General features: G+C 44.6%; 1 protein-coding gene across 2 annotated transcripts; it reads left to right on the forward strand.

Moving 5' to 3' along the window:
* The first annotated feature begins 4,219 nt into the window (after positions 1-4,219).
* On the forward strand, positions 4,220-59,681 carry LOC136625689 (transcription factor ETV7-like). Of its 2 annotated transcripts, none has more exons than XM_066600105.1 (8): positions 4,220-4,456; positions 18,956-19,085; positions 23,243-23,407; positions 40,435-40,560; positions 42,036-42,206; positions 45,195-45,337; positions 57,071-57,171; positions 59,017-59,681. In XM_066600105.1, exons 1-8 carry the CDS (start codon positions 4,415-4,417, stop codon positions 59,111-59,113), a joined length of 975 nt encoding a protein of 324 aa, XP_066456202.1. In that variant the 5' UTR covers positions 4,220-4,414; the 3' UTR covers positions 59,114-59,681. The 2 variants fall into 2 exon arrangements, with proteins under 2 accessions (XP_066456202.1, XP_066456203.1); XM_066600106.1 differs by having other exon boundaries at positions 42,036-42,194.
* Positions 59,682-72,089: the final 12,408 nt, after the last annotated feature.

Below are 72,089 nucleotides of genomic sequence, written 5' to 3' on the forward strand. Positions count from 1 at the left end.
AAACTAAAGCGTTGTCATATAAACAATACATAACTATTAATAAAGTAAATAGCTGTAGTGTTACATACTGAATGGCTACTTTATTAGAGACACCCATCCAGTAGCATATTGGATGTCTTTTGGCCTTTAGAATCGCAGCAGTTTGTTGTAGTGGCAATCCGCAGGTCTCAGCAAATAGACAACTTCTTCTAGGGGGCGCGATTTTTTTGACAGATTGTATAATGGATAATTTTTTACAATTAATACCATCTGATCTGTCCAAATTAAAAAAATGTAACATGCCAGTTCTTGTACCAGACAGTGCCCAGCTTTCCATGTGTCATCTTCTCCGTTAGCCGATATAAAAAGATATAACGCAAATACAATTTTTAGCTGTGCAATTTGCACAGTGGGAGAGAAAGGAGAGTTTGACCCAGAGACTAGGACAATACAATTTTGTAGCAAAACTGAGACTTTGCAACACAATTCTAATTTTGTGAGAGATTATATATTTGTTAGGTATTAGTGTATCATGACGCCACCAGGAACTCCTGGTGGAGACAAGATATACAGCAGGGTGACACCCCCCCTACCTGATAGGCTGCTGAGCTTTTTAGCCAGCAGGTCCTAGCAGCCCACTAAAGTCTCACTGTTAAATCAAAAATGCGCAAGGGAAGGGGAGAGCACTGTGTAAAGCAGGATTCCACAGCCCTGTGCGGCGACGTTACCGGTGTGTGGGAAGCCCGTCACTGTCATATTGCGCCTTACTTACCAGGGGCGCTGCGCAGCAGTCCGATCTCAATTTCTGAAGAGCTTGCAGTTTGAATTGGCGGCCTGCGGACACTCTTGTCAGTCTCAGTTAGGCCGCCTGCAGACGGGCGGGTCGGATCCAGCGGCGAGGATTCTCGGCGCGGGACCCGGCCCGAATGCCTGCAGGGACCATAGCGTACTCACCCGCGCCCACGGCTCCGGCTGTTTGATGTGCCGGCTTGCCGGCAGCCAGCGCATGCGCAGACCGGAGCCGTGGGTGAGTGACGTTTCTGTTCACAGAAATAGAACATGCCGCGGTTTGTTTGCCGCGCGAGATTTTGTTTGTTAACGCAATCCTATGCAGGCTTCCAGCGGCGGAAATCCCGCCGCGGAATTTCCGCTCGTATGCAGGCGCCCTTAGGCGGTTGGGAGCACGGACTGCCGCGATGACACATCGAGAGCTGACGAACGGCCTCCCTCAGCACAACGGAGTACACACCGATGCTGCTGACACTGAGGGAGCGACTTGGGCGCTGGGTTCCACTGATGAAGGGTAGCGTGAAGGCTGTGGGGAAGCCTTTAGGAGCACTGGGTCAGAGTGAGGGGGATGGGGAGGCTGTGGGGAAGGCTGCAGCGTGTGCTTACATTTTAGACTAGCCACCTGCTTTAGGGTGAGGGTTACTTGTCTGGTTAGGCTTATATTATAATTTTCAATTTATAGCATGTTACAGCCATCAGGTTAAACCTGCAGGGAAACCTAAAATAAATGTACACGCTCCTAGCACCTTCTATCTTTGACCCAATTGGGAGCTGGGGGTGTGACAGGGGTGTTCCTCCTGTCAAACTCCTAGCTTCTGGTGGCATCAAGATACACTAATACCTATTTGTTATACAGTATTTTCTGAAAATCTATTGTTTTGGGTTTTTACAAAATGTATTTTATGCCACAATAAGGAACTATTTGCAAAGAACATCTAATATGCATGTAAAGTGTCCATCTGAACATCTAAGCTCTTGCTGCTCATAATTGTTTGTGGTGATTTCATGTGTTGTTTTTTAGATGGCGTTTCCTTAATCCACAGTTTTTTTGCCTTCTTAGCAAAGTCTAAGGCCCCCTTCACACAAGTGTATGCGCATTTGCACACACTACAGCGTAACTTTTTTGTGCAGTGAACAAGGCTTTTTGAACGCGTATTTTACTGCACTTTTTCCACCGGCAGGGCATTTTCATTTGCTCATAGCAAATAAAGATGCATCGATTGAAATGGCTAATTGTGTTATTTTTTCTGTGCAATTACGCAGCACATTACGCATCTTCTTGTGCATTGTCTTCTATGGGGACCTTTTGATGCGCAAATGCACAGAAAAGTAGAGCATGCTGTTTTTTTTCATAACTGAAATGCACGCGCAAAATACGGAAATGTGATCGAACCCATTGAAAACAATGTGTTCTATTTTCAGTGTACTATGCATGTAAATTGTGCACATGCAAATACGTCCGTGTGAATCAAAAGCACCCAAAGTGTTTCCTCTTAATCCACTGCTAACAATGCAGCGAAGAATGGCATAAAAAATGTGGTGCTCTTAAAAATTCCATGTGTGAAACTACTCTGAAAAGTGTGAAACACTGTAGCACCTACGGACGGAGTAGTAATGTATGTGAAACACTGCAGCACCTACGGACGGAACAGTAACATATGTAAAACATTGTAGCACCTAAGGATAAAGCAGTAATGTATGTGAAACACTACAGCACCTATGGATGGCGCAGTAACGTATGTGAAACTCTGTGGCACCTATGGACGGAACAGTAGCATATGTAAAACATTGTAGCACCTAAGGATGGAGTAGTAATGTATGTGAAACACTGTAGCACCTACAAATTTGCAGACGACACAAAGCTAGGAGGGATAGCTAACACTAGGGAAGAGAAAGAGAGTATTCAAAAAGATCTGAACATCCTTGTACAGTGGGTGGTGACTAATAGAATGGGCAAGAAAAATGTAAAAAAGCACATACAGAATGGGAGGAATTGGGCTAAGCAGCAGCACGAGTGAAAAAGACTTGGGTATACTAATAGATCATAGACTGAACATGAGTCAACAATGTGATGCAACAGCCAAAAAGGGCAAACACAATTCTGGGATATATTAAGAAAAGTATAGAGTCTAGATCACGTGACGTCATTATTCCCCTCTACTCTGCCTTAGTCAGACCTCATCTGGAATACTGTGTCCAGTTCTGGGCACCATACTTTAAAAAAGACATAGACAACTTCAGAGAAGAGTTACCAAGATGGTGAGTGGTCTGCAAATCATGTCCTATGAGGAACGGTTAAAGGGGTTGTCCCGCGCCGAAACGGGTTTTTTTTTTTTTTAAACCCCCCCCCCCCCGTTCGGCGCGAGACAACCCCGATGCAGGGGTTAAAAAAACCACCCGCACAGCGCTTACCTGAATCCCGGCGGTCCGGCGTCTTCATACTCACCTGCTGAAGATGGCCGCCGGGATCCTCTGTCTTCATGGACCGCAGGGCTTCTGTGCGGTCCATTGCCGATTCCAGCCTCCTGATTGGCTGGAATCGGCACGTGACGGGGCGGAGCTACACGGAGCTACACGGAGCCCCATTCAGAAAAGAAGATGACCCGGACTGCGCAAGCGCGGCTAATTTGGCCATCGGAGGGCGAAAATTAGTCGGCACCATGGAGACGAGGACGCCAGCAACGGAGCAGGTAAGTATAAAACTTTTTATAACTTCTGTATGGCTCATAATTAATGCACAATGTACATTACAAAGTGCATTATTATGGCCATACAGAAGTGTATAGACCCACTTGCTGCCTCGGGACAACCCCTTTAAAGGATCTGGGAATGTTTAGCTTGCAGAACAGAAGACTGAGAGGAGACTTAATAGCAGTCTACAAATATCTGAAGGGCTGTCACAGTGCAGAGGGATCAGCCCTATTCTCATTTGCACAAGGAAAGACTAGAAGCAATGAGATGAAACTGAAAGGGAGGAGACACAGATTAGATATTAGACAGTGAGGGGGATTAATGAGTGGAACAGGTTACCACTGGGGATGGTGAGCTCTCCTTCAATGGAAGTATTCGAACAAAGGCTGGATAGGCATCTCTCTGGGATGACTTAGTGAATCCTGCACTGAGCAGGGGGTTGGACCCGATGACCCTGGAGGTCCCTTCCAGCTCTACCATTCTATGATTCTACGGATGGAGCAGTAACATATGTGAAACACTGTAGCAACTATGGATGGTGCAGTAACGTATTTAAAACACTGTAGCAACTATGGATGGTGCAGTAACGTATTTAAAACACTGTAGCTCCTATGGACGAAGCAGTAATGTGTGTTAAACACTGTAGCACTCATCATCATTATTAATGACTCCTCTCTGACTTCCTTACTTGGAGATTTCAGTGTCACTTTCACTTCTGAACAGTCCTGTATATCAGAATAGGGAAACAATTACTTTCAGTTTGTGAGCTGCCTACAGAAATGACACAGCCTTTTATATACAGGAATTTAGCATCTATCCCTGGCAGAGAAGATTAGCTGTAGACCACCAAAAACAGAGGTCCAAGAAGTTGCAGTGATCTTACCTTCACTATCCACGAATACTGGAAGAAACCCTTTTATCACATTTTAGAAGTTTCATTTCCTCTAATGTGGACATGTCAGTACTGAGCCCCAACCAAACCACATCTGACCAGCAGGTATGTTTCTCCTTGGTACTTAAGCACACTAGTAATGGGATCAATTTGGGTGGGCTCCTGGTTAGGAGAAATAAATAGTCTGCTACACTTGGACAGAGATGAATTGTTTGTACAATATCCTGGGTAGAGCGACTAGACTGTATAGAAGTAATTGGCAGTGTATAAAATACAGAATTATTATATTAAATCTGAATAATAAGTAACTACATATGAAACAACATTCTATTATTATGTGAGTAAGGCTGCTTTCACACCTGCGTTAGGGTCAGTTCATGGTTTTCGTCTATCTGCTCCGTTTTTACAGGAGAGTAACAGAAATACAACAGAAAAAAGGGTGTTTCTCCTCACTGATTTCAATGGGGTTTCAAAAAAAAAAGCCAACGGAGAGGCTTCCATTTGCTTCCATTCAATCAGGTTTCCATTTTTCTTAATGGAATAATATTGCTGCAGACAGTGCTATTTTTCTGTACATAAAAACTGAAACCGGGCGGAATGGAAGCAAATGGATGGGTTTCCATTTGCTTTCCGTTTTGTTTTTATTTTTATTTTTTTTAAACCCCAATGTAATCAATGGGAAAAAAACGGATCAATTTTTTTCTGTTTTATTTCAGTTTCTCTTAAGAGACGGACGCCCTGAATTGACCCTAACAGAGGTGTGAAAGTAGCTTTACACATTTTTACTTTAGAGTTACATGGAGGATTTCAGAACTTTGTACTTTTTCAGACTTTCAAGCTACAACCTGAATGTATATCAGGAATCTTCCTTTAAAGGCGTCGTTCAGACGAGCGCTGTTTTCACGCACTATAGCCGCAAGTAAAGATCACTGCTATAGCGCTGTAAAAATCATGTGAACAGGCTACTTCACACATGATCCAAAGAGCGTGCTGTGTGCGTTCAAGGCTCCCATAACTTGTGAGCCACATTCAGCTTTGAGCGATTGTCCAGAGATGCATTCAACTCAAAAATGGACAGACAAATTAAATATGGAGGAACAAGAAAACTTGCTGATAAATTTTTCAGTGTGAAATTTGGCCATAGTATTATACCGCCCACATAGTTAGCATATGTCTGCAATAATGTCAATCACCACAGTGCAGGGGGTCGTGAAGCCACTAACCCACTGATTGGGATCCAGTGATCCAGTGCATGATTTATTAAAGGGGTCATCAATCTATTTCTGGATAGACGGATGGATAGATACCGTGTTTCTCTGAAAATAAGACCTACCCTGATTTTCAGGGGGGTGAGTTTAAATATAAGCCCTCCCAGCAGGTGAGACCCAGACAGTGCCTGCTAGGTAAGTAGCACACAGACATTTTACCGCGATTACCGCTGTGTTTTAAACGTCGTGGTAATCACTGTATAACGCTCCCATTGATTTCAGTGGGAGCTTCGCAGACATGTGCTTGATCGTGATTTTCGAGGGCTGTTTGTTCAATTTTTTTGCGTCTAGCACACCATATCGATGATGGAGTATACCAAAGCTGCTGTTGGAGGCAGGTGCGCTACCTCCGAAAACAAAAGTGAAATTGCGGCGCTCTGCCGCTGTTATAGGACATCCCACGAAAATAAGACCCAGTGCCTCTTTTGGAGAAACACCATAGGTACATAGATAGATAAGTAGAAAGATAGATATTAGATTTATAGATAGATAGATATTATATTGATAGATATGTGATAGATATGAGATAGATAAATAAATATTAGATTGATAGATAGATAGATAGATAGATAGATAGATAGATAGATAGATATGAGATAGATAGTAGATTGATAAATAGATAATTAGATTGATAAATAGATAGATATGAGATAGTTATTAGATTGATAGATATGTGATTGATAGATGGATATGAGAGATAGTTAGATAAATAGATAGACATGTGATAAATAGATAGATACTGTATGTGATAGATATTGCAGATCTCTTCTTGCTGTTTGAGGCCTCATGCTCACGGCGCAGTTGGATTCCGCATGTGAAGAATCGCAGCGGAATCAGACCCAGCACCTCCCAGAGACTCCATACTCACCTCTCCGTATCCGCCATGAGCATCTTGCCCGGTGAGCCATCGTGCCATCGGGACAGACGGCTTTCATTGACTGCAATGGAAGCTGTCTGCGCTTGGGCAGGGGAGAATCGTTTAACACAGCATGTCTATGGACGGACATTGCTGCGCATTTCGTGGCGGGTGTCTGACTGCGAATTCCGCAGCGATAATCCGTTCGTAGGCATTAGCCCTAAAGCTTACCAAAGACATAAATGAAGATTAATGATAAATAAACAAATATTTTCTCTATCATAACCATTGTACTAAAGTGACCTATGAAAATCAGTCCCATCAGTTATAACATGTAGCATCTGTGCTTCAAAATTCTTCTTTGTTGTTGGCAATAATTGTTTTGCTAGTTGGATTTACTTTATTTCCAGACTAAAAAAAACTAAAAGCTGTTAACATGTTATTTCCCACATTACAAATTATTTTCTTTTGCAGTCATTAAAATTCACTAATTACTGCAAATGGGGCTATGTCCCTCCTGACCTCTCAGCCAGACTTGGACTTCAGTTCGTTACTATATATATCTAAACTTTCTTCATCTGACTAAACGGTTGCCAAAAAACGTCCAAATGACATCTTGTGTTCCGTCCTATTTCTGTCAGATGCACACCATCCAACAAAATAGTCTTGGCACCCTCCCCAAATCCGCTGGCTCTATCATCATCCTACAAACTGGTCATCTCCTTTTTAGGTTCATGACTACTTACTAATTTCAGTACCCCCATGGATTCGTCACGTTCTCTGTAAAGGATGAACATAATGTGTGTTTTGCACAGAAATTAGTCCACTTGCTGTTTTAAACACTTTCAGCATCATAGTTATACATTATTTATAGACCTCCTTGAAAACTGTAGTCTTTGAAAAACGGGGCTATGAAACCGGTGTAAAAGAGAAACCATCTTTGTTGTCCATGACAACCAGTTACAGCACAGCTTTCATTTTCAAACGCAGACTGTATAATGAAAGCTGCGCTGTGATTCATTGCTATGGGCAATACAGACCATTTCTCTTTTTTTTTACAGGTTTCTGATTTGCCACAATGTACAGAGAAAGAACTTTGTTGTTGCCCTTGTACTGTGATACTGCATAAAGTGGTGTTGTAAATGTCTCCCAGGAAGGAGTTATCAGTTGAAAAGTTTGTGTGAAAGTGTTCACTTGGGGAAGGTTTCTCTTGATGGCGTGCTGTGTACCCTCAAGAGATACACCGAAAACAAAAGTGTATTCACTGCATATTTGCACACCCTTCCAATGAGCCTGTCTGTGTTCTTTTTTGCATGTGCAAATACGCAATGTGTTTACACACATAAAAACACACCGGATCTCCCAGACAATAAAAAATATTATGAGGTATCCCTCCTTCAAAGATTGATGTCGTCATACTGATCTCAAGTTGGGGGTCCATCTGGAGCAAGATATTACTAAGATCCCCCTGAACCTATTGCCCTGGCTCTCAGGAACCATACCACATGTGCTGTCGGGTCACCTTACGATAGGACCAACCCTCCATACCTGCAGGCATCTCCTTGGCCAGCCAAATATATCCCCATCCACCTCCCTATTACTTGGTAACACTTCTAATGGGGTTAGAGAAGGTACCACATAGAGACTAGCCGGCAGATGTAGGGCCACATATTTCTTGGCAAGACACAAGTGGCTATCACTAGCCAAACTCCAGGACGTAACAGACCCATCCCCTCTGGATTTCTGGAGCTCCGCGCAGCTTTCACATTTGCTTGCTACCCTTCCCCCACCCCTAGACTTTACCAGGGAACTAATTCACTTTGAGTCTGCGTGCATGGATTTCGGACCTATCTGACTTTTATATCTTCCTAACCTCCCTGGCAATCGGTTTCAAACCACAATACTTGACTAAATGGGGGAAGGACCTTGACTGCACATTCTCTTGATCTCAGGTAGACAAAATATTCAAATTCACTCATAAATCCTCCATCACCAGCAAATACCAAGAAGCCAGTTACAAAATACTCTCTCACTGGTACCATGTACCTACTAAGTTACATAAAATGTTCCTATCAGTTCCCCCCACATGCTGGCGATGTCATGGGGACATGTTCCATGTCTTTTGAGGGTGTCCACAACTGGAGACCTTCTGGCAGAATGTCCATAAGACAACCTGTAAAGTTTTACATCTAGCAATGCCAAAATCGACGCTCCTGTATCTCCTGCACCTTACTGACATACCACCAAAGACATACTGTAAATTTATATTAAAATATTTTATCAACACTGCTAGAGCATGAGTACCTGCTCTTTGGAAATCGGCCACGCTTCCAACACTGTCCCACTGAATACACAGGGTGAATGAGATAATGGAGATGGAAGATCTCACCACGTCACTCCACGATACTAATGAATCCTTCATCTCATCATGGGGTCGATGGAAAACATTTCAATACACAGCTGAGTATAAATCTCTCTTTAGCGACCAGATTTAACTGACTCCTCCTCACTACCCTATGGTTCCCCTCACCCTCCCTTTTTCTTTCTTGTTTATATGCTGTTCCCCTCTCCTACTTTATTCACATCTCCCTGTCCCTTAGTCCATAACCCACACAGCCCAGATCCGCCCTACTCTTTCTACCCCTTATTTACAGTTGCACATATATTGTTAAATTATTATGCCAGTTCTAGTTAATTGAACCAGAAATACGCAATCAGAGCTCCATTAGCATATTTCCACTAAGTCCCTCTTCACATAGCCACAAATGGAGAACCAAGGGATATTTATCGAAGCAGTAGCTATCTGTAATACCTGATGAATTGTGTATCATATTTTTGAAACATTTTATTTTTCTGATGTTCAAAATGTTTTCTTAAAACTAAAATAAAGAATTTAAGTAACTTTTGGTTGGACAAATACATAGTGTATTTTTACGAACAAAATGTTAACAAGCCGTAATAGTGATCTCAACAGTGTCTGCAGTAGTAATAATGCCTCCATAATGGCCCCAGTAGTGATAGTAATCCCCATTGTGGTCCCAGTAGTAATAGTGACCCCTATTGTGGCCATGGTAGCAAGAGGGTTCCCTATATTAGCCCCAGTACTAACTGTTACCCCCATAGTGGTCCTAATGGTAATAGTGACCCCCATAGTGGTCCCAGGGATGCTGCCCAGCCAGAGGCCAATAGCAACCCCCCTATTGGTCGCTGTCTGGGCAACTAGAGCCACAAAGAATCTTGATGATTCTAAGTAAGCCATTTCCATTCAGGATTAGATGTTTGACAGTTTGAAGCCAAGAAGGGTTAAAGTTTTACCTATTCAGGAAAATATTAAGGTATTGATCAATAGAGAATGTAAAAAAAAGCCAGATTAAAAAAAAATCTTTGTTTAAAGTCTATTAAAAAGAAAATATTCCTTTAATAAGGAGGAGACACCTACGTGGGAGACAGCTCCAAAAGTGAATGCGTTGGTGCCTAAAATTGTTAAAAAAGGGTTTTTATCTTTTGAGGACCTTGAGATCTTGAAAGATCCTATGGACAGAAGAGCGGACGTATTTCTTAAGAAAAATTGTGATTGTTCTTAGCAAGAGAAACCAAGTATTCTTGTGGATATTATATGACAAGGCACAGACATGATGTGATTAATTTGCACTTAAAAAATACCAGAACAGGATGAGTAAAGAAATAAATAAATACTTAAATAGTCCATTGATAAAGATGTGAAGGTTATATGTTCTCTGAATGTGTTAGGGTGTCACTAGGCTAGAGTATTACCTCTGCTATAGATTTCTCATTCTTCCCAGTCCAGCATGAATCCTCTTGAAGAATTTAACCCTTTTTTGAAAGTGTCAAAAGTTGTTATAAATTTTTACTCCCAAATTCTTCTATGGCCTTGTGATTTGAATATGGTGACTTTCATGTGTTCTATGTTGCATCTGTGACTAGAAAAGTGCTCGGCCACAGGTAATTCTGTCTTTCTTTAATTGTGTGGCAGTGAGACCTCATTCTCACTTTCAGTTTTTGTCCTGTTTCTCCAACATAAAGGCCCCCAGTAGGACATTTACTGCACAGGATCAGGTACACAACATCGGACGTGCAAAATGTGAACGTCCTATGGATCTTATAGTCCTGCTGTATGTATGTTGGGGATTTGTAACTTGTCCACAGTCAGTACATTGGAGGTTGCCTGTAACAGAGAAGAAGGGGGTGAAGGGGTCTGGTAATATGGTTTTCAGACAGTCATCCTTATGTAGGGTATGATGGAGTTTCTTTGTGGTGTTCCTTAGTACCTCTAGCTGTGGATTGTAGGTCACTACTAGAGGTACTCAATCATTTCCTTCCTGGGTATCCTGGTGGCTCTGGATTTCTAGGTATCCTGGTGGCTCTGGTAATTTGGTCATCAGTTGAGGTGGGATGGTAGCCCTGATTTATAAATGTCTTTTTAAGATGGTATAAATGTTCCTCTCTGTCTGTTGGGTTGGAGCAGACCCAGTTGTGTTTGATGGCCTGGCTGTAGAGAATGGACTTTTTGATGTGTTTAGGGTGGAAACTGTCCCATCTGAGGTATGTGGGACGGTCAATCCGTTTTTGGTATAGGGATGTCTGTATTGAGTTGTTTGAAATCTTTATGGTGGTGTCCAAAAAGTTGATTTCAGTATATGAGCAGCTTAATGCCAGGTTTATGGTGGGATGAAGTGCATTGAATCTCTCATGGAATTCTTTTTCGGTGTTGACCCAGATGATTATGATGTCATCAATGTAGCTTAAGCAGGACAATGGTGACTCTCCAGTTTTGCCATGAAAAGGTTGGCATTTTACTGCCCATGGTGGTTCCATTGAGTTGCAGGAATATCTCTTTGCCACAGGAGAAATAATTGTGTCTGAGGATGAATCTTGTAAGTTGTAACACAGATTCAGAGGCAACCCCATTGTTCTCAAGGTGCGCCTGGAAGGTGATCACTCCATCTTTGTGTGGGACGTTGGAATATAAGGATTGTACGTCCATGGTGGCCATGATGGCGCCATCGGGGAGGGGACCTACGGTTGACAGTTTGTTCAGTGGGTCCGTAGTATCCTGCAAGTAGCTGGTTGTGTTTCTCACCAGTGGTTTGAGCATACATTCTCACTATCCTGAGATTCCTGCAGTGAGGGTTCCCACACCTGAATTCATTGGCCTCCCTGGGTTACCAGCTGTGTGTAGTTTTGGAAACATGTAGAATGTTCCAATCCTCTGGTATCATGTCCAAAAGCTTTGTGGAGCCCACATACAGGCTTCTGATGATCCTTCTCAATTCCCTCACATATTTTTGAGTCAGTTTGGTATATTATCTGGTGTCCGTCAGCTGTCTGTCTGCTTCTTTCTTGTTGTCTGATGAGTCCCTGAGGACTATAATACCACTCTTATCCACAGGCTTAATGGTGATCTCCTTGTTGACTTAGAGTGCATAGATGACCCTTCTTTCCTGCATATTGATATTAACCCCTTTCCGCTATAGGACGTACAGTTACGTCCTGCGGGGTCGGGGTATGTATCTTCATATATCGTGGGTGCAGGCTGTTTATTACAGCTGATACCCGGCGGCAACAGCTGTAATCGGCTGCGCAGCCGATAGCAGCTGTTAACCCTTTAAATGCCACTGTCAATTCTGTCCCTCCCAGTATGATGTAATGCTGTGGCAAATTTTATGACATGAAGGTCTCAGATTAAGTTAATACTACTTTACTGGGCAGTAGGAAGAAAGTGATGTCATCCATTTATCTTAGACTTTGGAAAGCATTCTTCAATTTTTGTAGGATTACAGTAGATGTCTCAATAGGTCCTGTTATTTCGGATATTCTAAATTTTCTTTAGGAAGGCTTGAATAGAAAACTTAAACCCTGTACTTCTATGAAAACAGCCTGCAGGCTAACTCCTACTATAAAGATTAGAGTTCCTCCATGGGATAATAAGTTTGGTTTTGAATCAATTATCTAAAGATCCTTCTGAGGTTTAGATGAAATTTCTATAAAGTTTCTATCTTACCAATTAGCTTTTTGATAGCAATCACTTTATCTAGAAGGGTGGTGGAGATTACAGCTTTTTGTTCTTCTCCCCCCATACTAATATTTTGGAGGACAGGGTAATTATTATTCTGGACCCTACTTTCCTTCCAAAGGTGGAAACAAACTTTCATTGTTCCCAGGAGATCATTTTACCATCATTTTGCCAGCATCTGTGGAACGAAAAGGAAGCAGAATTTCAGAATCTGGATGTCAGACGAACCCTACGGAAATATTAAGTGCTCACGAGGGAATGGGGAAAATGTTCTCAACTATTTGTACAATTTCAGGGTAACAATAAGGGAGAAAAAGCTACTGCCAAGATAGTGGCAAAATGGATTACACAGGCCATTTTGTTGGCTTATTCATCAGCAGAGACTTCTCCTCCTTCTGGGTTCGAAGCCCATTCTACCAGAGTAGTATCTGTTTCACGAGCAGAAAGGGCTAATACTTCCATCGATCAAATCTGTAAAGCGGCAACCTGGAGCTGTCCTAACATATTCTTCAGGCATTCTAGATTAGACCTTTCATCTAATGAGCAGATGTCTTTTGGAAGAAATGTCCTTCATGCAGTATTCCCCCCTAAAATGCAATCTAGTTTAATCTCTCATAAGTTGTGTCATGGGTGAAAAGGAAACAACAGGATTACTTACTGGTATCAGTTGTCCATCAGCCCATGACAGCACTGTTTTATTCCCACCCTCTCTGATTTTAAATGCAGATAAAAAAGATATATATTAAAAAGAAAGAAGGCTAAGCGAAAGTCTGTGGATCTTGTTACAGAGTGAGGAGGCATGGGTGTTCCCACCTTTTAAAGAGGTTGGGAGGAGGTCCAGTTTCCTGTCCGATGGGAGGTGCTGTCTTGGGCTCGTAGAAGCCCAATTACTGTTAAGTAATTCTGTTGTTTTTTGTAAGATTCACTTCAAGTTTTCAGGAGAATACCCTGTATATTAAGAATCAACAAGAAACTTGAAAGGTTGAAAGTGAAAATAAGAAGACATTTTATTTGAGACTTACAGGGGTTTTCCAGAGAAATACTATCAATGACCTATCATCAGGATAGGTGATCAATAGTTGATTGGCTGGGGTCCATCGCTCCAGACCCCCACTGATGAGCTGAGCGGGCGCATGCTGTCAGCACCGCAACAACACAGAGTTTGTAGCAGAAGACTCTGTGCCAATTTCCGTGTAATGGCCGGCGCTTGTAACTGCAGGCACGGTTCTCACTGAAATCAATGGGAGCCGTACCTGCTCATCACAAACTCCTTCCTGCTGGGTCAGTGAAGGTCACATCCCTGTGGTGTAGCTTCACTGCCTAGGAAGGAATTGTAATCTATTTCAGAGACAGATCGCATGAGCAATCTCTGAAGAAGGTAGGCAGTCCCCCTGCTGGCCTGTGAGCTGTGAGGTAACGTTCATTGGCAGACTGCCAACCTAATGTACTTAACCTCACAGGAAGGAGCAGAATCAGGCAAGTGGAGGTGAAGTGACAACATGGACTGCAGGAGACAGGAGAAGATAGAGAGGGGAAGATCTGGTAAGTAGAATGATGGGGGAGGAATAGATAAGTATAGCATTTTTCTTTTTTAGTGACAGAACCCCTTTAATGCTGCATATGCAACCTACAGAAACGTGTGAGCAGGCTGGTTCCCATTCACTTCAATATGATTCAGGAAATAGCAAATCGGGGCACTGAAAACAGCTAGAAGGGGGACAACCCCTTTAAGGATACTACTTTACGAAAAATAGCAATGCCCTTTTTAGAGTCTTCTAGATCTACAGTACATATAGGAATCTATCACTTAGAGGGAACCTGTCAGCTTGAATGTACAGTCCAAGTAGCAAGCATCATGTTATAAAGCAGGAGGAGCTGAGCAGATTTAAATCTCTGCTCATTCTGAGCTTAGAGGTCCAGTGGGCGGTCCTATCCGTAATTGACAGCTATGTATGTATGATTATACATAGAGAAAGAGCTGTCAATCACTGATAGGACCACCCACTGGACCTCTAAGCACAGAATTAGCAGAGCTGTTAATGAATAAAATACAAGTTATACTGAATCATTCCCATAAAACTAGATATCAGTCTGCTAGGCTCCTCCTGCTCTATAGTATGATGCCTGCAGAATGGATTGCATTTTCAGTGGGATAGGTTCTCATTAACACAATGCCACAATGTCATGCAGTAAGCAGCAGCCATTTCTCAATTGTCAAGTTACCTATGGATAAAAACAAATAATAAACAAGTGACAGCAATTTCATAGTAGTTTCTTGTATATAAACAGCACCTTTTCAAAGTGGTGCTTCAGAGATGCCACAAAGCAGAAGCGTAACTTGAAGCTCCCGGGCCCCAATGCAAAACCTGTGAGAGGGGCGTTCCTCCTGTCAAACCCCTATCTACCAATGGCGTCAAGGTACAATAATATCATAGTCGCTTACAGGGTCACACTTGAGAAACAGGTTTGAGCAAAGAGGAAGTGGCGTTTCCAACGGGTATGGCTTATAAAAAAGGGTAGGACTAAATATATTCAGATTCCCATGGAACAGACCCCCAAATATCTTTGTACCCTATTCTCTCTATGTTTACACCAGAGCCCTAACCTAATTCAAACTCCAGACCAGACCTTCTAAATATATTCAGATCCCAACCTCCCTATATTAATTTCAGACCCCAGACTTCTAACTTCATTCCGACAGCAGATTAGACAAAAAAAATATTGAATCCCCAGACCAGATTATATACTTATCCTTTTTGCTCCCAGCTTTTGTTCAACTCTGGACATGGCTGTACTGTGTACTGATGCCATCTAGCATCAGGAGTTTGTGCGCACCTCCACCATCTAGCGCAGTGGTGCCCAGAGCTGAACAAGAGCCAGGAGCAATGGCTGGATTCTAAAGAGCAACAGATGCCAGCCATTGATAAATAACCAGGACTTGATGGTAGTTCAGCTGTTTCAGCTGCACAGGAAAAGGGGAGGGGGGGCATGCTCTTCTCTGCTGGCAGTAAAAAATAATTAAGCTGCAGGGAACAAGACCCGAATGATAATGCAACCAGCCAGACCTGCTGTGAGGTGGGCAGCTATGGTGGTAGTCACAGTGGCCTATAATTTAGGTTTTTTTTGGCTTTTGAGCTACCCACAAAGTCTGGCAGGGTAAGATGTTAGTTGTCAATTCATGATGCCAATCCGTATACATGCCGAGACCTGTGCTGGACAAAATAATAATATGAAAATGGGAAAAAATAAAACAAAACGTTTCTTTCTCCTGAAGTGTGGTGTGGTACCTCAGTGCAGATGTTCAGTGGTGGGAAGGGACTCCAGGAGGCAGAATAAATGGGGAAAACATAAAACTATTTATTGCTTTAAAGAAATGGACTTTCCAGCATCTTCAATACAATCAGAATTACTTCACTTTGAGGTAGAATTTTTTTAGGCAGTTCTAGTACAACGATTTGAACAAGTACAGGCATGAAGTGCAGACATCTTATCTGAACACTGATGGGCTCTTTAGTAGTAAATAAGCATGTGAATGCTTTCTGTCCTCTATGATTTGCCCTCCTGCTTCTCTCACTTTCTTCTTTTCTATTTCTTTAGGTATGAAGCTTTCCTGTAATTACTGTTACTTTATTCTGTCCATTTATTCTCCTTGTCTGTTTTACTTTTTCCTCTATTCTTCTTATCTTAGCACAACTATTACTTTCTATAGCTCAGTTTCTCGCTTCCTCAATTCTTATGCAGCTTTTGTACTCACACGTCACTCCTTCTGACCGCACTGGCTTCCTCCATTCTTCAAGGCTGATCTCTTCTCTCCTTCTTCTGGTCTTTACTCTCCTGAGAACCTCTCTCTACAACAGATCTCCTCTATTTTATACCAACTTCTATTGACCAACCTGTGCGAGGGACCTATCCACCAATCCCAGGGCAGCTACCTTCCATATGGCTAACTGAACAATGGGGCTAGACTAGGGTTTCCTAAGTGCAGTGAATGTAAAAACAATCAACTTTACCCTAAAGTTAAACACACCCAAATGAAGCCTCCACATTATTAGTATGGAGTGTACAACTTCTGTACACTACAATAACAACTTGCTGAGACCGGCTCCTGAACCTCTAGGCAGGTAGAAACATAAAAGCATCCTATTTTACTCACACAGAGTTCCAAATGCATGATCTATACACAGCATGTTCTGACTCCTCCCCTGTCTCCTGCTCATATTGTATTTAGTGCAGGAGATGGGTAGAGGAGTCAGGATATGCTGTGTTTAAAGTGCATAGCAACCAGAATGTCTGTGTGAGTAAAAGAAGATGCTTTTAATGTTGTTGCCTAGCCAGAGGTTTGGCAGAGGAGCAGGGGAGTGGGGAGATACTATTACTAATTAGAGCACAGAGGAGGCATTTTTACTAAGTGGGCCAAAGAGGGGTTACTATTACTAATTGGGTCACTATTACTGATTGGGGCAGAGAGGGTGTGTTTTTACTAACTAAGCCACAGAGGGGAATAATTACCACTTGGGACCTCAGAGGGGGCATTATTACTAATTACACCAGGGACATTTTTATTAATTGAGCCACAGAAGGGGGACTATTACTAATTGAAGACACAGAGGGGGCAGTATTTCAAATTGTGGCCACAGAGGGACCACCGTGTCTATCCCTGCATTAGTCATTACTGGAATAGCTTCTTAGCCAGGAAGTATACTAACATGCTCATAGAATGTATTTAATAGCTTAAAAGTCTCTAGTTTTATAAAGTCTTAATAAAGTTCACACACATGCCATAGCTGAACATTGAACATGTAACATGTCACTTTGACCTTCAAAAAACTTCATTTAATTCTCTATGTGGGAAATTTATTATCCGATGATTTTTATGCTGCTTTATGCTTTTTTGCATGTCATTTTCCCCTCTCCAGCGCAAAATGCACCAAATTTATCATCTTTTCAAATTATCTTGATATGGACCCAATTTTCTTAATGTCTCTGAATTTGTTTTGACTTTATTTCTTGGTTTGATTACTTGAGCAGGTTGCGTCATCTCTTCCCAATCAAATGCCCATAAAGTCTTATAGCAGCAGCACAACCAGAAAAAAATCTCTCCGGAAAAGCCATACATAGTGAATGTTGCACGCTCCAAAAAGGGATCTGGACAGTTAGATCCCCAAGTGCATAATCACCAAATGTAATGGTTGGAGCAGCAACGTAAGGTGCAAGTAGATGAATACTCACATCCGCATCTTCAAATGAAGTTCCTTTATTGTTCAACATAGACCCACTGCCTACCCTGCAACGTTTCGACTGCTAATGTTAGTCTTTTTCAAGGATTTTTTTACTGCTGTTATATTTTCTTTTATATTGTAGGGTGAATGCATGTATTATAATTCATGTATGTATTGTGCTGTATATGTTGGATATTGCTGATAGGCCACTGCTGATATCATTTATTGTGATACTATTTCGCATCAACTCTTGGCCATTCATATAAGAAGTTTGTATTCACCTTTTTCTCTTTACTTTTGTGGAACTTCAACGATAGTTACTTGAACCATTAAAACTATAAAATAGGGTTGGGAAGGGTATCGTTTCTGCTTAGGGAGAGAACCTAATGGCTCATGCCCACGGACGGAGCGGGATACACCTGCAGATTTACGCCGCGGGAGTACCGTGGTTGTAAACAAAAAGTACCGACTGGTGATCACCGAAAAATCCATTACTCCATTAATCCATTGATTCATTACTATATTAATAGAGACCTCCGCTGCGGAAAAACGCGGTGAAATAGAACATGCCGCCATTTTTTTCCTGCTGCGGAAATCCACGGCAGAATCACACATGTGAGCACTGACAGGCAGAAAAGCTATTAGGTTTAGAGATGAGCGAGCATACTCGAGCAAGTAGTGCTTTATTCGAGTACCTGCCTGCTCATCTCTAAAGATTCGGCTGCCAGTGGGGAAGAGCGGGGAGGAACGGAGGGGAGATCTCTCTCTCCCTCTCTCCCAGCCGCTCACCGATGCAACTCACCTGTCACCTACGCCAGCAGCCGAATCTTTAGAGACGAGCGGGCAGGTACTCGAATAAGGCACTACTTGCTCGAGTAGTTTGCCTTATAGAGTATGCTCGCTCATCTCTAATTAGGTTCAATAGAACCTAATAGCTGCATTATTCAGCCACAGATTTCCTGCGGGGAACGTGGCAGAAATCCGTCCATGGGCATTAGCCCTAAAGGTGTTATAAGGCCATCAGTGCTCCTCTCGGAAATATGCATTGCAAGTCTTGTAACTATGACTGGGAATGCTGTCTTCCAATAGGTAGCACCATAGAGACCCTTCCCAAAGAATTATAACTGTAATTGTAGACTAGGGCCATACGCTGACACATGGTCACGGAAAAATCATAGCTTACTGTGATCACCATGTAACATCAATCATTATCTCTTATGATTGCAGGACAAAATAAAGACAATCACGCCACAAACCATTGCATTGTGTCCTCAGCATAATCAGGATGTACTTGACTACTGTGAAACACATTGCTTCTTTACTGAAGAGGTGATATGCAAAGTTCCTGGAAGTCTCAGTAAGTAGAACAAAATGTGATGCAAGAAGCGTTATGTGATACAAAAAGAGCCCTGGATCATAACATAGATTATACTAATGGTTTGCATAGAAGTAGCAAGGTTTTTGGTGGAGTATGATTACAATACATTGACATATTTTCTGCTAGTTTTTTTTTGCTAAATTTAGTTTTTAAATTTGACTAATGAGATTAAACGTTGTTCAATTTAAAAGCACATATAGTTTGCAATCTACATTGCTTTCCAATGGTGATTAATTAAGTGTGAAGTTACCCAATCAGGGTGTGATAAATCGGATCTGTGGAACTTGTTCTGTCCTTTCCAAACAGAGGAGGAGCAGAATTATAGATAAGTGCTATATAAAGCAAACAAAAGTGAGTGTGTGAGTGTGCGTGCTGTATTCTAAGTGTGCTGTTTCTTAAGTGTGTGACTTGAGAATATTGACTTTAAGTTCAATATATTTTATTCAGCATAACATCAAGGATACAAAGTACATCAGGTCCAATTTTAGGCATTCATTTCAACCGAAATAAAACGTACAAAAATTTCAATAGGGTCCCTATGGGTGCCTGGTAGTTTTTGCTGATTCTACTCCTGGGGATCGGCAATCTCTTCTCTGGGTGTTCCCAGTTCGGTTACCCACAACTGATATGGTGGAATTTGTTAACAGAGTATAGGTAATTTGTGGGAACTTATAAACCTACACACATATCTGTGTAGGTACATATAAACATTTATATAAACGAACTCGTGTATATATGTGTAAATGTCTCAGGTACGTAGAGGAAGTAGGGATCCGTCTAAGTCCTGAGACCTTCATCATTACAATACTGATAAATCACGTAGTTAAAGAAGAAGGAGAAGGAAAAAGGCTCGGAAAAAGAACGAATTAAGGAGAGAAAAAGAAAAGGGGAATAGGAAACTGGAGAGGGGGTGAATTGGGGAGTAGGTTAGGTAGGTGGAAGGGGAGAGGGTAGGGGCCCTTGGCAGCCCTGACTGAAATAGTATGCGGCCTATCGGCCTGGCAGCAGCAACCAGAGTGTGGGCACTGTCCAAGACAGCGTCCACATATGAATATGTTTAGGGCTGTATCGCGCCATTAGTTAACCATAAGTCAAACTTATCATAGGCACGGAAGGTTATCCATGTTGCCCAAATAGCGTAATAACTGGAGAGTTTGGAGTCGTCCCTGGCTCTCAGTTCTTCCATGTACCTGATGTCGTCCATGGCATTTACTCACATTAAAAGCGTGGGGGATGTCGTGGTGTTCCACAGCTTTGGTATTACTTGTCTCGTTGCCAGGAGAAGGAACCTAAGGAGTCTTTTCTTGATCAAAGCCATAGGGCCTGGTATGATAGATTGGAGTGTGATCCCTGGGGAAAAAGAGACTCCCATAGTGGTAAGGGCGTTGTATACTGTGTTTATCTCCATCCATAAAGGAGACACCAGAGGGCAGGACCACCATACGTGAATCATTGACCCTACACCATTCAGGCACCTCCAGCAGCTGTTGCTAATATTGGGGTACATCTTGACTAAACGCGCCGGCGTGCGGTACCACCTGGAGAGCATTTTGTAATTCAATTCATGGTGTCTGCCTGATATGGACATTTTGTGTGTCATGGTAAGAGCTCTGGTCCAATCGCCTTCTTCGATTTGTTGGCCCAATTCCCTCTCCCAGCTTCTTTTGAAGCTCACCCCATCGTCTGGGGCGTCCCTGGCTACCAATATGCCATAGACCGCGGAGATCTCCCCTTTCCTTTCAGGGGACGTGGCACACATCTCCTCAAACAGGGTGGGTCTCCGCGTGATCTCTAAGATCTGATCTTGCGATCGGATAAAGTGGCTTAACTGTAGGTGTTGGAACCACGCACCGGCCAGTGAACCCCCTCTGCTAGCAGTATTTCCAGCGGTTTGATTTTACCCGCTTTTGTGACGTCCTGAATTCTAGGGACGGGTATCCCCATCCTGTCTAGGAGGGGCAAGCCTTGCTACCCATTGGGAAGTCTGGGTTCCCCATCAGGGGTGTCCAGGGTTCGGGCACCGAGACCAGGCCTGTTTTTACCGTGAAGCCATCCCATTGCTTTAAAATAGATCCTAGAAGGGGGGAGACCACAATCCCCCGTTGCCCGAGGCCTCCCTTTAGCCAAAATACGCCTTGCGCTTTGAAGGGGGTTGAATCCTGCTCAAGCTCAACCCATCGTTTTGAGGATCTCCTAAGCATTAAATCGAGTACACACTAACTCAGTGCCGCTTTGTGGTATTTGGCAAGGTCCGGGAGTCCCACTCCCCCCGACTCTTTTCTTTGCGTTAAGATTTTATAACTCAGTCTGGGTCTAGTTCCATTACCCCAATATTGTATAATCATTTAAGTCTGACAAGACTACACATACATATACGATCAGTATGCACCCACGGCCCCCGATACATGGCCCGATATATCCCTCCTCACTTACTCATGCTGGCAGCAATCTACCAGCTGTCCAGAGATGATTGGACGTTACTTTGTTTCTGTGCTTCAATATTCACCCAGCATAATATGGATATTGCTGCAGTACACTGATATTTATGGTAATGTCATTTGGGTAAACCGCCTAATATTGACCACGCTGGGTAGATGTTGACTGTGCAGCTCTATGTAAGTGTTATGCTGACTATATATTGACTTTGAACCTCAGAATATACGATAAGGAGTATTGAGATATCACTCATTGTGTACTATGTTGGATTTGTGTATCTCGGTGATCAGTTCTTTCGTCATATAATTATTGACACTCTAGCTGTGATAATGATGGACATATATTGATATTAGTATCTTGTGTTCATAATGCCATTATTGATACTCAAGCCATCATAATTTGCTATTATGATAGGAAAACTTTAAGATACCATTCCTGAAGAAAATCATTTATTATCCAACTAAATGCATGATTTTCCCTGATGAACCCATGCCATCTACCAGGAAAAGTCATTAGAAAATCTGAACTTTTGTCTGTTGTATAACAGGAATATAGATATCTTTATTATATGACAAGAGCGTGATACAATAATACCTCATATTCAAGGCTAAGTCTCTGTTGGTAGCTAGATCTACGTTTATTGAGCCCGGTATTATATCATTGGAACTGAGTTTTTTTTGTAGTTGCCATTTTCGTATATTTTTTTTTTCTCCAGGCACCTGTGTTGGACTAGATTATCTTCTGGAATTGCTCAATTGTTTTTTTACTCCTGGTACATTTGGAAAACTCCTCCCTCCGCCTCATCAGTTTTAGGGGTCATTAGGGACAGGTACAGGACTGGCTCGTCCTTTTCAGGGCAGGAACTCTAATCAGGTAGTGTGCAACACTAGGGTAAACGATAGGCTTTGCAGTTTTTAAAAAAAAAATATTTTCTCTTTTATTATTAATAATAATCATTAAAAGTAAAGTTTTAATGTATGCTATGACAATCAGTGTTTTTGGTTTGGAATTTTCAGACTTAGAGTCGGGAAATAATTTTTTTGCTAAAATAAGTTTTTTTTTTTTTCCTTTCTCTGGATTGACATTGCAGGATAATAGGCTGAACTAAATGGACATACAGTGGTACCTCGCGTTTACGAGAGCCTCAGCTTGCGAGTTTTTTGACTTGCGAGCAGGCTCTCCCCCGAATTTTTGCTCTAATTTATGAGCAAAAATTTGGGGTACAAGCCTGCTTGCAGGTCAAAAAACTCGCAAGCTCAGGCTCAGGGGGGGTCTATACTCACCTGTTGCCAGCGTTTCGTCCTCACGATTGTCTGCGGTGCTGCTGCAGGCTGTTGCTCCCTTCTCCATGCCAACACAGAGCATTGCTTTCTGGATGCAGGGCTTGAATGCCTCGCTTCCAGCAAGCTAATGCTCTGATTGGTTAACTCAGCATTGTGTCAGCCAATGAAAGTCGGCGCTGGGTTAACCAATCACAGCCATTCAATGACATAATGAAAGAAGTTTCCTGCCCAGATTATTCTTATATTTCTTAAGCATGAATCCTATATGATTTCTACTGTAGCCGACAGTAGGCAGCATGGCTGGTAAGGGCTGGTATAGTACTCCTACGCGGCATATTTTAATGTCACTGTTGCACCCTCCCTACTTAGCGTACAGTAATGTTTTGGGAATTCTCACCATCCACATATACATTTCAGGAATCCATCCATCGCTGTGGAGCAAGGATGATGTGATTGAGTGGCTACGATGGGCAGAGGAGGAATACTCACTGAAGAAAACAGATGACAGCAAGTTTTTAATGAATGGAAGAGCTCTGTGTATTCTTACAAAAACTGATTTTATCGCCCGTTCTGCCAGTTCAGGTACTACATTACTCACGGTTGACATTGTGTACACTAGCTGTTTGCGTCACCTTTGCCACGTTAATAGAGATATGCCTTTTGTGAAGATATAATTCGTACCTTTTATGTATTTATGTGAGCTATACATTTTTCTGTAGCCATTTACTGTTATGGAGTAGTGTAACATTTACATTAATTTCACCTAAAGTCTACGTGGAAGACATTTATTTTAATTCCACAAACACAAATTTTTCGTACTGCGCTAATAAATTGGCACAAGAAAAGCATCCTAAAATCCGTTGGCATGTTTTTGCAATCAATGAATACAGTATATGCATGTTCATGGTACCAATACTAAACAAACCTGTCATAGTGTGAAACATGCCTGCCTTCCTTTTCTCTGGAGAAAGACAATAGGACTTTGTAATGTTAAAAACGCATCGCACAAAAATTGCAAGTTCATACGTAGCGATAGAATGAAGGCTCCATAGTGAAACATAGGCAATAAAAAAAGAGCAAAATGCAGAAAGATAGGATATGTCACAATTTTTTTTTCACGCAACATCACATGAGTGAAAACATGACAAATGTGAAGGAACTAGAGATGAGCGAGCACCAAAATGCTCGGGTGCTCGTTACTCGAGTTGAACTTCCCGCGATGCTCGAGGGTTCGTTTCGAGTAACGAACCCCATTGAAGTCAATGGGCGACCCGAGCATTTTTGTATATCGCCGATGCTCGCTAAGGTTTTCATTTGTAAAAATCTGGGAAATTCAAGAAAGTGATGGGAACGACATAGCAACGGATAGGGCAGGCGAGGGGCTACATGTTGGGCTGCATCTCAAGTTCCCAGGTCCCACTATTAAGCTACAATAGTGGCAAGAGTGGGCCCCCCCCCCAACAATTTTTACTTCTGAAAAACCCTCATTAGCAAGGCATACCTTAGCTAAGCACCACACTACCTCCAACAAAGCACAATCACTGCCTGCATGACACTCCGCTGCCACTTCTCCTGGGTAACATGCTGCCCAACCGCCCCACATGACCCAGCATCTGCTGCACACACAAAAGTGTCACTGCACTCCCTTCAGCTGCCCCCATGCCACACGCTCACTTCATAGCCACACCACCCTCATGTCAATTTATAATTGCCTCTGTGATCTGGAGGAACCGGAGGCACACACTGCAGAGGGTTGGCAGGGCCAGGTAGCGACCATCTTTAAAAGGGGCGGGGCGATAGCCCACAATGCAGTTGAGTATCACTGACAAATCGACATTCGATCTTCATTCCAATCCTGTGCCACCTCTGTCAGGAGCTGCAAATGTCGCCAAGAGTTACGTAGCAATGGGGAATCCATGTGCCTACACAGTGTTCATTCTGTCTAGGTGTCAGGTGGCTCAATCGACACTGCAAGGGGAAAGCCATCTGCACTATGCCCCCTTTCCAAGTCACTCAGTGTCTTAGTGGCATACAGGTAAAGCACCGCGATGGGAACTAAACTAAAACTAAAGCAGCAGTATAGGGGGAGCACAGTCTTAGTTCCATTTCAGTAATAGTAGCACTCAAGACAGGCCCCAGTAACAATTCCGAAGCAGCAGTATAGGGGGAGCACAGTCTTAGTTCCATTTCAGTAATAGTAGCAGTCAAGACAGGCCCCGGTAACAATTCCGAAGCAGCAGTATAGGGGGAGCACAGTATTAGTTCCATTTCAGTAGTAGTAGCAGTCTAGACAGGCCCCAGTAACATATCACTAGCAGCAGTATAGGGGGAGCACAGTCTTAGTTCCATTTCAGTAATAGTAGCATTCAAGACAGGCCCCAGTAACAATTCCGAAGCAGCAGAATAGGGGGAGCACAGTCTTAGTTCCATTTCAGTAATAGTAACAGTCAAGACAGGCCTCGGTAACAATTCCGAAGCAGCAGTATAGGGGGAGCACAGTCTTAGTTCCATTTTAGTACTAGTAGCAGTCAAGACAGGCCCCAGTAACAATTCCGAAGCAGCAGTATAGGGGGAGCACAGTCTTAGTTCCATTTCAGTAATAGTAGCAGTCAAGACAGGCCCCAGTAACAATTCCGAAGCAGCAGTATAGGGAGAGCACAGTTTTAGTTCCATTTCAGTAATAGTAGCAGTCAAGACAGGCCCCAGTAACAATTCTGAAGCAGCAGTATAGCGGGAGCACAGTCTTAGTTCCATTTCAGTAATAGTAGCAGTCAAGACAGGCCCCGGTAACAATTCCGAAGCAGCAGTATAGGGGGAGCACAGTCTTAGTTCCATTTCAGTAGTAGTAGCAGTCAAGACAGGCCCCGGTAACAATTCCGAAGCAGCAGTATAGGGGGAGCATAGTCTTAGTTCCATTTCGATAATATTAGCAGTCAAGACAGGCCCCGGTAACAATTCCGAAGCAGCAGTATAGGGGGAGCACAGTATTAGTTCCATTTCAGTAGTAGTAGCAGTCTGGACAGGCCCCGGTAAAATATCACTAGCAGCAGTATAGGGGGAGCACAGTCTTAGTTCCATTTCAGTAATAGTAGCAGTCAAGACAGGCCCCAGTAACAATTCCGAAGCAGCAGTATAGGGGGAGCACAGTCTTAGCTCCATTTCAGTAGTAGTAGCAGTCAAGACAGGCCACAGTAATAATTCCGAAGCAGCAGTATAGGGGGAGCACAGTATTAGTTCCATTTCAGTAGTAGTAGCAGTCAAGACAGGCCCCAGTAACAATTCCGAAGCAGCAGTATAGGGAGAGCACAGTCTTAGTTCCATTTCAGTAATAGTAGCAGTCAAGACAGGCCCCAGTAACAATTCTGAAGCAGCAGTATAGCGGGAGCACAGTCTTAGTTCCATTTCAGTAATAGTAGCAGTCAAGACAGGCCCCGGTAACAATTCCGAAGCAGCAGTATAGGGGGAGCACAGTCTTAGTTCTATTTCAGTAGTAGTAGCAGTCAAGACAGGCCCCGGTAACAATTCCGAAGCAGCAGTATAGGGGGAGCACAGTCTTAGTTCCATTTCGATAATAGTAGCAGTCAAGACAGGCCCCGGTAACAATTCCAAAGCAGCAGTATAGGGGGAGCACAGTATTAGTTCCATTTCAGTAGTAGTAGCAGTCTAGACAGGCCCCGGTAACAATTCCGAAGCAGCAGTATAGGGGGAGCACAGTCTTAGTTCCATTTCAGTAATAGTAGCAGTCAAGACAGGCCCCGGTAACAATTCCAAAGCAGCAGTATAGGGGGAGCACAGTATTAGTTCCATTTCAGTAGTAGTAGCAGTCTAGACAGGCCCCGGTAACAATTCCGAAGCAGCAGTATAGGGGGAGCACAGTCGTAGTTCCATTTCAGTAATAGTAGCAGTCAAGACAGGCCCCGGTAACAATTCCGAAGCATCAGTATAGGGGGAGCACAGTATTAGTTCCATTTCAGTAGTAGTAGCAGTCTGGACAGGCCCCAGTAACATATCACTAGCAGCAGTATAGGGGGAGCACAGTCTTAGTTCCATTTCAGTAATAGTAGCAGTCAAGACAGGCCCCAGTAACAATTCCGAAGCAGCAGTATAGGGGGAGCACAGTCTTAGCTCCATTTCAGTAGTAGTAGCAGTCAAGACAGGCCACAGTAACAATTCCGAAGCAGCAGTATAGGGGGAGCACAGTATTAGTTCCATTTCAGTAATAGTAGCAGTCAAGACAGGCCCCAGTCACAATTCTGAAGCAGCAGTATAGCGGGAGCACAGTCTTAGTTCCATTTCGATAATAGTAGCAGTCAAGACAGGCCCCGGTAACAATTCCAAAGCAGCAGTATAGGGGGAGCACAGTATTAGTTCCATTTCAGTAGTAGTAGCAGTCAAGACAGGCCCCGGTAACAATTCCGAAGCAGTAGTATAGGGGGAGCACAGTATTAGTTCCATTTCAGTAATAGTAGCAGTCAAGACAGGCCCCGGTAACAATTCCAAAGCAGCAGTATAGGGGGAGCACAGTATTAGTTCCATTTCAGTAGTAGTAGCAGTCTAGACAGGCCCCGGTAACAATTCCGAAGCAGCAGTATAGGGGGAGCACAGTCTTAGTTCCATTTCAGTAATAGTAGCAGTCAAGACAGGCCCCGGTAACAATTCCGAAGCAGCAGTATAGGGGGAGCACAGTATTAGTTCCATTTCAGTAGTAGTAGCAGTCTGGACAGGCCCCAGTAACAATTCCGAAGCAGCAGTATAGGGGGAGCACAGTCTTAGCTCCATTTCAGTAGTAGTATCAGTCAAGACAGGCCACAGTAACCATTCCGAAGCAGCAGTATAGGGGGAGCACAGTATTAGTTCCATTTCAGTAGTAGTAGCAGTCAAGACAGGCCCCAGTAACAATTCCGAAGCAGCAGTATAGGGAGAGCACAGTCTTAGTTCCATTTCAGTAATAGTAGCAGTCAAGACAGGCCCCAGTAACAATTCTGAAGCAGCAGTATAGCGAGAGCACAGTCTTAGTTCCATTTCAGTAATAGTAGCAGTCAAGACAGGCCCCGGTAACAATTCCGAAGCAGCAGTATAGGGGGAGCACAGTCTTAGTTCCATTTCAGTAGTAGTAGCAGTCAAGACAGGCCCCGGTAACAATTCCGAAGCAGCAGTATAGGGGGAGCACAGTATTAGTTCCATTTCAGTAGAAGTAGCAGTCAAGACAGGCCCCAGTAACAATTCCGAAGCAGCAGTATAGGGAGAGCACAGTCTTAGTTCCATTTCAGTAATAGTAGCAGTCAAGACAGGCCCCAGTAACAATTCTGAAGCAGCAGTATAGCGAGAGCACAGTCTTAGTTCCATTTCAGTAATAGTAGCAGTCAAGACAGGCCCCGGTAACAATTCCGAAGCAGCAGTATAGGGGGAGCACAGTCTTAGCTCCATTTCAGTAGTAGTAGCAGTCAAGACAGGCCACAGTAACCATTCCGAAGCAGCAGTATTGGGGGAGCACAGTATTAGTTCCATTTCAGTAGTAGTAGCAGTCAAGACAGGCCCCAGTAACAATTCCGAAGCAGCAGTATAGGGAGAGCACAGTCTTAGTTCCATTTCAGTAATAGTAGCAGTCAAGACAGGCCCCAGTAACAATTCTGAAGCAGCAGTATAGCGAGAGCACAGTCTTAGTTCCATTTCAGTAATAGTAGCAGTCAAGACAGGCCCCGGTAACAATTCCGAAGCAGCAGTATAGGGGGAGCACAGTCTTAGTTCCATTTCAATAATATTAGAAGTCAAGACAGGCCCCGGTAACAATTCCAAAGCAGCAGTATAGCGGGAGCACAGTATTAGTTCCATTTCAGTAATAGTAGCAGTCAAGACAGGCCCCGGTAACAATTCCGAAGCAGCAGTATAGGGGGAGCACAGTATTAGTTCCATTTCAGTAGTAGTAGCAGTCTAGACAGGCCCCAGTAACATATCACTAGCAGCAGTATAGGGGGAGCACAGTCTTAGTTCCATTTCAGTAATAGTAGCACTCAAGACAGGCCCCAGTAACAATTCCGAAGCAGCAGTATAGGGGGAGCACAGTCTTAGTTCCGTTTCAGTAATAGTAACAGTCAAGACAGGCCTCGGTAACAATTCCTAAGCAGCAGTATAGGGGGAGCACAGTCTTAGTTCCATTTCAGTACTAGCAGCAGTCAAGACAGGCCCCAGTAACAATTCCGAAGCAGCAGTATAGGGGGAGCACAGTCTTAGTTCCATTTCAGTAATAGTAGCAGTCAAGACAGGCCCCAGTAACAATTCCGAAGCAGCAGTATAGGGAGAGCACAGTCTTAGTTCCATTTCAGTAATAGTAGCAGTCAAGACAGGCCCCAGTAACAATTCTGAAGCAGCAGTATAGCGGGAGCACAGTCTTAGTTCCATTTCAGTAATAGTAGCAGTCAAGACAGGCCCCGGTAACAATTCCGAAGCAGCAGTATAGGGGGAGCACAGTCTTAGTTCAATTTCAGTAATAGTAGCACTCAAGACAGGCCCCAGTAACAATTCCGAAGCAGCAGTATAGGGGGAGTACAGTCTTAGTTCCATTTCGATAATAGTAGCAGTCAAGACAGGCCCCGGTAACAATTCCAAAGCAGCAGTATAGGGGGAGCACAGTATTAGTTCCATTTCAGTAGTAGTAGCAGTCTAGAGAGGCCCCGGTAACAATTCCGAAGCAGCAGTATAGGGGGAGCACAGTCTTAGTTCCATTTCAGTAATAGTAGCAGTCAAGACAGGCCCCGGTAACAATTCCAAAGCAGCAGTATAGGGGGAGCACAGTATTAGTTCCATTTCAGTAGTAGTAGCAGTCTAGACAGGCCCCGGTAACAATTCCGAAGCAGCAGTATAGGGGGAGCACAGTCTTAGTTCCATTTCAGTAATAGTAGCAGTCAAGACAGGCCCCGGTAACAATTCCGAAGCAGCAGTATAGGGGGAGCACAGTATTAGTTCCATTTCAGTAGTAGTAGCAGTCTGGACAGGCCCCAGTAACATATCACTAGCAGCAGTATAGGGAGAGCACAGTCTTAGTTCCATTTCAGTAATAGTAGCAGTCAAGACAGGCCCCAGTAACAATTCCGAAGCAGCAGTATAGGGGGAGCACAGTCTTAGCTCCATTTCAGTAGTAGTAGCAGTCAAGACAGGCCCCAGTAACAATTCCGAAGCAGCCGTATAGGGGGAGCACAGTATTAGTTCCATTTCAGTAGTAGTAGCAGTCAAGACAGGCCCCAGTAACAATTCCGAAGCAGCAGTATAGGGAGAGCACAGTCTTAGTTCCATTTCAGTAATAGTAGCAGTCAAGACAGGCCCCAGTAACAATTCTGAAGCAGCAGTATAGCGGGAGCACAGTCTTAGTTCCATTTCAGTAATAGTAGCAGTCAAGACAGGCCCCGGTAACAATTCCGAAGCAGCAGTATAGGGGGAGCACAGTCTTAGTTCTATTTCAGTAGTAGTAGCAGTCAAGACAGGCCCCGGTAACAATTCCGAAGCAGCAGTATAGGGGGAGCACAGTCTTAGTTCCATTTCGATAATAGTAGCAGTCAAGACAGGCCCCAGTAACAATTCCAAAGCAGCAGTATAGGGGGAGCACAGTATTAGTTCCATTTCAGTAGTAGTAGCAGTCTAGACAGGCCCCGGTAACAATTCCGAAGCAGCAGTATAGGGGGAGCACAGTCTTAGTTCCATTTCAGTAATAGTAGCAGTCAAGACAGGCCCCGGTAACAATTCCAAAGCAGCAGTATAGGGGGAGCACAGTATTAGTTCCATTTCAGTAGTAGTAGCAGTCTAGACAGGCCTCGGTAACAATTCCGAAGCAGCAGTATAGGGGGAGCACAGTCTTAGTTCCATTTCAGTAATAGTAGCAGTCAAGACAGGCCCCGGTAACAATTCCGAAGCAGCAGTATAGCGGGAGCACAGTATTAGTTCCATTTCAGTAGTAGTAGCAGTCTGGACAGGCCCCAGTAACAATTCCGAAGCAGCAATATAGGGGGAGCACAGTCTTAGCTCCCTTTCAGTAGTAGTAGCAGTCAAGACAGGCCACAGTAACCATTCCGAAGCAGCAGTATAGGGGGAGCACAGTATTAGTTCCATTTCAGTAGTAGTAGCAGTCAAGACAGGCCACAGTAGCATTCCTGTTGCAGCAGTTTAGGGAGATAACAGTCTCTTTCACATTTCAGTATTTGCAGTATAGACAAGGCCGCAGTTACATTTATGTAGCAAAAGTGTCGGCCAACCCCAAACAGCCTGCTGTACCATGAGTGCAGGCGAAGCCCATAAAAATTACTAGGATTACATTGTAGACGAGGGCCCAAAAAAATTGGTGTACCAACAGTACTAATGTACCTCAGAAAAATTGCCCATGCCCAACCAAGAGGGCAGGTGAAACCCATTAATCGCTTTGGTTACTGTGGCTTAATTTGTAACTAGGCCTGGAGGCAGCCCAGTTAAAATAAAAATTGGTTCAGGTGCAAGTTTCAACGCTTTAATGAGAATTGAAACGTATAAACATTGTTTACAAAAGTAATATTACTGAGCCTTGTGGGCCTAAGAAAAATTGCCCGTTCGGCATGATTACGTGAGGTTTCAGGGGGGAGGAGGATGAATATAATACTCAGATTGATGAAGCTAAAAGGTTCCCGTTTTTTATGGTGCTAGAGAACGGTGCTTCCATCTGCGGGTGCAGTCTACGTATTGTTTAGGTACCGCTGCTGTCCGCTGGTGGAGAAGAAAAGTCTGGGGAAATCCAGGCTTTGTTCATCTTTATGAGTGTAAGCCTGTCGGCACTGTCAGTTGACAGGCGGCTACGCTTATCCGTGATGATTTCCCCAGCCGCTCTAAACACCCTCTCTGACAAGACGCTAGCCGCAGGGCAAGCAAGCACCTCCAGGGCACACAAGGCGAGTTCAGGCCACGTGTCCAGCTTCGACACCCAGTAGTTGTACGGAGCAGAGGCGTCACGGAGGACGGTCGTGCAATCGGCTACGTACTCTCTCACCATCCTTTTACAGTGCTCCCGCCAACTCAGCCTTGACTGGGGAGCGGTGACACAGTCTTGCTGGGGAGCCATAAAGCTGGCAAAGGCCTTGGAGAGTGTTCCCCTGCCTGCGCTGTACATGCTGCCTGATCTCTGCGCCTCCCCTGCTACCTGGCCCTCGGAACTGCGCCTTCTGCCACTAGCGCTGTCGGATGGGAATTTTACCATCAGTTTGTCCACCAGGGTCCTGTGGTATAGCATCACTCTCGAACCCCTTTCCTCTTCAGGCATGAGAGTGGAAAGGTTCTCCTTATACCGTGGGTCGAGCAGTGTGTACACCCAGTAATCCGTAGTGGCCAGAATGCGTCTAACGCGAGGGTCACGAGAAAGGCATCCTAACATGAAGTCAGCCATGTGTGCCAGGGTACCTGTACGCAACACATGGCTGTCCTCACTAGGAAGATCACTTTCAGGATCCTCCTCCTCCTCCTCCTCCTTCTCTTCCTCAGGCCATACACGCTGAAAGGATGACAGGCAAGCAGCATGGGTACCCTCAGCAGTGGGACCGGCTGTCTCTTCCCCCTCCTCCTCAGGCTCCTCCCCCTCCCCCTCCTCTTCCTCCTCCTCAACGCGCTGAGATATAGACATGAGGGTGCTCTGACTATCCGGCGACATACTGTCTTCCCCCGCCTCCGTTTCCAAGCGCAAAGCGTCTGCCTTTATGCTTTGCAGGGAACTTCTCAAGAGGCATAGCAGAGAAATGGTGACGCTAATGATTGCAGCATCGCCGCTCACCATCTGGGTAGACTCCTCAAAGTTTCCAAGGACCTGGCAGATGTCTGCCAACCAGGCCCACTCTTCTGTAAATAATTGAGGAGGCTGACTCCCACTGCGCCGCCCATGTTGGAGTTGGTATTCCACTATAGCTCTACGCTGCTCATAGAGCCTGGCCAACATGTGGAGCGTAGAGTTCCACCGTGTGGGCATGTCGCACAGCAGTCGGTGCACTGGCAGATTAAACCGATGTTGCAGGGTCCGCAGGGTGGCAGCGTTCGTGTTGGACTTGCGGAAATGTGCGCAGAGCCGGCGCACCTTTCCGAGCAGGTCTAACAAGTGTGGATAGCTTTTCAGAAAGTGCTGAACCACCAAATTAAAGACGTGGGCCAGGCATGGCACGTGCGTGAGGCTGCCAAGCTGCAGAGCCCCCACCAGGTTATGGCCGTTGTCACACACGACCATGCCCGGTTGGAGGCTCAGTGGTGAAAGTCAGCGGTTTGTCTGCTCTGTCAGACCCTGCAGCAGTTCGTGAGCCATGTGCCTCTTCTCTCCTAAGCTGAGTGGCTTCAGCACGGCCTGCTGACGCTTGCCCACCGCTGTGCTGCCACGCCGCGCGACACCGACTGCTGGCGACGTGCTGCTGCTGACACATCTTGATTGCGAGACAGAGGTTGCGTAGGAGGAGGAGGAGGGTGGTTTAGTGGAGGAAGCATACACCACCGCAGATACCAGCACCGAGCTGGGGCCATCAATTCTGGGGGTGGGTAGGACGTGAGCGGCACCAGGCTCTGACTCGGTCCCAGCCTCCACTAAATTCACCAAATGTGCCGTCAGGTAGATATAGTGGGCCTGCCCGCCTGTGCTTGTCCACGTGTCCGTTGTTAAGTGGACCTTGGCAGTAACCGCGTTGGTGAGGGCGCGTACAATGTTGCGGGAGACGTGGTCGTGCAGGGCTGGGATGGCACATCGGGAAAAGTAGTGGCGACTGGGAACCGAGTAGCGCGGGGCCACCGCCGCCATCATGTTTTTGAAAGCCTCCGTTTCCACAAGCCTATACGGCAGCATCTCCAGGCTGATCAATTTGGCTATGTGCACGTTTAACGCTTGAGCGTGCAGGTGCGTGGCGGCGTACTTGCGTTTGCGCTCAAACAGATGCGCTAGCGACGGCTGGACGCTGCGCTGAGAGACCTTGCTGGATGGGGCCGAGGACAGCGGAGGTGAGGGTGTGGGTGCAGGCCGGGAGACGGTCGTGCCTGTGTCCTGAGAGGGGAGTTGGATCTCAGTGGCAGGTTGGGGCACAGGGGGAGAGGCAGTGGTGCAAACCGGAGGCGGTGAACGGCCTTCGTCCCACCTTGGCCATCATATGCCTGCGCATGCTGGTGGTGGTGGCTCCTCGGCTGATCTTGCCGCGACAAACCTTGCACACCACAGTTCGTCGGTCGTCTACACTCTCAGTGAAAAATTGCCACACCTTTGAGCACCTTGGCCTCTGCAGGGTGGCATGGCGCGAGGGGTCGCTTTGGGAAACAGTTGGTGGATTATTTGGTCTGGCCCTGCCTCTACCCCTGGCCACCACACTGCCTCTTCCAACCTGCCCTGCTGCTGCACTTGCCTCCCCCTCTGAAGACCTGTCCTGAGTAGGCTTAGCAAACCAGGTGGGGTCAGTCACCTCATCTTCCTCCAAATCCTCTGTGCGCTCCACCCTCGGACTTACTGCCCTTACTACTACCTCACTGATAGACAACTGTGTCTCATCGTCATCATCCTCCTCACCCACTGAAAGCTCTTGAGACAGTTGCCGGAAGTCCCCAGCCTCATCTCCCGGACCCCGGGAATTTTCCAAAGGTTGGGCATCGGTCATGACAAACTCCTCCGGTGGGAGAGGAACCATTGCTGCCCAATCTGGGCAGGGGCCCAAGAACAGTTCCTGGGAGTCTGCCTGCTCCTCAGAATGTGTCATTTTCATGGAGTGCGGAGGCTGGGAGGAAGGAGGAGCAGCAGCCAGAGGATTCAGAGTTGCAGCTGTGGACGGTGTAGAAGACTGGGTGGTCGATAGATTGCTGGATGCACTTTCTGCCATCCACGACAGGACCTGCTCACACTGCTCAGTTTCTAATAAAGGTCTACCGCGTGGACCCATTAATTGTGAGATGAATCTGGGGACCCCAGAAACTTGCCTCTCTCCTAATCCCGCAGCAGTCGGCTGCGATACACCTGGACCAGGAGCTCGGCCTGTGCCCACAACCTGACGGGCCTCCGCGTCCTCGCCCGCGTCCATGTCCACGTCCTCTAGGCCTACCCCTACCCCTCAGCATGGTGTATTACGAGTAGAGCAGAAACAGAACGCTGTAATTAAATGTGCCGCTTATTGGCCTGTGGTTGGAGGCTGACTTCGCTTACGGAACGCACAGCAGAGCCAGGAAACAATTATGCGCAAGCCTGTAGTGAGACCTAGGTGCGTATGACTGAGCTACTGGAATTCACAGGGCAGAACCAGTCAAGTGGCCAAAGGCCAGTGGTAGGCCTTAGGTATTTTGCTTCAATTTTTTAAAATGGTGAGGTAAAGAACCAGACAGACACCGTATGCAGCGTATATATGTATACTCTTTCCCTCTGGCGGGATGACGGCGATCATGTAACGGACACAGCAGAGCCAGGAAACAATTATGCGCAAGCCTGCTGTAATGCTTAGCTGGGTAATAATGAGCGACTACTACCCCCAGCAGACACGCAGTAAACTGTACATGGTCACAGGCTTGGCTGGGTAATAATGAGCGACTACTACCCCCAGCAGACACGCAGTAAACTGTAGACGGTCACAGGCTTAGCTGGATAATAATGAGCGACTACTACCCCCAGCAGACACGCAGTAAACTGAAGACGGTCACAGGCAGCCCAAATATAGTATTTTTTCCCAATTTTTGGGAAAAAGCCCACTGCCTATATAGCCTGTACATGGATTTCCCTGTTGGAGGATGACTGTGGTTATTGAAAGCACAGTGCAGCCAGAAAAAATTATGCGCAAGGCTGGGTATTAAGGAGCGACTACTACCCCCAGCAGACACGCAGTAAACTGAAGACGGTCACAGGCAGCCCAAATATAGTATTTTTTTCCAATTTTTGGGAAAAAGCCCACTGCCTATATAGCCTGTATCTGGATTTCCCTGTTGGAGGATGACTGTGGTTATTGAAAGCACAGTGCAGCCAGAAAAAATTATGCGCAAGGCTGCAGTAACACCTAGCTGGGTATTAATGAGCGACTACTACCCCCAGCAGACATGCAGTAAACTGAACACGGTCACAGGCAGCCCAAAGATTTTTTTTTCCAATTTTTTTGAAAAAGCCCACTTCCTATATAGCCAGTATATCTCTTTCCCTGTACCACTGTCCCTGCCTCACCAGTACTGCCCCTATACTCAGTAAAATGACTGCAGACTGAGAACGCTATGGTCTGCACGCCCGATATACAAAAAAAATAAAAAATTGCAAAACTGCTAAAAGCAGCCTCAACAGTACTGCACACGGTCAGATGTGGCCCTAAGAAGGACCGTTGGGGTTCTTGAAGACGAAGATAACAGCCTAACACTCTCCCTATAGCAGCTACAGCAGGACGGCACTTTCCCTAATGTCTCTCAGCATGCATCTGTGGCGAGCCGCGGGCGGGGCAGATTTAAATACTCGGGTGTCATCTGATTTCCCCAGCCACTCACTGCAGGGGGGTGGGATAGGGCTGGAACTTCAGAGGAGGAAGTTGTAATGCCTTCCCTGTGTTTCTATTGGCCAGAAAACGGCGCAAAATTTTCTGGGAAGAAAATGGAAGTGACTCGAACACCGCGTGGTGCTCGTCTCGAGTAACGAGCATCTCGAGTACCCTCATACTCGAACGAGCATCAAGCTCAGACGAGTACAGTCGCTCATCTCTAGAAGGAACCAATGAAAAGCATGGGTTTTTGTAATTCTACGTTTTCACACATTCTCAGTTTTCACGTGCAATTTTATCGCCCGTTTGAAACCAGCCTAAGGCTAGTGCTTAAAATAACAGGGGTCTGGCTGCTACAGATAGAACATGCCACATTTTTTTCCTGTACAGCATCACATCGCGATTTTTATGCAGAAAAAAATCGTACAGGTGTTATTAATGATAATGTTAGGGTGCCTACCTACCAGCGATATTTTTTCTTGCGATGCGAGAGCGATGATTATGAAACTAATGATTTTCAATGGTTTCATACTCATTTGTAATTTTTATTCTTAAGTCTCGCAGCGTAGTGAAAAAATCATCAATGAATGGCTGAGCGCTGCCTGTGATTCGCTGAGCGCTCAGCCAATAAGATCAGCCCTTTCTGGGGGCGGGGATTTTTCAACCCCCAGCCTCCAGAACACAGAAGAAGGCTGCCGTGCCGGAGAGAAGAGCCGGATAGCTCTTCTAGGTGAGTATAATTTTTTTTTTTTTTACTTTTACAGCCTTGGTTGATTTTCAGGAAAAGCATTACATTTCAAGCCCTTCCCTGAAAATTATTCCTGCGGGGGTTGCCTGCAACCTACTGCTTTCAATGAGGCCGCAGCAGTGCCGGCTCCATTGAAAGCAATGGGATAGCATCACGGACTTCTGCAACAGCTGAGGCAGATTATTCCTTCATCCCTGCGGTCCTTGCGGGGATGAAGGAATCCTCTGTCATAGCTGTGACAGCTGTGGCAGAAGTCCACGATGTACTCCCAATGTTTTGAGTGGGGCTCCATTGAAAACAATGAGCGATATTGCAGCGTTTTCTCTGCGCTGCGAGGCATTCGATCTCGCATCGCTAGAAAAAATATCGCTAGTGGGTAGGCACCCTTATGGTGCTAAAAAATTCGGTTGCAACCAATGAAAATCTGTCCCAACAGTCAAAACATGTTGTTCATACGCTTTTGTTCTTAGTGGTAAATGTTCTGATTTTGCCGTCAATTTTACCTTTGATGAAAATGTATGTGGAGCAATGCAAAAGCAAAATGTTTCCCATGATAGAAATGGATTTCCATGGGCAATATATATTTATCAGCTCTTTTCCCAAGCGTTCCTCCAAAGAAAAATGGGAATACTCACTGTATTAGCTAAAAATCATTCTGTTTCTAGCTTTCGTCACATTGTGTTTTATCAGAAGTGTAAAAATACACTAACATAACAGTAAGAAATATGTCATGAAAAGTATGCAAGTATGACTAGGGCCGGGCTCTCACAAGCGAATTCCGCATGTGGATATCTATAGTGGAAGGACTGCAAATGATCGCGAAAGCTAATTGCGTATGGTGGCGTATGCGTGCAGTTTTTTGTCTAGATGTACGAATATGACAACATATTATCCGCGAAGAACGAATGCAAGCAGGGAATGACATCAGAAAGTAGCCCAACACCCTGGAAACCACCTTTTATAGCCCAGGCAACATTCTCTTGCGCTGTTGTGGTGAGATATTCTGAGAACCTTCAGAAGGGGATGCTGCTCTGTAGGCTCAGCTGGAGGAAGAGCCCAGAAGAACAAGCGCAGGTTGCAGGCAGGTTGGATGAGGTGTTGCTCCCCAAATTCTGTCCTGCATTGTCTGCTGCAAATTCCTGCTTTTTTAATTCCATTTGTATCTGGTCTCCTAGGAACATGCGTATGAATCCGCGTCCATACGCTATGTTATTGCGTATGCACTGTGGATCGAACGCATCCATGGAGATCAATGGAGCTCATACGTGCAGAATCTGCAGTAAAATAGAGCAATCTGCAATTTTTCTTCCGCTCGATAAACCTGCAATTCCTACCTGCAAGTGTGATCGAAACTTTGAAAGTCAATGCCTTTCAATGCCGCACAGTACTGCATACAATACACGTGGACAATGATCACAGAATCCACATTTCAAATACGCTTCTGTGAGATTGGTCGAAGGGTGTTTTCATACCTGCTTTGGGGATCCCGCTTTTCTGCTCCATTTGGGGAGCAGGAAAGGGAAATTCCCTCGGCTGAATGGTTCCATCTCAGGACGGAATTGAACAGCGCCGGACGGACCCCATTGACCATTGGCTTTTGGATGGAAGTAAAAGCCCTGCATGCAGTGATTTTTCTTCTGGATTTTAAGTGATGGAACCTCCACATCATTAAGGAGCTTATGACTTGTGTCCAGCAATTTGAAATCAACTCAGATGGTATAAGAGGATAGCAGACAACATTCTAACACTTTTTAAAGTCTTCACAAAAATATTTCTATTTAGCTCATTTACAGATGTAGCAAAGTTTTACTTGCCACTTAGCACTTTAAATAAACTGCGGCACAGAACTTTTTCTTGCCTTTTCAAGAGCTTCTCAATGGCTTTTGTTGTGTTATTATAAGGTAACTTGTTGCATCAAGTTATCAGCATTCAGATAAACGTAGCTACATCTATATTATATGGGCATTACACAACTACTAATTCGGTGAATCTGAAAAGCTCTATAAGTGGTTCTCATGAGCTATAAGAAGTAGTGAGCATGTAGCCTCAAATGCCTCTCTTTTAAAAATGGTAATGTTGCGGCTATGACGGTCAAGTGTATAAATACCTTTGGAAAGTTAAGCTGCCCAATTTTTGTAATTTCATTTTATGCAATTGTCATGTAGTCTATGCAGTTGGAAAATTTTAGCAGTATTCGGGCAAAATACAAGACTATGGCATGATAGTCTGAAGTCAGCAGATCATTTGTCAGTTTGCAGAAGCCCAGTGTGGTTTTTTTTTGGTTCCTAATTGGCCAATTTAGTCTTCCATGTGTCTGCTGGGAATATTTGTTTGAACCATCCTACAGTCAACTGATTAGCTGCACTGTGGACAATCATTTACTTGCGTGTATGGCCTGTTTTAATGACACCAATCGTCTTTCTGTTTGCAACATATGGCTGTGAGATGTAGACATTGAGGATAGCAGACAGAAGAAAAATGGACACTTTCGAGCTATGGTGTTGGAGAAGACTATTATGAATCCCCTGGACAGCTAGGGTCACCAACTAAACTGTCCTGGACTGTAACAACCCAGACGTGTCCCTGGAAGGCAAGGTCACGAGACAGAGACCGACTTACTTTGGACATGTGATGAGGGTGAATTCGCTGGAAAAAGAGATGCTACTTGGAATGGTCAGTGGTAAAAGGAAACAGGGAAGACTAAAAACACTTTGGCTGGACACCCACCACCAAGAAGGACACTGGGATGGACATCAGGCAATTGAAAGCAGCCATAGAGAATAGAAAAGCATAAAGAGGACTGACCTACAGAGTATCCATGAGTCAACACGCCTGAATAAATAGAATTGGAATTGGAACAGCCTGCTTTAAAGTGGGCCAAGATTCATTGACTGGTATGGGGACACAACATTTATATGAGTCAGATTTAAAACAGCCAAGGCTGTGAACCAGAGGTTATTGGAGATGTGACTTAGAAAGTCTGTACTAGGATAATAAGTGAGTTAATCACATAACACCAATAGTGGGTGCAGAGGTTGCAGTTGCACCCAAGCCCTGGTACTATAGTTGGCCCAAAGCCCCTTTGACTTCTAGAGAACAGTAAGATGACTTGATGCTTAGGGACGTCTCTACAGCCTCAAAGGGTTTTCCAACAATATGAAGACTCCTAAAGCGTACGCAAATAGATTGATGACCTTTTATCCACTGTGACACCATTAAGAACAGAATTCCATTGTACTGGGCCATAAACACTGGTGTAGTTGGGATGAACAAAGTTGAGTATTAGAAAACCCTTTTCATGTTGTGTTTGTGTCCCACAGTCATGTACTTTGGACAATATAGCTTGTCATGCTTTGGTCAGCACACCATTTGGAAAAATAATAATCTGCCTTTCTTTATAGGTGATGTTTTGTATGAACTACTACAGTGCATTAAGAATCACAGACAGGGGTTAGTAAGGCATTCGTTCTTCAGCCAGTGCATAACAAAAAGTCACCATCTGCAACTTCAGAGCTGCATAAATCCAAGTAAGACATTCTTTAGTATGCTCAAATGTACTTATTACACCATAAATAGTTATCAATTAAAAAAGCAGCAAAGTCCAGAGATCCAGGGCATCAGCAAAAAGTAAAAGAAAACACAGCCACCATATAATAGGTTCTATAACTGCATCTTGTAGAATGATTGTTACGCATGTTTCTCAATTGCTATATGGTCTCTACATTGTAGAGTTAAAGAAGTGGCTGGTGAATAAAACTGAGCAATTTTTTAATTGAAATCTTTTTTTTTTTTTAAATGCCTTTACGCCTAGATATTACTTTTAAATACTTCTGTTGCCCCCTGGTATTCTTCTGACTCTTCCTCAGAATACCCATCTAATATGTCCATTTCCAGTGGGCACACATACCCAATAGCTCAGTGACACAGCCTGGATACTCTTGTCCATGGACAATGGAAAGATTCCTGCTAGACACAGGAGCATTTTTTCAATGATTCCAATGGAGAACTTGTTCTGTTTTGTGCAATCAAATTTAGGGTGGTTTCACATCTGTGGCCGTTGGAGGTTCCATCACAGATCTGGCACAAAATACCAGAAGAAAAAGTGCTCCATACAGTCCTTTTTCTTCCAGCTAAAAGCCAGGCAGCTGATGGAAGCTGAATGGACTTCATTATAGTTAATGGGGTCTGTTAGGCGCTGATTGGTTCTGTCCAGAGATAGAGCCATTCAGCAACAGAGATTCCAATTTCCTGCTCTCCGAATGGGGCAGGAAAGCAGAACTCCCAACGCAGATGTAAGACCACCCTAAATTAATACTTAAAGAAGACTTGTCTTCTCCCCTGAAAAGTAAGGCTGCATTCAGACGAACGTATATCGGCTCGGTTTTCACGCCGAGCTGATATACGTCGTCCTCATCTGCAGGGGGGGGGATGGAAGAGCCAGGAGCAGGAACTGAGCTCCCGCCCCCTCTCTGCCTCCTCTCCGCCCCTCTGCACTATTTGCAATGGGGAGAGGCGGGCCGGGGGCGGGGCTAATTTGAGAAACTTAGCCCCGCCCCAGCCCGCCTCTCCCCATTGCAAATAGTGCAGAGGGGCGGAGAGGAGGCAGAGAGGGGGCGGGAGCTCAGTTCCTGCTCCTGGCTCTTCCATCCTCCGCCCCCTGCACACGAGGACAACGTATATCGGCTCGGCGTGAAAACCGAGCCGATATACGTTTGTGGGAATGCAGCCCACAACTGACAGCCAACATTTATTGAATGTGATCCCGATTGCAGATTATTCTCTAGATGCCCAATTATTTCACCTCAGTCTGTGCTGTTATTCCTGATATGCTAAGTAAAATTTCTCTCTGAACATTCATATAGATATTCTTAAAATGTTAAAACAAGAAAGGGGGTATTTAAGAGCTACAGGCAATAAATGAATAGTGCATGGACCTTCATATATATATAAGCAAGAATAGAATTAAAACTGATCCTAATGATATACTGATTTGTGTGTTCAGAAACAGAAAATTCTCAGTTATCTACAAAAGCTATACAGCTGGCTGCTACAGAGAGAGAGGACCAGGATGTTCCTATCAATCTTTCCCAAAGGACACAAGAACCGAAAAGCAAAGAAAGCGCTGCAGAACACATTCATTATCTGGACGGAAAAATAAAGGGTAAATCTGAAAGTGAGGAAGACTAAAAAGTTTTTAAAGTAGTTTAGATCTGTCATCCCAAGCTGTTTGGCTACTAGGAGCGCTAAAAGAAGACACAACACCAGATACATATTTTATGATGTATTAACGAGCAGAGCTCTCGCCCAACCTCTCAGACCCTCTCTGCAGTCACAGGCAGGTACGTCGCTATGCATACACAGGCAGCCTGTCAGTCACCATCCTTAGGGGTGGGGAAAGTGCATTCCACATCAATACACCACAATCATAAACCAAGAGGGGGAAATTTATCATCAGAGGAATTTTTGATGCCATTTTTAGCACACTTTTTTTCCATTCTCCAGCATAAAATGTGCCAAATGTATCATAATTAGAGATGAGCGAACGTACTCGTTTCGAGTAATTACTCGATCGAGCACCGCGATTTTCGAGTACTTCCGTACTCAGGTGAAAAGATTCGGGGGGCGCCGGGGGGCGGCGGGAGGCGTGCCGGAGCGGGGGGTAGCAGCGGGGAACAGGGGGGAGCCCTCTCTCTCTCCCTCTCCCCCCAACTCCCCGCTGCAACCCCCACTCACCAACGGCGCCCCCCGAATCTTTTCGCCCGAGTACGGAAGTACTCGATAATCGCGGCGCTCGGGCGAAAAGGTTCGCTCATCTCTAATCATAATGTCCCCTGATGTTGATACATTTGTAGCATGTTTAAATACCATTTTTTTACACCACCTACCTACTGGAATGAGAGGGCTCAGTAATTTTGAGACTTTTTAAAATGTTTCTTTGATAAATCTGTCTGAAAACCTCACCCCACTCAAACCCTGTGAAAAGTGTCTAGTGAGGCAAAATGTCTGTTCTTGTCTTGTTTCAATAGTACATTTATCTAAACTTATTTGCATCAAAAAGAAGGTGCAATGTATTCGAGAATTCTGGCACAAAACAAATAGTTAATGTGTTCCATTGTGTTCTGTATATTCTTTCATTGCTCCTAATAGCCAAATGATTCAACATTTTTTTGTGCCGTAGATATAATATGCTGTTTTTACAGAGGGCAGTAGATTAAGATGGCAGATCCACTTTAATCTTAGATATGGTGCGTCCAATTCAGTTAATAATCAGATATATTTACACTCATTGACAAAAAAAATGCACCAATGAGCTGTTTGAATTGAATGAAACATTCTCTGTGTGATTGTAATGTTGATATAAGTAAGTGATTTACAATATCAGAGCAAAAGGAGAATTTATTGTGGAAAAATGTACAATACAACAGAGGCTCTAGTACCCTGTTGGGCCGCCTCTAGCTTGACTACAAGATATGATACGGGCGGGCACAGTGGCTCTAGTACCCTGTTGGGCCGTCTCTAGCTTGGATATAAGATGTGATATGGGAAGTATGGAGACTCTAGTACCCTGTTGGGCCGCCTCTAGCTTGGCTACAAGATGTGATATGGGTGGGCACAGTGGCGCTAGTACCCTGTTGGGCCGTTTCTAGCTTGGCTACAAGATGTGATACAGGCGGGTACAGTGGCTTTAGTACCTTGTTGGGCCACTTCTAGCCTGGAAACATGACAAGATACCATCAGGCATGGAGGCATACAGATTACATATGGTAACCTGCAGCACATTTGCATATAGATGATGCAACTGGGCCTCTACATTCTGCTGAAGCTGGTGTCCTAACAAGTTCCGTAAATACTTGCTCAGTGATCTATCTGGTGACCGGGCATCTACGGTAGTGTGACAATGCTGTGGGGACACTCTTCTGACACCCTTGTGTGTGCAGCCTGACCATTATCCTGCTGGAAAATGCCTCTTGGAAGCCACCATGAGAGAAACACATGTGGCTACAGGATGTCCTGAACATATTCCTGAGCTGTCATTGTACCTCGTACCACTACTAGGAGTGACCGACTGTTGTATGCGATGCCCCCCCAGATCATCACACCAGCAGGGGATTGTGTGCTGCTCCACAGCAAAGACAGGATTGAGGCACTCACCACAAAACTTCCATACTTGAACACTACTATTGTGGGCTCCCATACAGAACCTGGTATTGTCAATAAAAGCGATATGGTTCCAGTCTGTAGCAGTCCAGATTACTCGTTTACAACACCACTGCAAACAAAGGCTATGGTTTGGGTTATTAATGGCAGGAGATGTAATGGACATGAAGTTTCCTTCTGCTAAGAGCCTGGAAATGGTCCGGGCAGAAACAGGGGTCTGCAATAAAGGTGCTACCTGTGTCTGAATGGCAGACAAAGAAACTGTTGGATCTGTTCGTGCTTATCAGCGGATCAAATGGTCCTCTCTACTACTGGTCTGTCTTGGCTGTCCAGAACCTGTTTGCCTTGTGAGCGTGCCCTCATGCAACCACTTCTGCCAACCCTCCCTAACAGCTTGGTCAGAATATCCTAGATGGTGGGCAATCGGGTGAAGCAACCATTCTGCTTCTCTCATTCCAAAAATGCGCCCCCTCTCAAAGTCTGTTAATTGGGCAAAATGTCTTTGAGTGTGTTGTAGAGGCGTCTAGTTGTCAACAATCTCTCGACAAGAGGTCCACTACACAAAAGTAGTCTCTGCGAGTATTTTTATGGGACAACGAGGAAAGCACTTTTACAGTCTCTGATGGCAACACCCAATGTATAATCAGACCACAAGTATAATAAGTTACACACCTGCACGAGATATAACAGCATGCAGAGTTTTGCCGCAATTCGACATTTCTATCTGGGTGCATTATTTTTTGTGTGAGTGCTTATACATATTTTTCAATTACTGCATATTAGTTTTTTTTAAGTTTTACTTTTATGCATAGACTATTAAAAGTCCCTTTAACCAAGTGCCCCCACTATAGACATGGCATACCCACAGGATATCTCCTAAACAACCTGCCATCTAGGCCTTTCCTCGACTCAAACTTTTGTCCCAGTATGGTAATACGACTAAAATGTATTCAAATATTTCTATTTAACTCATTGAATCAGTAGTCTGTGATTGTGAATCCAGGTTGCAGGTTTCTGTGGGATTACTTGCACAAGCTTCTTGATGACAAGCGCTATGAATCATGCATTAGGTGGGAAGATAAAGAACTGAAAATCTTCAGAGTGGTGGATCCAAACAGCCTTGCTGCGTTCTGGGGAAAGCACAAGGTACAGTATTTTCATATCAATGTACATGGAAGCATGCAATCTTTACTGACTTTACATATTTAAGGGTCTCAGCAGGGGCGTACCAAAAGGCTCAGGGGCCCGGGTGCAAAGGTTCGCCTCGGGGGGCCCTCCCGGGCCTCCACCCCACACTCCCCCATACCCATACCTAGATCGTGCTGCATACATTGTTGTGGAATTCAATGTTCCGTCAATATGCTGTGAGGCTCCAAATCAGAGGTGGTTATGGCGGCCGCCGTGAGAAAGCAATGAAACACAGAGATCAGGCCTGTGTCTAGAAGCAATCTGTGTTTATTCTGTACATTGTCATTTCTTATACAAAAAATAGAAGGAGTATCAGTAGGCGTATCAGTAGGCGTATCAGTAGGCATATCAGTGCAAAGGCTAGTGTTACAAAGTTCAATCTGTTATACTGAGGTCAAAGTACTAAGGTGGTGAATAATTGCGTTTTCTCAATAAACATGGCTTCTTTTGTTGGAATGTAGACTGACTGTCTAGTACCTTGATTCTTTATCACAATCTAACTTTTAATCACATGCCCTAGACAGCAGTTAATGATCGAAGCATTCCATTATCCTTTGATCATTGTAACGAGATTAACAAGATCTTGGAGACATGATGGACATTTAAGATTACACCTCTACTTAATGTAATTAAGTACTAACCTAAATGTACAAGCATTTATCAGAGCTTTTCATAGGACACAGAATAGAGTGTACAATTTAGGCCTAAAGCCTCCGGAAACGTGTATCAAAGATACATACATATATAAATTAATATGTTCATAACCCTCACAATCCCCCATTTGAAACAGTCCATCTTGAAAAGAGCCTTTGTTGTGGTACTATCAAGGGTGCTAAGCCACCCCTGCCGGTCTTTCTATCCTCTTCGCCGGATCCCCACTGTTGGTGCGCTTTTACTCTTTTGACTGTTTTAACGATATCGTAGAGGGAGCGATTCCAGATAATTTGCTTGTCTCCGTATCCCACAGAATGTCCATAAGTTGCAAACACTCAAAAGAATGAACAAAAGAAACAGTATTAGTAATGGGTGAAACATAAAATCCATCATCTTTCCTGCTGTAGGTGACCATCCAGTAAAAATATCATACCAGTTATATTCGGTGTCTATCTGGATTTTATTACCTATGCTGACCAACTTATCTCCTACCCATATAGTTTGTTTTTCTAATTCCATAAGGGAGAGGTTAGTAACATCCAAATGCTTTTGAAGGTGTTCAGTGTCTTTCATTAGTCTTACAATTCTACCCAAGGATATAGTCAGATTTGACATAGGGATAGCATCTGGGTGCCAGTAATACTTTATTGCAGCTTCAGCATCTGGCAAAAAGGTGTAAGTTTCTGTAAACCAATGTATCACCGATATGTTCTGTAAACATCCAGAAAATGGAGTGGTGAGATTATACATACTGGTGGTTTTAGTTTGGTTGGTAACAAAGCATATATATTGGGGGCCAACTTCTATCAGCATATGGAAAGACGCAGGTAGCACCGTCCAATCACATATGCTGACTGAAGGCTGCAGGAAACATGGCTCATATGCGGCTGTACTCCATCCGCATACTAGGCCATCCAGTGTTTCTTCACAGTTCTCTATGCCATGGGTTTTATTTTCGCTATCAATCATAGTACCTGTGAACTTGGGCAACCAATATTGGAAAGCATATAGAGGCGGTCCGAACACCACAGGTAGTACTACAAACTTACACATCAGGCTTGTGTCCTTTACATCATAAAAAGTCATTTCTCCAGTGCAATATTCATCAGAGCATTCTACACTATCAGCCTGGGGCCGTATCCAGGATGCTACTGGAATTACATTCTTGAAAATATTTCTCCACAATTTTTCATTCTTTGTCATCAAATCTGACTGTGCTTTATCCTTCTCGTGAATCATATATACATATTGCAGGCTACATTGTGTATAGTTTATGAATTTACTCATATTTACAAACAAATCATTTTGAACCCCAAAACTCAGATTAAAAAGCGTTAATACATCCTTATTATATCCTAATGCAAGATGTTGGGGGAGGAATATGGAGGGCATCCATTGTGCCTGAATATTGACCAGATTAGACACATCTCTTCCTTCCCCTGCCATCTTATTTTTCATTACTTCTAAATCTATTGAATTTAAAACCCCTGTGCCTGCTCCTATTCCTCCAAGAAGAGTATCGTACCATTCTCTCTTCATTCTAGAGCATGATTTCATTACAGGGAAAGATATATTAAACTGCACTACGGTCCTCTGTTGTTTGGTTGAGACATTTTTACATGTATGGGGGAGCCTAACTAAATTGTCAGTGTGTACCACAGGGGTTGTTTCCAGGACGGTCAAAAGGTTTAAGCACATTAGAGAGTTGGCTATAGGAGTACCATTAATGCACAGGAGAGTATATGTATCTTTTAAAGATATTGTCTGGTTTGTGCCTCCTCTTCCAACTTGGTCACCCTTACACATTAACGTTTTTGAAAGATGCTCATATGTGAACTGCTTATCTATATGAGCCACACATCCTTGGGTTAGTTTATAGCATGAGATATTTACTCTACTGATAATGTTTATCCAAGGATGCTCTCCGTCCTGTATGACATATGAACGACCTTTAAATTTATTGAAGGGGACATATAAGCCACTGGTCTCTCCTAGTGTAAAATTGGCTATTATGCACCTATGATTGCCTTCACATATGAACTCGTCTTGCTGTCTGGCTTTAGTTTTATTTGCCCAACCCCAGTAGCTTCTTACAACACCTCCTTCCTTAGTTTGTGCCAATTTCAACTTTCCCGCTGGCGTCAGGGTCCAGGCCCTGGCGATAAGCAGGAGAATTCCAAGCACCAGGAATAGTCTCATTTCTCTCATATTGTGGTTTCTTAACCTTTTTGCAATGTGAGGCATGTACCCAATTGGTTTTACCCTCTAGTTTGACGGCAGTACTGGTTGTGAGCAGCACTTGATACGGGCCGTCAAACCTTGGTTCCAATATCCTCCTCGCGTGTCTCTTTGTCACTACCCAATCTCCGGGCTGCAGATCATGCGTTCCTTCAAGAGAATTTGGATCTGGAATTGAAGAAAACACTTGATTGTGTGTTGCCTTTAGTACATCAATGTCCATATTTTTATCAAAGTCCAAATCATAGTCTCTGACTTGTGCGGTCAGTATCTTCTTTTCTTCTTTCTTCCATAGTTTGAGGGCCGCTGCCTTTGCTGTGAAGTCTGCGAGGGCGTTGCCTTTTGCTTCTGCAGTGTCGGCTTTAGTATGAGCTTTCACCTTTAGGATTGCTACTTTATCCGGTAGGAGTAGGGCTTTCATAAGGTTCTGTACTGCTGCACCATTCTTAATGGGTTGTCCTACAGAAGTTAAAAATTGTCTGGCCTTCCATATTGGGCCGTAATCATGAGCTATGCCAAATGCATACCTGGAATCAGTGTAAACGTTTGCTGTTTTACCTTCTGCCACTCTACACGCCTCAGTGAGGGCCTTCAATTCCGCTTCTTGTGCTGAGACATGCGGAGGCAGAGCTTCTGCTTTTAGGACAGCATGTTGTGTGACTACTGCATACCCGGTATGGAATCGGCAATCCTCACCTTGGTACCGTGAACCATCTACAAAAAGCTCAAAATGTGCATTGTCAATAGGCGTTTCAGTAACTGATTCAAAACCTGCAGTTTCTTGCTGCATCAATTCTAGACAATCATGCTGGTGTTTTGAATCAAATAAATCAGAATCATGCTGTACAGAATTTAAAAATAACTGATCTGCAGTACCCAAATCCCCCACCCCCCCATTTGAATCGGGATACTCGATTGGAAGAAGAGTAGCCGGGTTCAAGGTAGTGCACCGTTGGAAGGAGATGTTAGGAGGCATGAGCAAGGCACATTGTAACCTCATTTGACGAGCTAGAGACAGGTGTTTAGGTTGTACTTGAGTGAGTATACTCTGGATGTCATGGGGGGTGAGAACCACTAGGGGGTAGTCCAGGACCAACTCAGAAGATTTGTCAACCATTGCTTGTACTGCTGCTACCGCACGGACACAGGAGGGGGCTCCTCGGGCCACCGGATCCAATCTCATGGAGTAATACCCAAGTGGCCGTGGACGTCCTCCATGTTTTTGTGTCAACACTGCCGTCGCATGACCAGAAAGTTCAGTGCAGAAGAGAGTGAAAGGTAGAGTGTAATTAGGAATTCCCAGTGCTGGAGAACTGAGAATAGAGAGTTTTAGTGTATGGAAATTGTCAGTTGCTTCAGGAGTGAGAGAGAAAGGAACACTTGGAAGACAATCATAGAGTGGTTGCATCAGGGATGAGGCAGAACGGATCCAAGGACGGCAGTATGAGACAAGCCCCAAAAAGGTGCGGAGTTTGGCAGCAGAAGAAGGTACAGAAATGGCTTGAACTGCAGCTTTTCGTTCTTCTGTGAGATGTTTGGTTCCTTGAGCTAGGCAATGGCCTAGAAACACAACCTTTTGTTTACAAAGCTGTAATTTTTCCTTTGAAGCCTTGCAGCCATTTTCTGCTAAAAATTTTAGAAGAGAAATGGATGCAGATTGACATGTTTTCAGATCCTCAGCACAAAGCAGAAGGTCATCAACATATTGCAACAGCACAGTTCCATCAGGCGGAGTCCAGGCCTGCAAAACAGACTGGAGTGCCTGGGTGTACATGTTTGGAGAATTCTGCGCACCTTGTGGCAGGACGGTCCAAGCGTATTGTTTACCCTTGAAGGTAAAAGCAAAAAGGTACTGGCAATCCGGATGGATCGGTACACTGAAAAACGCATTTGCAAGATCTATCACTGTAAAAAATGTCGCAGTGGGCGGGACTTGTGCTAAAAGCGTATGTGGATTTGGCACTACTGGGGTGTCGAGTACAGTTACTTTATTAATTTCCCGAAGATCATGTACCATGCGATAAACATCTGGTTGTCCCTTTTGTGTTTTCTTTTTAACTGGGAAGAGGGGAGTATTGGCTGGTGATGTTATTTCCCGTAGTGCCCCCATTTGAATTAAGTCTGTAATTCGTGGGCCTATAGAATCCTCTTGGGCCCTACCCAATGGATATTGTTTTACTTGGGGGGCTACGCATCCTGGTTTTAGTGTGACTACCATGGGTGTCACATTCATATGACTAATATCTGTTTTGGACTTGGCCCAGAGTTCCTGTGGAACTTCCTGTAATATTATTTCCTCTTCTGTAGTTAAGAGGAAAATTGGCTGTGGATCATCTAGAGAAGCCACCATCTGGCAAAATTGTTCTGCGTTTGTTTTTGCAAAATCAATCTGCACTGTTCCTTCTTCAGTAAACTGAATGGAAGCTGACAGGGCAGAGAGTATGTCTGTGCCCATAACTGACAGTGGAATATCATCACTCACCAATAGTTTTGTTAACACTGTCTGGTCTCTGAATTTTATGGGGAGAGGGTCTGTTTCCTGAAGTTTCTTAGGAACTCCTTCAAGACCTACAACAGTTTGAGCTGTATTTTGCCGGTATGCTGGAGGAATTAGGTGGCTTTGGATGACTGAGGTTGCTGCCCCTGTATCAACAAGGAAAGGAATTTCCTTATTGAGTACTTCCCCTTTAAGAAAAATGGCCACACCCTCTTTTACATTGCTCATGGGGAAGAAGGGCAGAGGGTCGCCGACTATTCAATCTTGGTTTTCTATTTCTCCCTTGGCGACTCGTGCTTCTGTGGGTTGTTCACTACCCCTCTGCTGGAGGAATTTTCTACACTCCCGTTTAAAGTGCCCAGGCTTACCACAGAAATGGCACTTAAGGTTATGTTTGGGATGGGTGCCCCATTTTATTTTGTTCTCTCCTGTGCTGTATTGTGCTATCATAACAGAGCTATGTCCTTTTTTGATTTTTAAATTTAGTTCAATGCCCTTGGCTGCTTGCACCAGGCCTGCTGCTTCATATTGTCTCCACTCAGGCTTGTTATCCATGAGTTTAGACCTCAAGGGTTCTCGCAACCCCTCTACAAAGACCATGCTAAGTACATGGTCACCCAATTCTTGTATGCCCCTATACCCCAGATCTGACCAACGTTGTTGAAGGCGGGCATAAAATTGCTCTACACTTTCATCCTTCTCTTGTGTGACATTAGAAAGAGACAGGGAGGATTCTTTTAATTTTTCTTTTGCCCAACGTTCTAGACCAATTAAAAATATCTTACCACTTTTTAATTCTCTATGTTTAATTTTATCCCAATCTGTTCCACAATAGTCTTTCACATAATTTAAAATTATAGTTCCCACTGCCTCCCCTGTTTTTAACATAATCAAAGGACCCAGATCAGCTGATGTTGCAGAGTATGTGTCTTGTATTTGTGCTATCTGTCTAAAGAAAGGCATAGGTCTGGTCATGGGGTCTGGTAATTGCTGTATAAGTGACATATGCTCTTGAGCTGTCCATGGTCTATATTTAACTTTTTGTGAGGTCATATCATATTGGCTCCTTCTGCCTTCCCCCTGTGTTACATCAGCTCCTATACCACTCTCCGCTCCCTGCATCTCCTCCTTGTCCTCTTCTCCATGCTTCCACTCACTAGCCTTGGATCTAGTGAGCATAGGCATAACCGGTTTGTGCCGAGGAGCTCCGCAAGCAGGGCAGCTCTCTCTCCAATCCGGGTTTTGTTGTCCACAATGCCAGCAGGTCCATCCCTCCTGTCCAGTGTTTGACCTTGGAGTGGATGGCTTGGCATAGGGTGGGGGAGACTGTTGGAATTGAGATGAAGGAGGGGGTGGAGGTGGAAGAGGGAACTGACCTGGCAATGGGGGAGCATAATATATCTGTCCTTTGAATTCTTTTCTCTGATATCCTGCATCTTCTATATCTCTACTTGCCTTTTTCCAACTATTCAACATTTCCTGCAATCCATTATCTTTTGCCCACCCAGCATGACTGTCTGAAAACCTTTCCCACTGCTGGAGATCTAATACTCCTGTCCCTTTATATCCTATGTGCTTAAACAATTTATCACATCCTCTACCAACTGCAGCTCTGCCTTCTCTTTCTTGTACAATTTCTTTAGCTGTCTTCCATACCTTATCCTCTTTACCAGCAGTATTGCCCATGGCTGGCGGTTTATGTACACCAAGAGGCTTATTATTTTATCCTTTCACACACATAAAACAATCCCCTGACCGTTGAAATATACAAACGGAACTGCAGGGGGCCCTGTCCAGAATCCTGGCCTTGTTAGGGACTCCTTTCAGCGTCACTGATCAGGTTCCTGTTAACACGGGACACAGAGATTTATATTTGCACCCCGGAGGTCAGGTTCCGTCGATCAGGTCAACTCATCAATCACTCACTCGTGCATAAACAGGCACACATAAAGACAAAAACATTTGAATGTCAGTTACTACTTTTTTTTTAAGTGTCAGTACTTCCTCACTTGTCTGTAAGTGTCGGTACCTCCCAACCCTGCTTATTTTTCCCCCGTCTCAACTACTTCTCTTATACCTATAAGAGGCTCCCATCAGGGATTTTATCCCCTGAAAATTTTAGGCTTCCCTGGTACAATTTATACCATGCCTTCCAGAGATCGGCAAGAGGGTTTCATATTCTGTACACTGACCATGCAAAGTAACAAATAAAGACAATAACAGTTAAAGAACACCTGCACAGCATATTCAGCCCACCATATGAATTCTTAAAAAAAAAAAGCTTGAAGATTTATAAGAGGCATGCACTTCTTACCCCTCGGACAGGAAAGGAGCAGCCAAGAAGCACGGATAGATTGTGGCAAGATAAAGCCTTACCTTACTGCGCAGTTTTTGTAAATCCGTGGTTCCGAGTGGCTCCTTATCCCATCTGGGTCCGGGGGGGTTTGAGGTGCAGGTGGTCCTCTTGTTCCTTCAAGCCCCACGTTCTGGGCACCAATTACTGTTGTGGAATTCAATGTTCCGTCAATATGCTGTGAGGCTCCAAATCAGAGGTGGTTATGGCGACCGCCGTGAGAAAGCAATGAAACACAGAGATCAGGCCTGTGTCTAGAAGCAATCTGTGTTTATTCTGTACATTGTCATTTCTTATACAAAAAATAGAAGGAGTATCAGTAGGCGTATCAGTAGGCGTATCAGTGCAAAGGCTAGTGTTACAAAGTTCAATCTGTTATACTGAGGTCAAAGTACTAAGGTGGTGAATAATTGCGTTTTCTCAATAAACATGGCTTCTTTTGTTGGAATGTAGACTGACTGTCTAGTACCTTGATTCTTTATCACAATCTAACTTTTAATCACATGCCCTAGACAGCAGTTAATGATCGAAGCATTCCATTATCCTTTGATCATTGTAACGAGATTAACAAGATCTTGGAGACATGATGGACATTTAAGATTACACCTCTACTTAATGTAATTAAGTACTAACCTAAATGTACAAGTATTTATCAGAGCTTTTCATAGGACACAGAATAGAGTGTACAATTTAGGCCTAAAGCCTCCGGAAACGTGTATCAAAGATACATACATATATAAATTAATATATTCATAACCCGCACAACATGATCTGCCCCTTGGCGTAATCTTTCCAAACATGACACATTTCCTGCACCACATGAAAATTTGTTTGTAGCGCCGCAGGCCAAACTCACACACACTGCTTTTTACCGCTATTAGCGCGGTGTCCCGAGTGCCGTACAAACCGTGCTACAACACTCCCATTGATTTTAATAGGGTTACTCAAACCTGCGCTCGAACCCGGTGTTTCTAACAACACGATTTTCAACAGCTGTCTGTTCTATTTTTGTGGGGGGTTTTTTACCACACCTCCTCACAATGATGGGGTGCATTAAAAAGCGCTGTCAAACGCTGTAACCTGTGTTTGAAAACACTGCTCAAAAATTCTGGTAAAAATGCCATGATTACAAGCTGCGGCCATGTGTGAGAGCGGCCTCAGGGGGGTCATGTTTTTGTTGTATTTTGGAAACCGCAATTAAGAAACACACATAAAAAACCTGCATGCGGTATTTAAAGACCACGTATGTTATTAAGGAGCTGCAGACACAATTAATAACTGCATGCGGTTTTGATGCGTTTTTTAATTCTGTGTAAAGTGTGAATACAGTAAATCCAGGGAGATGTATAACTTATACCAGAGAGAGTTATGAGATAGATATGAGATAGATAGATATGAGACAGAGAGCTAGATAGGAGAAAGAGAGATAGAGAGAGAGAGAGAGAGAGAGAGAGAGATAGATAGATAGATAGATATGAGATAGATAGATATGAGATAGATAGATAGAGATGAGATAGATAGATATGAGATAGATAGATATGAGATAGATAGATATGAGATAGATATGAGATAGATAGATAGACAGATAGATATGAGATAGATAGGAAAGAGATAGATAGGAGATAGATACACACACACATATACACATACCCCGGGACCTGGACCACTTCTCCTTTATGTTGCAGCAGCACAGGCAGTTACCGCAGCTTCCATTCAGCAGGAGGGAGGGGCAGCACATGATCACATGATCTGTCCCTGCCGACACATTTAACTGCCTCTCTCCTCCCCACCCTGCTTCCTCTCAGGCTGGCCGCTCTGACTGCAGCATGAGTGGAGCCATGCTGCAGAGTGGCCAGCAAATAATGCATTAAATGTGCATATCTGTATGGCGGAGGGTGGCCTTGGGGCTCCCTGAGCACATGGGCTGGGTCGCCATGGCGACCCCAGCGACCCCTCACGCTACGCCTATGGGTCTCAGGATACCTCCAGGAGAGAAACAATCTAATAGATCATGTTTATTAATTTTATTTAAAAATAACTAACCTTATTGGAAATGGGGATTTAATAACTTCTTACACAACCCTGGAACTTTGACACAAATTTTAATTACTCTTTTTGATTTTGCAATGTTTTTGGGTCGCGAAAGAATTTGACATGTTTTTTTTTTCTTATTCGCTAAGCTAAAATATTTTCAATCTGTTTATGTTGTATATTGAGCATCCCATCTTATGATTCTCAAAGGTAAAGTAACACAAATGATGTGTTGCTTAGTTTTTATGTCAGTTTTCATCAACCCAAAATGTTGTGGGGGCCTAAAATGCAGCTACTGACTCTATCATAGTTCCATACATCATATTCGGTCAGGGAGGGGTCGGGCACACACAACCTTTTACACAGCTATATTTGAGGCTGATATTTTTTTACATATATTTTATTTAGCTAAAATCAGAAGCCAAGACAGGCTTTCCAAAGCAAGATCTACATGGCTACCGAGATCTTCTATTGGCAACATGTATATGACTGCAGCACTAAGCACAGACATGAAAAAAAAGCTCTAGATGCATGTTCAGAAACATATGTAAAATTGCAGACCAAGCAGGAACTCAGACTTTGATAAATAACTTTATTACACATCAGTAATTGGCACTTATTACATACATAACGTGAACCAAGGCTGGGGTTCTTACCCTGTAGGAACTCTCCTTGGACCGGCTGTGTCAAAGTCCTGTAGACAATTGGCAGGTGTTTCCTTCTCTGCAGCAAGGTAGTTTGTGGTGGGCCGACCCATTTCTATGCGGATTCCCCAATAGCTCAGAAGCAGAAATGTTCACAGAGCGGTCAGGATCTCCTGACACTCGGACTGCTCACTGCTGTGTGAGGTGTTAACTTTAAATGGATACACCGTAGTTGGAGTGGAAGCCACTGCTCCGACCCCTGTGTAGTGGGCGGCGCTCATTGAAAACATGATTGATTTCATTGAGAGTTGTGTCTGCAATTCTGCTCCAACTACAATGTAACCCGGCGCTGCCTGGAAACCCCTTATAAAGGTCCAGAGTTTTATGAGTAAATTAGAGGGGATTTTTTAAACTTTCTTAACTATATACAATTGAGAAAGATTTTATAGTTTAGTCTTATTAATAATAATAATAATAATAATCTTTATTTGTATAGCGCCAACTTATTCTGCACTCTTCTTTTACTTCATGAAGTTTTCCCAACAAGTGATAAGTCCTCTATAAATGAATAAAGGACAAGTTACAGGAAATCATTTCCAACAAAACTACTAAGAACAAGCCAAGAAATTTCATAACCATCATCTTTAATAGATAGATATTGGCCACTAGATAGCTTTTTCTATTTTGCTGCCTCCTAAATAATTAAAAGATGTTCCTTGTTATCAGGATGATATTGGTTATCATGGTCCCCAACATGATCTATTATTAGGGTGGCTGCACATAAGTGTATACGCAATTGTGCGTGACTCAGCACAACGTATTTGCACTATGATCGATGCGTATCGGCGGATTACTGTTCTTTTTGCACTCGCATGGCATGGTTTTCTGCGCATGGGGCACTACCACACCCCGGTTTGATGAGTTCCAGATGTGTTCATTTTTCCTGCAGAAATGCGCAGGGTATTGTGCATCCCGCTGTGTATTGCATGCACATCTGTGCACCCCCCATAGACTACTATGGGGACCTTTGGCCACAAAAGTAGAGCATTCTACAAAATGTGTGTGCAGAAAAAGGAAATGTGAACAAATGCATTGAAATCAATGGGTTCTTTATTCTGTGTATTGCACGTAAAAACATCTGCAATTACACCCGTGTGAAGCTGCCTTTATTCTCTTCTTATTTATGTGATGCCAAAAGTGGGCACCGCTTGTTGAGGAATCTTATTATAAGACTTAACTGTTGTGAGAATAAAGGATTTAACTATTTCATTCAGAACCGACCACGGATGACCTACGAGAAGATGTCCAGAGCTCTGCGGCAGTACTACAAAATAAACCTGCTGCAAAGAGAATGTGGGAAGAGACTGACTTTCAGGTACTGATTGAACGTATAAGGCGTCACATGTTAGTTTTAGATCTCATATGTAAGAATTCTGCACTATAGACTGGATATTGAAGGATTGAAAAATAGAACATTTGGAACTGTAGCAATAACATTTTTTCAGCCTTGAATAGATACACAGAGTTATATTAGCTCCGTACTAAGATCTGCAAAACACAGACCAAATACGAAGTTGAAATACGCTCGCCTGAAAGTGGCCTTATATGGGAAGTGATTCAAAGATTATTGTATCACATCATAATGTGTTTGAAACTTATGGCGCATTCATAGAACGCTATTTTCACGTGCGTTTTGTGTAATGTGAGGTGCACAAAACTTGCATGCATATGAGATCTATTCTTCTATTCTTTTGAATGGATTCATTCACATGAGCGATAGATTTTCCCTTTAACCATTGCTGCAAGAAAAAAAAAAATCGCAGCATGTTCTATCTTCGCCCATTGTTTTCAATAGGACATTAAAAGACACTTCTGATCTTCTCGTGCACGTGAAACACGCACCTGAGGTTCGGAATTTCAAAAAAGTGATTGTTTTGAATGGGAAACCTCACATCTCACTTGCGTGCACCTCACACCCTGTGTGATGTTTTTGACGGCCCCATTAAAAACAACGGCCAAGCGTTCCCAGGGAACACTCAAAGATAGTGTAGTGGCCCAGTAGATCCACTCCTGGCCCCCTCCATAATGTCATACATGTCATGTCTTATGTTGGTGTGCTGTGCAAAAGTGTCTAGTCATTCTGTTATGTGTATTGCACAGCTGCAGCGTGTGATGGGTTGTGTTTGCAAAATACCAGCAGATTGCCTGTGAATGTATCAGTTTATGCCCTGTCACATTGTATGAGTAAGAGTATAAATAGGAGTGTCTGAGAGTGGGAATTGAGTTCCATGTCTTCTGGGTTCCTGATAAAGAGTGCCAGCTACATGAGGGTACCTTCAACCCTCATGTAGTGAAGAATGGAAGAAGAAGAGAGGTTTCCTGGATTGACTGTTCAAGCATGAGAGAAGAGTGAGCCCCAAGTAGAGAGGGAGAGAATGTTAGTAAACCATGAGTGAGTTATTCCCAAGGCCCAGTGCAGAGGTACTCGTCTGAGACTGCCGGTTGGAGGTACGCATCTTCAGTTGTTGACACACGAGCATCCTAAAGTCAGGAATTACCGTGTGGAGGTACTCTTACTCAAGTCTGTCTTAATGCCTGCACTTGGAACATTGTTTATTCTGCCTTGTACTGTTGGAGTTTTATTCAAGTAAAGTTTTGCCAGACCCTGACCATTCCTAGGGACCTGAGGTATGTTATATCTGTCTGCGGCTCCTTTATTCTCTGCCGAAGATCATTGCAGTGTGTAACGGAACGGTGGTGTCACCCGTGACAACTACTATCCCTCTTCTACCGTTTATTGGGCATCCCTCTACTAGGGGTGTCCAGAAGAGGCCCAGCGTTAACCTGGCCGAGGCTACGTGCGTCCCTCCGGGAGGGAGCGTGGTGAGTGCCGCCGTGACAGGCCAGCATCTTTCCCTCCCCGCTCCTTAACGTATGCCCTATGTTCGGGGTAACCCTATGGGACGCTGCAATAGAACATGCCACAATTTTTTTCCTGCATCGCATTGCTCATGTACTGTATATGACCCCATTCAAAAGAATGGGTTTCATATTTGTGCGAGATTTGTATGTTTCTTGGGTCATGTAAAAGTGGCCTTAGATGTAATAAAATATCATGGACAATATATAATACATAAAGTACAACTCTAAATTATAAAACTTTGTTCACATGTTAAAATCATGTATTGGTCCACTAATTCACCATAAACATTTCTTTTAGGTTTCTGAGGTCACCTAGAGAGATATGTGCACCACAGAAGATCCTGGAATCGCAAGATACGTACGACTCTAATGAAAATGTCATAGACGCAGAATAGAAAAAAGGGTTGGAGCAAAACCTGTGTGAAAAGAGTGGCCCAAAGTAAAGGCAAGGGCCGTATTCGTTAGTAGTGTACTGCCAGTTGGTGCTGCCAACCAGATACCGCTCCACCTAAGTGAGTGAACGGAGAAATGCAGCAAAGGAAAAACTGGTGGCTCAGCTTTATTTGGTAATATAAGCAACGCATTTCGGGGTGAAACCCCTTCATCAGTTCAGCTGGATTACATACAGTCGGAGACCTGGAGAATGTGAGGTCCCAACGGCACTGCCCTGGCTGCTGCACTTACCATCGATATCCCATATTCTTCCCCGGCAGTTAGGACCTCACGTTCTCCAGGTCTCCAACTATCCAGCTGAAATGATGAAGAGCTTTCGTCCCGAAACGCATTTTCAAATGCTTGTTGCTTATATTGCCAAATAAAGGAGAAGTCGAACCTAATTATTCTAAGAATGTGATTGCTCCTGGAGCGCTGAGCCGAGCCACCAGTTCTTTGGTGCCTCTCTGTCCAAAGAAAATGTAGGCACTGTTTCACCTTGAGATATTTTATGCCTGGAATTTATATATACATACATATATATATACACACACACATTATATATATATATATATATATATATACATACACACACGCACATATATATATATATATATATATATGTATATATATATAGCAGATTGGGAATGCGACTATGCTAATTGATTGGACTACTCGCCATGGGTCACTGATACTTGCTGTAGTGGGAGGCTCCATAGGGGCACTCTGTTGTGGCGGCTTCTAAGCCTACAACGGCCTCTGCATGTGTTTGTTGCACTGGAACGAGTAGTAAAAGGTTTGATGCACATAAGGATGTGTACTTTGGCTCAAAATGTGTTGTACTTGATGGAATTTTTTTGCCACGATTCTGGCTTTACTTTCATACTAAATTCAGTGCTTTGAGGTAGAGAACTTCGTGGAGTAGCACCTTATTTGTAATCCATGTAAGGATTCACACAAAAAAATTGCGTGCACAATATGTAAAAAGTAGGACCCATTGATTTCAATGAGGTTGTTCACATGCACATATTTGGTATGCGCATTTCTGTTGTGCAAAATAAAAACTGTAGCGTGCTCTATTTTCTGCACATTTGCGCTGGTAAAGAAAACATGTTAAACTGATTAAACTAATTGGCCGTTTCAATGACTGAGCGTATCAATGCATTTTGCGAATGACTTGCACACGCCACAAATACAGTAAGAAACCCTTTTTTCCACCAATTGCGCAACACCCAATGCATGAAAACGTGGTGCAAATGTGCATACGCTTCTGTGAATCTGGCCTGGTATAGATCCCAAATATGTTCATATGCATATAGCTACATGGGACTTTCCTTTTTATCTATTGCAGTGTTTCCCAACACCAGTCCTCACAGCCATCCAACCGGTCATGTTTTCTGGATTTTCTCAGTATAAGGGCTTATTCAGACGTCCGTATATCAGCCGGGTTTTCATGCCCCGCTGATATACGGTGGGTGTCCCTGCAGAGGGTGGATGCTGGATGCTGGAAGGGCCGGGAGCAGTGCGCTGAGCTCCGACCCCTCTCCACCCCTCGCCACTATTTGCAATGGCAGGGGGTGGGCAAGGGCGGGGGTTAAGTTCTGGAACTTAGCTCCGTCCCCGCCCGCCCCTTCCCATTGCAAATTCCCTGGCCGCAGCATGTCAAATTTTTTTTTTTCCCGTTGCAGCCACGCTCTACTCTATGGGAGCACCGTCTGCAATGGAAAAGCATGCGGCCATGCTGCTCCAAAACCCGCGGCAAAGTGCTGCGGGTTTCGAAGCAGCGCTTTGCCAGCGGAAATCTCGCGGTTTTCCGCTGTGGCCAAACCGCGAGATTTCCAGAGGGATTCCGCCCTGTGGGAACCCAGCCTTAGGCCTCTTTCATATGACTGCATGAATTTTTACGTTCAGCTGTATGTGCTGAAAAATCGCACGAAGGAAGAATAGCAGCGATCAAGTCCCGATCTTAATTAGCATAATATCGACCATTGACACGGGCAGCTGCAGCGTATCTGCAAAAAAAATACACTGCAGCGCGGAAATTTTTGAAATGACTACTGATGCTTAAATAGAGGCAGCTGTCTTGTTTTCCCAGCGTTGGATGTAGCTACACCCCATCCCCCTCCCTTTTTTTCTGCTCACATAAGAGTCTGTGGGAGCTTCCAGCATTTCTCAGCCAAAGACAGGACAAGACCTATCTTTGGACGCAGCGTATAAAATCGGTGACCCTTTTCATCCATTTTGTGCTATTTTACCTGACGCAATGTTTTACGCGCCCAAAAATCGTTCATCTGATTGTGTACATTGGCGTCCGAAGTTTTAGATGGTCGCGATTTTTGCCCGATTTTTGGACGCAGCTAAGTAGCGGCTTATATATGGTTGTGTGAATAAGGCCTTACACAGTGCTTTAGACATTGCCACAGGTGTCCCTACTATAGTATATCCTGAAAACATGACCTGTTGGGGTGTCTTGTGGACTAGAGTTGAGAAACACTGCCCTATGAACTAAGAGCAGACATGTGCACATATGAATATACTGTTTTATTAACGAACAATGCCTGTCTTGTGCGTCCTAGAAACCTGGACGTGTTCTGTGACCACCATATCTGCTAACATAGAGAAAATTAAAAACTAAGTGTCACCAAATGATTCTTCTGTTGTCCTTCTTTCAGTCTGTAGTCTGTATTTTTGGGATGACCTCGGTATCTTCTAAAGAGCATCTATAATCTGCTCCTGGTATAACGCTCCAGCAGGAGTTATTGCACCCATGTAAAATATCTAACTCCAGGGAGGATACTGGGCGTATATGTACCCCCTACTTGGACCACAATGTCTCATTCAGTGTTGGAAGACTCTAAGGAGCCACAAGGAGCCCTCACAAGACCTCCTTGGGTAGTAGGAAAATGAAGATATTTGCCTATTGTGTGGTTTCTCTTGGCTCCCAATCAGCGCATTCATAGCGGAACATCTTATAGTTTCAGGGAGGGATACTTGCTCAAACAATTATGTTTATTATCTATGAAGTAGAAATCTATTTGCAGATACACTAAAATGCTGTGAAAAGAAAAACAGACAACCAAATTAACCATATACTATTAAAGGGGTTGTCCCACTTCTGTTTTCAGACAGCTCTGTACGCTGCACAGTGGCCCAGGTTAGTACTGCAGTCTGAATTCTATTAAAGTGAATGGGACACGGCCTGCAGTACCAACATGGACCACTACACATTGTACGGAGCTGTCTGAAAACAGCTAGAAGTGAGACCCAAAGCAAATTCAATTTCAGTGCTTCCAAGTCACATATGTAATCCAGGAAAATTCCAGTTCTATTAATTCCACAGACTTTATTGCCTGCATTTATTAATAATTCTACTTTGGGTGTCCATGAAATTGGAGAGCGTAGTTGGTGAGATTGTACTTACATTTATTAAAAGCTGCACATCTTTAATGAAATCCGATGCATTTGGAATTACCTGACTGTGTGAATTTCCTCTTATGCCAAAGGTACATCCACAGTTCGGCGATACACACGTTTCTTTGCCTGGGAATATAAATGTAGCAAAGGTTTTGCACACTGTTGGTACAATCTTAGATGTGACTTTAATCAGTGTGACGGTCACCAAAATCAAATGTGAAATGAATAATAAATGTGGGTCACTGAGTTTCACTTCACTTTCCTATTTTAATTCTAAGTATTCCACCCCCTCTGCTATAATAATGCCTCTTACACGGTGTCTTCAAACACTCCCTGACCACATCAAAGCAGTGCCTACACCCTCAGTATAGAGCAATCACACGATGTCTCTGCCAAGTCCAAGGGAGTGTGCAACTGTCCTGCATATAAAAAATGTTATAGCACTATGTAAAAGTTTTAGGCAGGTGTGGAAAAAATGCTGTAAAGTAAGAATGCTTTAAAAAAGAAGTGTTAGTAGTGTTTTGGTCGATTAGCAAAATGCACAGTGACTGAACAAACAAAATCTAAATTAAATCAATATTTGGTGTGACCGCCCTTTGCCTTCACGATGGCATCAAATCTTCTAGATACACTTGCACACACTTTTTGAAGAAACTCTGCAGGGGTATTAGTGTATCTTGACGCCACCGGAAGCTAGGGGTTTGACAGGAGCAACGGCCTTGTCACACCCCTAGCTCCCGATAGGGCCTAGTGTGTAATCGATCCACAGTGTGCTGTTGCCTGTGTGTGCTGCGGACCACCAGTCATTTCTGCCATGCTTACCCCCCCGGCCGGCGGATCACAGCTCCCTCGCCTCCGTCCCCTGAGTCCTCCCTACGGGCCGGCAGCTGTGTGCTCCCTGGCTGTGGGCCGCCTGACTGCTCTGTGGCGTCTGCCACCTCTCTGCTGTTGGTTCATGGACGCTTCTCCGGTTACTGCTCCGAATATGGCGGCCGCCTCTTTGGTGTGTGATGGCAGCCGGCTCTGTTACCCTTGACGGCTGCTACACTGATTTAACCTCAAAAGACGTCTGCCGCCTCTGTGATAGCTGACGGCGGCCGCGTCAGTCATCCATGGTGGCTACTCTTCCGCTGACTGCAGCAACATGTCTATGCCTTCTGTACATTACTTTAGTGCCCTTGCAGGACCTCACCAATAAAAATCACTTGAATCACGTTGAAGGGGCGTCACCCACCTGTCAATCTTGACTCCACCAGGGATTCATGGTGGCGTCAAGATACACTAATACCCTCTGCAGGGAGGTTGTTCCAGACATCTTGGAGAACTAATCACAGATCTTCTGTGGATGCTGCCCTGATCCAAACCTTCTGTCTCTTCATGTGATCCCAGACTGGATGATGATAAGATCATGGCTCTGTGGGGCCTAATCAGCAACTATCTTTACGCTGAAGATAGTTTTTAATGACATTGGCCGGATGTTTGGGGTTGTTGTCCTGCTGAATAAATTTGGAGCCAATGAGACGCCTTCTATTTTTGAAAAACAATTCTTACTTTGCAGCATTTTTTCCAGAGCGGACTAAAACATTTACACAGTTCTGTAAAACTTTTCATATGCTTGTCAGTGGCACACTCCCTGGGACTTGGCAGAGATATCATGTGCAATTGCTCTATACTGAGGGTGTAGGCACTGCTTTGATACGCTCTTTACACACATCTATCTTTTCTGAGCACTAGGTCCACAGATACTGTTTACATAACAACAAAATATTTACTTTCACTTTTTTTGTGCTTTGAAAAAAAAAATCTAAAGTGCCTTCTGGTGATTTCAGCTTATCTTGTGAAACTGCAAAACATCCAGCAATTATTAACTCCTGACGGCTCTTCCATCTCGTAGTGTAGCCGGCCAGAAACCAACTAATGTTTCAGGTACTTTCCTGTTTGTTCATGTTTATTGTCATAGTGAACCTCATTGCTGAGCGCAGATCACGTCCTCCTCACGTGTTATATTATATCATAATGAGGTTCCTTTAACCCTCAGCAACACTTCAATATTACAAGATAACAAGACCTGGTTAACCCTCGCAGGAAAAAGATCCTATAAACTATGAACCAATCTGAGATACAAATCGGAATGCTCCCCTTATTATTATACTGTGTAATATGCAGGTCTTCGAATATCCTACTGAGCAGACACTCACAAGGCTGCAAAAAAAGTGGGACACATTCATAAAAAGTTTCATTTTGCAGCCCCAAGAGGTCTGTCAGCGAAACTGAGTCAGACTCTATTTGATGGGACTTAAGCCATATTCATACTGCTTAAAGGGGGTCTGTGGGTTCGAACATACTGTCCAAACTGCAGGCAGCATGTTATAGAGCAGGAGCTGAGCAGATTGCATATAGTTTTATGGGGAAAGATGAAGTATAAGGGCTTATTTACATGGGCGTAGGCGTTTTTACGTTCACCCGCCGGCAACATAAAAACGAGTGAACGGGCGCACAAATCTGGCGATTGTGCGCCCATTCAGACAGCCTGGGCTGGCGCATATACACCAAGCCCGCAAGGCTGTTGGACGGGGAGAGACAGTTTAGCTGTTTCCCTCTTTCCTCCCTCTTGCCAGCTCTCAAAAAGGGGAGGAGGCGGGACAGGGAGGGAGCTAGTGTGCTCAGCTTCCACCCCCTCTATGCCCCTTGTCCACAGCCAGCAATGTGAGGAGGCGGGAGCTTAGCAACTAACTCTGCCCCCTCCCATTGCAAACAGTCGGCAAGGGTTGGATAGGAGGAGGGAGGGGGTCAGAGTTTAGCAGTCACACTGCTAAACTCCCTCCCACCTCTCTTCTCTGGCAGCTGTCATAGGCTCCCATAGGAGCCTAGGCAGCTGCTGGCAGCATAGAAGCACCTGTTCAAAAAGTGCTATCTTGGCCTGCCGAGGGCTTTTACACCATGAGAATACGCCCCTGTGAACTGATGCGTTTGTAAACCAATGCATCAGAGGGGCAGCGTATATGGGCTGGGAGTGAAAGGGCGGCCGATATACGCTCGTGTGAATCCAGCCTTAGGGCTTATTTACACGAGTGTATATCATCCTGTGTTTTCACGGCCAGCTGATATACGCTTCCATCTAAGCAGTTCCCCCTTTCCCTCCCACTCACCAGCTCTCTGTCTCTTTCCTCCCCTTCGAGGGGTTTGCAATGGGAGTGGGCGGGATGGAGCTAAGCTCCTGCCTCCTCACCGCCCCTTGTCCATAGCCAGGAATGGGAGTGGGTGAGACAGAGCGGAGCTTAGCTCCGCCCCTACCCCAACCCTTCCCATTGCAGACGCCGGACTGGAGGAGAGAGGCAGAGAGCCGGTGAGTGGGAGGTAAGGGGGGACTACTTAGATGGAAGCGTATATCAGCCGGCCGTGAAAACACCGTCTGATATAGGCTTGTGTAAATAAGTCCTTACTTGTATTTTATTCATTTAACCTCTTAAGGACCGCCTTTTTTTTCATTTTAGTTTTTCCTCCCCACTTTCAAAAAATCATAACACTCTTATTTTTTCATTAATGTAGGTATCTGAAGGTTTGTTTTTTGCAGGACGAGCTGTATTATTTAATGGTACCATTTAATGTACCGTATAATGTACTGAAAAACGTTAAAAAATTCCAAATAGTGTGAAATGGAAATAAAAACACAATTCTGCCATCTTTGGGTGCATCCTGTTTCTACAGGGTACACACTGCTGCAAAAATGACATAAAAACTTTATTCTGTGGATTAGTATGATTACTACAATACCAAATTTACGGCTTATTCAGACGACGCCCTGCCGATATACAGTGTCCTTATCTGCAGGGGGAGGAGGATGGAAGAGCCAGGAGCAGGAACTGAGCTCCCACCCCCTTTCCGCCCTTTGCCACTATTTGCAATAGAAGGGGGCGAGACGGGGGCGAAGCTAAGTAGGGGCGGGAGTTCAGTTCCTGCTCCTGGCTCTTCCATCCCCCCCCCCCCCAGCACACGAGGACACCGTATATCGGCTCGGCGTGAAAACCGAGCCGATATACGGTCGTCTAAATAAGCCCTTATATATATATTTATTTTTTGCTGTGCTACTTTTAAAAAACAAAATATCTTTGGAAAAAAAGTTATTTTCTGCAGCCATAACCTTTTTATTTTTCTGCCTACATAGTTGTGCGAGGGCTCATTTTTTGCAGGTCATCCTGTAGTTTCTATTGGTATCATTTTGGAGTACATACGACTTTTTGATCGCTTTTTATTAATTTTTTTCTTGGAGACAGGGTGATCAAAAAAGAGCAATTCTGTATTTTTTTCTGACAATAATCCCTGTGCAGGATAAATAATGCATTACTTATAGGGACGTTCAGGAATCCCAAACTCCGATTGGGGAGTTTAGATGCTGCTGTAAATATTGACTGCGGCATTAAAAGAGTTAACATCCGCAATCAGTGGGAGTGCTGATTGCAGCTGTTGCAATCTGGTGTCAGTTGTAAGAAACAGCCGAAACCCGCATTATATGTAATTGTACGTTATGGAGCATTAAAGGATTAAATCTTTGCACATTCGAAATTTAACAGTCTGATGGGTGGTCCTTAAGTGATTGACAGCTACCCCTGTATGCACAGTTATACACAGCTGTCAATCACTGATAGCTCCGCCCACTGGACTGTTCAGCTCAGAATGAGCAGAGATACAAATGTATAAAATACAAGTTACACTGAATCTTTCCACATAAAACCATATATCAGTCTGCTCAGCTCCTCCTGCTCTACAACATGAGACATGCACAATGGACAGCATGCCCAAGCTGACAGACTCCCTTTTAATTAAAGTGAGACAAGTATATAAAACATTGCAATAAACTGGAGCAATAAGATATTGCTTTCAATGTGGTCGGTGCTGCTGCAGCTGGCTCTATTGAGAACAATGAGGCTGTGATGTGAGATCATGCAGCCAGATAGAACATGCTGCGATTTGTTTCATACACTGCATCACATCACGGTGCCATGCAGGAACAAAAATTGCTCATGTGTATTCAAAAGAATGGGATTCATATTTGTACGTCTCAAAATGCAGAAATCTTGCGCGATTTCTGAAACTGGGCTAAAGAAGACTTATCATGGGGTGGAGTCAGAGGGGACTGGCTGCAGTTTTTTTTTTGTCATGCTCATCTCCATTTGCCCGGACAGGCTTTTCTTCAGTCTAAGGGCTCAGACACACGGGCACATCTGGGCGCCAATGCGCCCGTCTTCCTGCAGGATAAGACGGCTGCACTACAGGTGCGGACTATTCTCCGCACTGCCGGCAGAAAGAACACATGACTGGCTCCATTGCCGGTCATGTGTTCTTCCTTCCGGCGCTGCGGGGAGTCGTCCGCACCTGCAGTGCGGCCGTCTTCTTCATGCAGTAAGACGGCGCGAATCGGCGCCCTGGATGCGCCCATGTGACTGAGCCCTGTATCTTGGTGCTTGTTAGTGTGTCAAGTGGGTGATTCGCAACTCACACTGTCGGTGGGTGACATTGGAATGTCAATCAAGTCCAACATAACCTATTGACAGTAAGCAGTAGGGACAGCCTTCTTGACATATTGACAGCAATGGAAGCCAAATCATAAAAGAGTTCGTCTGGGCAAACAAAAGTGAGCATGACAAAAAAATGGGGGTAGGGTTGGTACTGGTGCATCTTGTCTCCACCACAATAATGGGTGGAGACAGGGTTTGGCAGTCTTCAGTAGAAGGCAACGCCCCCAGCAGCTGATTGGCTGCCACAGACGTGCCCTCATAAGCTCTGCCTCATCCCCCGGGCACTAAAGCTGCAGCCGCTACTTTTGCAGGGCGGCCAAGTCCTGCAGCCACCCCCTCTCCCGCAGAGCAGGGAAACATGGCGCTGGAAGTGGCATCAGCACACTGCGGACGCTAGTGCTGCTGCCCATCCAGCTCCTTGAGCGGGGGCATGTAGCCATGGTGAGAGCAGGGCCGGCTTCAGGGGCTAAGGAAGAGCACCTGACCACACCGCAGTCCGCCGGGGAGAGGAGTGAGGACCACAGTGAGAGCGGTTCTGGCTGCAGCCGCCGCAGGGGGAACAGAAGCGGAGATGGCAGTCCGACGGGGAGAGCAGCGGAGCCCACAGTGAGAGCGCTGCAGCGGCTGCAAAGGTAACGGTAGCGGAGCGGGAAGAGAGAGTCAGCAAGAGAACATGTGTGGGAGCAAAGGGGGCTGTGTGCCCTAAGGGAATGGGAGCGGAGATGGCAGTCCGATGGGAAGAGAGAGTCAGACGGGGATGTGTGGGAGCTGAGGGGGGCGTGTGCTCTGGGAGTTCCCTGTCACTTACACTGGTCAACCCATGTCTCCACCCATACATCCGGTGGAGACAAGATGCACCAGTACCGGTAGGGTCTGGGTGGCTGTGGCTGCAGCATGACAGGTCCTCTTAAAGGGGCTTAAAAGGTGATGAAAAAGCTAATCAGTGTAGTCGGGTGGATGCTATAACTTGCTTGCGAAGTAAAAGGAATACTGATACTTACTGAAGAAAGTGCTATCAATACTAAGTGCTATCAATACTGAGGTATAATCTGCATTACTAATGTGTATTGTCCAACTAAATGCTGCAACAGTCAACCGTCACGGGTTGAAATACAAGGGTTAAAATCCGCAGGGGATCCATTACAAAAACCGTCGCCAAATCCGAACCATTTAGGTACGGATTTGATCACTGCAGTTTTCCTGGTGGTTTTCCACTTCCACAAACCTGTCATTGATACAGCCCATGTGATGGTGGCTTTACTGCACCAAGAAATGTAATGGAATAGCGCATTGATATCCAAGCTTCCCAAACCGCATATAATCAGAAGCAAAGTCTGGATCAGTTTTATCCTAATGCCATTTAAAATGTAGTACAAAACATATTTTTTATTCTTTTCTGGGATCAATGAAGTTGGAATTTGGAGATGCTGAACATGTTTTTCTGTATGATTTGGCAGGAAGATCTGCTACGTTCCTGTTCCTCGCAATAGAATGACCGGCCCTATTCTTATATACCGTTCAAATCATAATAAGATGCAGCAAACTGAGAACTAAGGACACTCTCACATATGCGCTCTCATTGATTTCACTGGGGCCTCGCAGACCTGCGCTTGAGCTCTGTCTGCTCTATTTTGCTGCGTTTTCGTGCTTTTTAACACACCTCATCACTAGAGATGAGCGAACGTACTCGTCCGAGCTTGATGCTCGTTCGAGTATTAGCGTGTTCGAGATGCTCGTTACTCGAGGCGAGCACCACGCGATGTTCGAGTTACTTTCACTGTCATCTCTGAGATGTTAGCACGCTTTTCTGGCCAATAGAAAGACAGGGAAGGCATTACAACTTCCTTCTCTGATGCTCCAGCCCTATACCACCCCCTGCAGTGAGTGGCTGGCGAGATCAGGTGTCACCCGAGTATATAAATCGGCCCCTCCCGCGGCTCGCCACAGATGCATTCTGACATAGATCAGGGAAAGTGCTGCTGATCCTGGAGCTGCTATAGGGAGAGTGTTAGGAGTGATTTTAGGCTTCAAGAACCCCAACGGTCCTTCTTAGGGCTACATCTGACTGTGTGCAGTACTGTTGAGGCTGCTTTTCGCAGTGTTGCACCTTTTCTTTTTTTTTTGTATATCGGCCGTGCAGAGCATTGCGTCCTCAGTCTGCAGTAATTTTACATAGTATAGGGCCAGTAGTGCTGAGGCAGGGACAGTGAAAAACGTGAAAGACATATACTGTCTATATAGGCAGTGGGCTTTTCCCAAAAAATTTGGGACAAAAAAATCTATTTGGGCTGCCTGTGACCGTCCTGACTGTACTGCGTCTCTGCTGGGGGTAGTAGTCTTAATTAATACGCAGCCAGCTAAGTGTTACAGCAGGCTTGCGCAAAATTCTTTCCTGGCTCTGCGTTGCCCGTTACATCATTGCTGTCATCCTGTCCAGAGGGAAACAGTCTGCACTGCAGTAATTTTACATAGTATAGGGTCAGTAGTGCTGAGGCAGGGACAGTGAAAAACGTGAAAGACATATACTGTCTATATAGGCAGTGGGCTTTTCCAAAAAAATTTGGGACAAAAAAATATATTTGGGCTGCCTGTGACCGTCCTGACTGTACTGCGTCTCTGCTGGGGGTAGTAGTCCTAATTAATACGCAGCCAGCTAAGTGTTACAGCGGGCTTACGCAAAATTCTTTCCTGGCTCTTCTGTGCGTTCCGTAAGCGAAGTCAGCCTCCAACCACAGGCCAATAAGCGGCACATTTAATTACAGCGTTCTGTTTCTGCGCTACTGGTAATACACCATGCTGAGGGGTAGGGGTAGCCCTAGAGGACGTGGACGCGGGCGAGGACGCGGAGGCCCAAGTCAGGGTGTGGGCACAGGCCGAGCTCCTGATCCAGGTGTATCGCAGCCGACTGCTGCGGGATTAGGAGAAAGGCACGTTTCTGGCGTCCCCACATTCATCTTACAATTAATGGGCCCATGCGGTAGACCTTTATTAGAAAATGAGCAGCATGAGCAGGTCCTGTCGTGGATGGCAGAAAGTGCATCCAGCAATCTATCGACCACCCAGAGTTCTGCGCCATCCACTGCTTCTACTCTGAATCCTCTGGCTGCTGCTCCTCCTTCCTCCCAGCCTCCTCACTCCATTACAATGACACATTCTGAGGAGCAGGCAGACTCCCAGGAACTGTTCCCGGGCCCCTGCCCAGAATGGGTAGCATTGGTTCCTCCCCTACCGGAGGAGTTTGTCGTGACCGATGCCCAACCTTTGGAAAGTTCCCGGGGTCCGGGGGATGAGGCTGGGGACTTCTGGCAACTGTCTCAAGAGCTTTCAGTGGGTGAGGAGGACGATGACGATGAGACACAGTTGTCTAATACTCAGGTAGTAGTAATTGGAGTAAGTCCGAGGGAGGAGCGCACAGAGGATTCGGAGGAAGAGCAGCAGGACGATGAGATGACTGACCCCACCTGGTTTACTAAGCCTACTGAGGACAGGTCTTCAGAGGGGGAGGCAAGTGCAGCAGCAGGGCAGGTTGGAAGAGCCAGTGCGGTGGCCAGGGGTAGAGGCAGGGCCAGACCGAATAATCCACCAACTGTTTCCCAAAGCGCCCCCTTGCGCCATGCCATCCTGCAGAGGCCGAGGTGCTCAAAGGTCTGGCAGTTTTTCACTGAGAGTGCAGACGACCGACGAACAGTGGTGTGCAACCTTTGTCGCGCCAAGATCAGTCGGGGAGCCACCACCACCAGCCTCACCACCACCAGCATGCACAGACATATGATGGCCAAGCACCCCACAAGGTGGGACGAAGGCCGTTCACCGCCTCCGGTTTGCACCACTGCCTCTCCCCCTGTGCCCCAACCTGCCACTGAGATCCAACCCCCCTCTCAGGACACAGGCACGACCGTCTCCCGGCCTGCACCCACACCCTCACCTCCGCTGTCCTCGGCCCCATCCAGCAATGTCTCTCAGCGCAGCGTCCAGCCGTCGCTAGCGCAACTGTTTGAGCGCAAACGCA

This window comes from Eleutherodactylus coqui, chromosome 4, assembly GCF_035609145.1.
Source record: "Eleutherodactylus coqui strain aEleCoq1 chromosome 4, aEleCoq1.hap1, whole genome shotgun sequence".
In the NCBI taxonomy this organism is placed as follows: domain Eukaryota; kingdom Metazoa; phylum Chordata; class Amphibia; order Anura; family Eleutherodactylidae; genus Eleutherodactylus; species Eleutherodactylus coqui.

Bases quoted from the DNA above. Each gene is read 5' to 3' on its own strand.
- LOC136625689 (XM_066600105.1), top strand. From the start codon at position 4,415: ATGTCAGTACTGAGCCCCAACCAAACCACATCTGACCAGCAG. The intron at 4,457-18,955 runs GTATGTTTCTCC...TTATGATTGCAG, and splicing joins AAACCACATCTGACCAGCAG to GACAAAATAAAGACAATCAC. The intron at 23,408-40,434 runs GTACTACATTAC...CTTTCTTTATAG, and splicing joins CGCCCGTTCTGCCAGTTCAG to GTGATGTTTTGTATGAACTA.